Here is a 72089-nt window from a genome sequence, read left to right as displayed (position 1 = left end):
TTAAGATCCGTTAATTTTATCCAAAACTAGATTCATATATACTTTTACCATAAAATTTCAGAATTTTTGGCTTAGCCAATAAGTACAGTTTATTCTTTAAAGTTTCCCTTGTTTCACTGCTCGACAATTCCAACCCTTCTTCACTAAAAATTAATTATTTCATTGTATAAAATTTAGATAATGTTCTTGTTTTTTATTTTGAAAATAGACTCATTCAGGATTCTAAACATATAAATTTTAGCCCATAATTATTTTTGTACAATTTGTAATGATTTTCCAAAGTCAGAATAGGGGGTTTTGAAATCATTCTGGCCTTGTCTCACTAAAATTCAAATATCGCCTAATATAAAACTGTTTTGCTTGCTCTGTCTCTTTTATGTGAAAATAGACTCATTCAGCTTTAATGTCATATATTATTCAGCCTTTAATTCAATTTCCACCTTTTTTTGTGATTTTTCAAAGTCACACAACTGCTGCTATTCAAAACTGTTTTATTTCTAAATTTACTCTTTAATAGTTTCATTACTTCATATCATCTTACTCAAGGGTCGATTAAATATCGAACCCAATATTCATCACGTAATCTTATTCATTTCACATGTACTTTCACTTGTCTAATTTCCCCGATGAACACTTCGGAATATTAACCATTACTCGGTGGAATCAGCACATAGCAACCAACTTATATTCAGTGATACGGGGAATCAACACATAGCAACCCCTTTCACAATCAAGGATACGATGGAATCAGCACTTCGCAACCACCTTTAGAATCAATAATTCGGGGAATCAGCACTTAGCAACCCCTAAGGGAATCCGCACTTAGCAACCCCTTTTTGATCAGTGATTCGGGGAATCTGCACTTAGCAACCCCTTACATTCAATGAATCCTGGTCTAATCCGAGTCTTCAATTGGGAACCTTATTTTACAACATTTTACTAACTTTTTCAAATTTAACCACATTTTTGTAATCTACATCAAATATTTATTCAATATTCAATCATATCTCAACAATATATTAAATAAAATTAAAACAAAGCATTATTCACATGCAAACTTATTTAACACTCACATTATTCAATTTAGTCCAAAAATATACTTTGGCAAAATTACATTTTTGCCCTTAAAATTTCACAAAATTATGATTTTGCCCCTAGGCTCACAAAATAATTCTTTTATTCAATTTTCTTGCATTTTAGGCCTAGCCCAACCATTTTCATAACTAGTCCTTTTATGCATTTTCACCGAAAATCACTTAGTAGAAGTTGTTTCTAGGCTCATAAAACATTTTACAATCTTTTTACAAACTAGTCCTTTTATGCATTTTCACCGAAAATCACTTAGTAGAAGTTGTTTCTCTAACCATAAACATGCATAATCTACCATTAACCATCAAAATACACAAATTTCTAAAATGGGTCAAAACCTAGACCTTCATCATATCTCAAATAAATGGTAGAAATAAATAAATCATGTTACAAGGATTTCAAAAACGTGAAAATCATTAAAAACGGGGCTAGAACGGACTTGCAATCGAGCTTGGTGTTGGAACGCCGGCACCCCTAGGGTGCAGCAGAAAAATATAACACCCGGTGATCCTAACCATGGATCCATGTGTGAGGAACGAATTGGGGTGAAAAAGGGTTTCGAAATTACTGAATGGTGATTCTGTGTAGACAGTGACGCCTCGGCAACAAGTAATCTGATCTACTATCGAACCAAGCCGAAATCTTTGATGATTCCGACCTCTATGTAATCCACCCAGTTGACTATGAATGGAAGGAATCCCCAAACAGTTTTGGAGAAGACTTTGTTTTGACGGCTGCTAGACCCACAAAGCAAAGAAAAACGAGATTTTATATCTTATTATTTTTTTGGGTTTCTAAAAATTAAATAAATATAATAATGTTTAAAAAACTAAAAATTATAATTACATTAATTATAATAAAAATTTCGGTAAACTATATTTATTTATATACGAACCAAAATCATATTCTCATTATGTGTACAACAACCTTGTACATATAATGTGTTCGATATTTCATTACCCAATTAAATTAATTCTATAATTAATTTAATTCATTCGACAACCAAACACAATACCAATTATGTTTTATTCTGTTCATTTCAACTATAGGGTATGACCCTGTAGGTTCTTGTAACGTTAGTAGTAATGTTAGAACAATTCCAATGTTACAAACAATGAGTGGCACCTAGCAATGCATCATTGCTACCTAAGTCACAAGAAATCATGATTCGACATAACCTTTTTATGATTAATCTTTTCATGCACTAATCCTTAAGTCCTTTATCTCTGGATTGGACACAAGTCATGGAATAGTCACACTTGTATAGTTCATTCCATGTTCCTTGATATCTTAAGTAGACTATGATATACAAATAAGTATGACATCTCTTATCAGCTTATTTGAGCATGACCATGCACTTCTAGTCTCAGTCAATCAAGTGGCCTAAGATATTACTCCCATTATGTAGGAGGGACTTATCCTATATATATTAACCATATCCCTCTACATAGATTGTGGTATATCCAACATCAGCCTTTATAGAACAACCAGTTACGGTGTACATTTGACTGTATCAAAATATACAACTCACGATGTTGGGATTATGATTATCTCAAGTCTTAGGATCATATACATATTAATCACTATGAGTAATGTCGTGACAATTACATAATAATCCAAGAAACATACTCATAACGGATCAGTCCAATATGTTGTTCTCTAACACACATATTCATGCATCGATTCTGACACTCCATATCAATGACAACTCTTTATCATCAATCAACTACATGTTAGTCTTAATGCGTTATCGTTGTCCTATCCAACAATAATACTTGACTAAGGACCTTTTAAGAATAATCATATTATTCTCAGGACATTATTATAAAATAGTTTATTTATACACACAGAAAAGAAACTAAAATAATAATGGTAACGCCTTATATTAATAAACATGATAAATCAAGTATGTTATTACAACCATCTCATGATTGATCTTTGAGCATACTCCAACAATCTCCCACTAGCACTAAGAGCAATCACTTATATATCTAATACCAAGCGACTTAGTGTGACGATCATGCTTCTGCTGTGTCAGAGGCTTGGTCAGGGGATCAGCAATGTTATCATCTGTAGGTACTCTGCATATCTCTACATCCCCTCGATCGATAATCTCTCAAATAAGATGGTAGCGCCTAAGTATATGTTTGGATCGCTGGTGAGATCTAGGTTCTTTAGCTTGTGCAATGGCTCCATTGTTATCACATCGGAGTTCTATAACATCTGATATGCTAGGCACAACCCCTAGTTCAGTAATAAACTTCTTGATCCAAACCGCTTCTTTTGCTGCCTCATTGACTGCAATATACTCGGCCTCTGTTGTAGAATCGGCTACTGTACTTTGCTTTAAACTCTTTCAGCGCACAGCACCGCAATTAAGGCAAAACACAAAACCTAATTGTGATCAAGAATCGTCCTTATCGGTTTGGAAGCTGGCATCAGTGTAACCTTTTACACTTAAATCTTCCTCACCTCCATATATTAGGAACGTATCCTTAGTTCTTCTTAAGTACTTAATGATATTCTTGACTGTGGTCCAGTGACCTTCACTGGGATCTACTTGGTATCTACTCATCATACTTAAGGCATATGAGACATCTGGACGGGTACATAACATGGCATACATGATAGATCCAATAGCGGAAGCATATGAAATTTTACTCAAGCGTTCTCTCTCTTGTGGAGTTGAAGGACACATTTCCTTCAAGAGTGAAATACCATGTCTCATAGGTAGGAATACTCTCTTAGATTCTTCCATACTGAACCTTTTTAGTACTTTATCTATGTATGTACTTCAGCTTAGACCTAGTAGTCGTCTTGATCTATCTCTATAGATCTTTACTCCTAAGATGTAAGTTGCTTTGCCCAAGTCCTTCATAGAAAAACAACTTCCTAACCAAGTCTTAATAGACTGCAAGGTAGGTATGTCATTTCCTATGATAAGTATGTCATCCACATACAGTACCAAGAATGTTATATTGCTCCCACTAACTTTCTTGTAAACACATGGCTCATCTTCATTTTTGATAAAACCAAACTCTTTGATTGCATCGTTAAAACGAAGATTCCAACTCCGAGAAGCTTGCTTTAATCCATAAATGGATCTTTGTAGCTTACATACCTTTCTAGCATCATTTGGATTGACAAAACCTTCAGGTTGTGTCATGTACACATCCTCTTCAAGTTTCCCGTTAAGGAAAGCTGTTTTGAAGTCCATCTACCAGATTTCATAGTCATGAAATGTAGCTATAGCGAGCAAGACCCTGATGGATTTAAACATAGCTACAGGAGAAAAGGTTTCATCATAGTCAACACCATGAACTTGGCAAAAACCTTTAGCGACTAATCGCCCCTTGTATGTTTGTACATTACCATCCATGTCAGTTTTCTTTTTGAAAACCCACTTGCACCCTATGGGTTTAACCCCTTCGGGTGGGTCAACCAAAGTCCATAATTGGTTTTCATACATGGAATCCATCTCAGATCTCATGGCCTCAAGCCATTTCTTAGAGTCTGGGCTCGTCACCGCTTCTTGATTAGTCCTAGGCTCATCTTGATCTATAAGTAGAATGTCACCATGCGTTGTAATAAGAAATCCATATCTCTCAAGTGCTTGGCGTTCTCTTAAAGATCTACGCAGTGGTTGTGTTTCTACAATAGTTACTCGTTCCTCAATTTCTTGTGGAACTTGCTGTTATTCTATCTCTGGTTCAGTGGTATTTTGTGATTCTAGAAGTTCTTCAAGTTCAATATTTTTCCCACTTCCTTTTTTAGAAACAAATTCTCTCTCTAGGAAGACACCAGTCCGAGCAACAAGTATTTTTTTCTCAGTGGGATTAGAGAAATAATATCATTTGGTTTCTTTTGGATGCCCCACAAAAACACACTTTTTCAGATTTGGGTTCAAGCTTAGTAGACGTCTGACGTTTAACATAAGCTTCGCAACCCCAAATTTTCATAAAAGACATACTGGGACGTTTCCCAGTCCACATCTCATATGGCATCTTTTGAAGTGATTTAGATGGAACACGATTTAGTGTGAAAGTAGATGTCTCAAGTGTATGTCCCCAAAAAGAAGTTGGCAGATCAGCATGACTCATCATGGATCGAACCATGTCTAACAAAGTTTGATTTTTTCTCTCAGAAACTCCATTCCATTGAGGAGTACCAGGAGGAGTAAGTTGTGAGACAATCCCACATTGCTTCAAAAGATCATCAAAATCTAAGCTTAAATACTCCCCACCTCGACCAGATCGAAGTGTCTTGATAGTTTTGCCTAGTTGATTTTGTACTTCATTTTTGAATTCCTTGAACTTTTCAAGGGATTCAGACTTATGGCACATGAGATAGACATACCTATATCTACTGAAATCATCAGTGAAAGTAATGAAGTAGTGAAATCCTCCTCTAGCCTGTGTATTTATTGGCCCACATACATTAGAATGTATTAGGCCCAATAAATCACTAGCTCATTCACTTTTATCAGTAAAAGGAGATTTAGTCATTTTCCCAATAAGCAAGATTCACATACTTCAAATTGTTCAAAAATAAATGAATCCAATAGACCATCTTTATGGAGCTTGGATATGCGTTCCTCACTTTCATGGCCCAAATGACAATGCATAGATAAGTTTGATTTGAGTCATTTATTTTTGATCTTTTAGTATTTATGTTGTAAATGAGATTCACTTGATCTAAAATATAGAGGCCATTAATCAATTGTGACGAACAATAGAAAACATTATTGAGATAAAAGGAACAACAATTATTCTTAACAATCTCAAAACCAATTTTGTCTAAAAAAAAATTGAAATAATGTTTTTAGTCAAACTGGGCACATAATAACAATTCTCTAAACATAAACCAAGTCCACTAGGCAAAGATAAATTATATGTTCCCACAGCTAATGCAACAACTTTTGCTCCATTTCCAACTCGTAGGTCCACATCTCCTCTAGCCAAAGTCCTACTCCTTTGCAGTCATTGTACAGAAGTACAAATGTGAGAACCACAACCAGTATCTAATACCCATGAAGTAGTAATTGATAAATTAATATCAATAACATAAATACCTGAAGCAGACGTTTTGCTTAATTTGGCATTCTTGACTTCCTCAAGGTAGATAGGGCAGTTCCGCTTCCAATGTCCAGTCACACCACAATGAAAACAGTTTCCTTCCTTAGCCACCCTACCTTTAGGTTTCAATGCAACCTTTACTTTTCCAGGCTTGGACCTGACTTTGCCCTTGGGCTTTGTCTGAACTTTGGCCTTTCCCTTGCCCTTGTTATTACAGAACATCAATATAGGCTTGGGTCCAACCTTTTTCATGTTTCCTTCAGCAGCTCGTAACATACAGAGCAACTGTGGCAGAGTCTTATCAATTTCATTCATATTGAAATTGAGAACAAACTGGTTGTAGCTATCCGGCAATGATTGCAGAATAACATTAGTGGCCAACTCTTAGCTCAATAGAAACCCAAGCTTAGACAGGCTTTCAATATAGCCAATCATCTTAAGGACATGAGGTCTTACTGGGCTTCCTTCAGCCAGCTTACATTGGAATAGGGCCTTAGCGATATCGAATCTCTCTTGCCGTGCTTGCCCCTGATAAAGTTCTTTCAGGTGCTCAATCATTTCATAAGCAACCATGTCCTCATGTTGCTTCTGAAGCTCAGGATTCATAGTGGCAAGCATAAGACATCCAACGTCTACCATGTCATCAAGATGTTTCATGTAAGCATCTCTATCAGTCCTCGAGACATTAGCGGGTGGTTCGTTAGGAACTGGTTGTTCAATGACATATAATTTTCATTCTCGTTTGAGGACAATCCTCAAGTTACGGAACCAGTCAAGAAAATTTAAACCATTCAATTTGTCCTTCTCAAAGACCGATCGCAATGAGAGTGTATTAGTGTTTGCAACCATAATATATCTACAACAATAAAATATGCGTGTGAAAATTTATCAAATTTATATCAATCATTAAAAGGACTTTATTAAATGATGTTCCCACTATTTTATTACAAAATTAATACCCTCATATATTAGTTTCAGAAAGACTTTCTCGAAAAGTATTTCAAGTGGGTTAAGGATCCATATTTCACCTCCTCTTAAGTCAACTTTGGCTTTACTCTCAAGATTATGGTTATCTAGGTAAGCAACACTTGCTAATTACATCATACGTAACTCCTAAAGTTTGGTGAACTACTCTTGTTCTAATCATCTTATGATTTATCCAAATTACTTGCCTCTAGGTTTCTAATCCTATCAGAATAACCTAGTTAAGTCAATAACCAATTTTAACCAGCGAATATCACTTGTTTATTCTTCGCATTTAACCAAGATAAATACTAGTACTTTGCTTTAGCAGAACTTACACAGTATTGATCGAGGCCTTAACGAGGGCCAAATTGGAAGGCTATGTTGACTTAATATTTTAATAGAGGGATTTTATTAAGATCGTTCCATCACACCAATTATGGTTTATTTTAGTCCATTTAGCCATTTAGCCATTTAGCCATTTAGTCCATAGCATCTCATACATGAATAAAGCTATAAATAAATGCAATAGTTATAGCCCATAAACTAAGGTGGTGCAACCCAAGCCAATGGGAGAACCAAAAGGAAACCTAAAGGTGTAAGCCGTTTCTCAAGCTATCGGTCCACACTAGTTGGCCCATCTTCCTTCTCGACTAGACCACAACAACTCTTGCAAATTACAATATGCAGAAACTCGTTTTATATACGAGGGAGTAAGATGAGAAGAGAAATACAAGAGAATAGTAGTAAGGCAGACACGCAGGCCGTATTTCTAAAATTACAACCTTTTATAAAATGGGCCGTCAGGCTATAACTATACATTTCAAACACTGTGCATGTTAAAAATAGCATACATAATTGAACACTTTGTTATGGTGAATTATAACATATCCTTTCAACTTTTATGGCCCACCAAGTCTTATTTATTATAAAACATACTTTAAGAAGATGGGGGCTCCGGTATGGACCAGGGGTCCGCCCCCGCGGTACGAACTGCATACCCCATTCAAATGAAACCTCACGATTTGATAACTTTTATCAACAGAATCGTGTTTTCAGGATTTTAATCCTTGAGGTTTCATGCCGGAACAACCCTTGTTCCGCTAACCAGTTAACTCTTACTGAAAACTGTCAACACCACCGTCGCACCGTTATAGATCTATTAACACTTAACAGTAATAACACAAAACTGAATAGGGCATAACACCATGATTAACATTTAATCCATTGTCAAAAGGAACGGTTATTAGGTTACTATTAAACGATTTAAACAGTCGGAAACTTAATAAAATTACAACATGAATCTCATACAATTGCATCACCCAAGTATTTAAACCCAAGTCCGTATCACGCAAGTGGCTCTGATACCACTGTTGGAACGCCAGCACCCCTACGGCGCAGCGTAAAAATATAACACCCGATGATCCTAACCATGGATCCATGTGTGAGAAACAAATCGGGGTGAAAAAGGGTTTCGAAATTACCGAATGATGATTCTGAGTAGACAGTGACACCTCGGCAATGAGTAATCTGATCTACTATCGAAACAAGCCGCAATCTTTGATGACTCCGACCTCTACGTAATCCACCAGTTGACTATGAACGGAAGGAATCCCCAAACAGTTTTGGAAAAGACTTTGTTTTGACGGCTGCTAGACCCACCAAGCAAAGAAAAATGGGATTTTATATCTTATTATTTTTTTAGGGTTTCTCAAAATTAAATAAATATAATAATGTTTAAAAAACTAAAAATTAGAATTATATTAATTATAATAAAAATTCGGTAAACTATATTTATTTATATATAAACCAAAATTATATTCTCATTATGTGTACAACAACCTTGTACATATAATGTGTTCGAAATTTCATTACCCAATTAAATTAATTCTATAATAAATTTAATTCATGCGACAACCAAACACAATACTAATTATGTTTTATTTCGTTCATTTCAACTATAGGGTGTGACCCTGTAGGTTCTTGTAACGTTAGCAGTAATGTTAGAACGATTCCAATGTTACAAACAATGAATGGTACCTAGCAATGCATCATTGCTACCTAAGTCACAAGAAATCATGATTCGACATAACCTTTTTATGATTAATCTTTTCATGCACTAATCCTTAAGTCCTTTATCTCTGGATTGAACACAAGTCATGGAATAATCACACTTGTATAGTCCATTCCATGTTCCTTGATATCTTAAGTAGACTGTTATATACAAATAAGTATGACATCTCTTATCAGCTTATTTGAGCATGACCATGCACTTCTAGTCTCAGTCAATCAAGTGGCCTAAGATATTACTCCCATTATGTAGGAGGGACTTATCCTATATATATTAACCATATCCCTCTACATAAATTGTGGTATATCCAACATCAGCCTTTATAGAACAACCAGTTACGGTGTACGTTTGACTGTATCAAAATATACAACTCACGATGTTGGGATTATGATGATCTCAAGTCTGAGGATCATATACATATTAATCACTATGAGTAATGTCGTGACAATTACATAATAATCCAAGAAACATACTCATAACGGATCAGTCCAATATGTTGTTCTCTAACACACATATTCATGCATCGATTCTGACACTCCATATCAATGACAACTCTTTATCATCAATCAACTACATGTTAGTCTTAATGCGTTATCGTTGTCCTATCCAACAATAATACTTGACTAAGGACCTTTTAAGAATAATCATATTATTCTCAGGACATTATTATAAAACAGTTTATTTATACACATAGAAAAGAAATTGAAATAATAATGTTAACGACTTATATTAATAAACATGATAAATCAGGTATGTTATTACAACCATCTCATGATTGATCTTTGGGCATACTCTAACACTTGGAACCTTGAAAAACCCTAGCCATGGTTTCTCCATGCAAATTTCGGCCCTTAGCTTGAAGATGGGCAAAAATTGGCTTTTCATTTTGTTTTAAATTCATTTTAATTACTAAATGACTAAAATACCCTTAATGAAAAACTTTGGAAACATGTCTAACCATGCCCATTTTTGTCCACCAACTTAACCAATGGTCTAATTTCCATATAAGGATCTCTAATTTAAAATTTCATAACAATTGGACACTTCTAACATGTAGAACTCAATTTTTACACTTTTTACAATTTAGTCCTTTTTACTAAATTGAGTGCTCAAACATCGAAATTTTCGAACAAAATTTTCACGAAATTATTTTGTGAAATTGTAGACCATAAAATTATAATAAGAATAATTTTTTCCTCATCGAATTTGTGGTCCCGAAATCACTATTCTGACTAGGCTAAAAATCGGGTTGTTACACTTTCCCGATGTATTTCCCGAGAAATTTCCAAGTATACCTCCAGATCGTGAAGTAGAATTCAAAATTGAACTTATACCTGGAACCAATCTCGTATTTATAGCTCCTTACCGCATGGCACCAAAAGAATTACACGAACTAAAAATTCAACTTCAAGAACTTTTGGATTACGGGTTTATCAGACCTAGCATATCACCATGGGGAGCCCAGTCCTTTTCATGAAAAATAAAGATAGAACTATTAGACTTTGCATTGATTACCGTCAAATAAACAAATTTACCATAAAAAGCAAATATCCTTTACCTAGAATAGATGACCTTTTCAACCAGTTTAGGGGAGCCACAATGTTTTCAAAGATAAACCTAAGATTGGGATATTACCAGTTTAAATTTAAAAAAGAAGATGTGCCTAAAACTGCGTTTAGAACCTGTTACAGCCACTATGGGTTCCTTGTAATGCCATTCAATTTAACCAATGCCCCAGCCGCTTTTATGGACCTTATGAGTCGTGTATTTCAACCCTTCCTTTATCAATTCTTGTGGTATTCATTAATGACATCTTAATTTATTCCAAACCCAAACTTAAACATGATAAACACCTTAGTAAAGTCCAACAAATCTTACGTAAAAAGAAACTCTATGCCAAGTTAAGTAAATGTAAATTTTGGCTTAAAGAAACTCTATGCCATTTTTGGGGCATGTGGAATTCGCCGAAAGTATCCAATTAGACCTTAAGAAAATGAAAGCAATTCTTGAATGGATACAACCCAAAAATGTTTCCAAAATCCACAATTTTCTAGGCTTAGTAGGGTATCTTCGTAGATTTGTTGAATGATTCTCCCTAATAGCCACCCCTCTCACTAAACTACTTAGAAACAAGGTTCCTTTTAAAAGGAAAAATGAGCAGCAAACCAGTTTTGAAAAGCATAAAACCCTTCTAACTCAAGCACCTGTGCTAATTCAACCTAAATTTGAGATAGACTATGTGGTGTACAATGATGCATCCTACATAGACCTTGGTTGTGTGTTAATGAAATATGGTAAACTGGTAGCCTATGCGTCAAGACATCTAAAACTCATGAAAGCAATTGTCCAACTCATAATCTAGAATTGGCCGTAGTATTTTTGCCCTAAAAACCTAGAAACACTACCTCTATGGGGAAAAGTGCTATATCTATATTGATCATAAAAGCCATAAATACCTCCTTACTCAAAAGGAATTGAAGCTTAGAAAACGAAGACGATTAGAGTTGCTAAAATATTATGATTGTGCTATTGATTACCATCCAAGGAAAGCCAATGTAGTGGCAGATGTCTTAATCCAAAAGCCAATATTGAATTAAGAGTAATGTTTGCAAGGTTAAGTTTGCATGACAATGAAAGTTTGTTAGTCGAATTGCAAGTGAAACCTACTCTTGTAGATGAGATCATAGCTAAGCAACCTTTACACATAACCTTGTTACTGTAACACCTTTAACCCGTCTCTATCGCCAGATTAGGGTTACAGGGCATTACTATGCAAATCCGAACACTCTAATATCAAAACATATCAATAATGTCATTTTAACAATAATCACTTAAAACTCATCAAAACCTTAGCATACATGTACCTTAAATCAAGCGTTCAAGGCCCTAAAATCAGTTTGGGAATGATCTGGGACTAAATCGAAACAAATCAGAATATTTGGAAAAAGGTTGCAAAATTCAAAAACAGGGGTCACACGACCATGTGGCCAGGCCGTGTGACATAACCCTGGCCGTGTAACAATTGAACAAAGGGACACACCGCCGTGGCGCAGGCCGTGTGCCAGACCGTGTAACTCTCTGACTTGTGACACACGACCATGTCGTAGGCTATGTGCTAGGCTGTGTAACACGCTGACTTGATACACCAAAATTAACAAGTGAAAAACGACCAAGTAGCCACACATAGCCGTGTGACAGCCCGTGTCCTAGGCCGGGTGCTCCATAATTTGACCCTAAAAACAAGCCATTTCAAGGCCAAAACACACCTAATCAACCATCCCATTTGTGCATACATTCGAAAGACCTAAAAACTTTTCAAACTCTTAGAAACATATCCTTTCAAACATCCTATTTCATCTAACCAATATGCCATTCAAAGATACCACATTTATACCAAAACTTCATTAACCAAAACAAATCAATATAGTCATATTCCAAGCACAAAACTAGTTCCTTTAACTACCAAATGACATCATAAATAACCATTTACATATCATCACAAACATACCAAAAAAGGATCATATATTACAAGCAGCTAAAAGTAGCCAAAATGACCTAAATTGTCAAGGCATTAAAGTCCATCAAACAAAACATAAACTCCAAAAGCATACACATACCAAATTGACCATTAACAGATTCAAGAACTATCATAATAAAAGGTCCTATACATGCCATTTATAACCTTGGCCAGAATAACTCAAAAACTACCGAAATGGTTGCTGCATAGTGTGATAGATCTCCGACAAGCTTTTAACCGATCAAGCTTCCGATAATCTACGAAATAAAGGAAAGTAACTACGTAAGCAACTAGTGCTTGGTAAGATCATATAAACTCAAACCTAACTTACCATTCTTAAGCACAATTTATAAAATAAGTATAACATCATTACCAAGACCATAGACTTAGTAAAATCATATATAAGCAACATCAAACCCACAAGTTAGTAAGGTCATACATGATACATATAAATTCAACCATATAATTGGTAGATTTTCATGTACACATCATTTATCACATTAACCTTTTCATAAGATTATGAATCAATATCGAATTGTATACATACCATGTCATTACCCTTTACTTACCTATTGAACCATCTAGAATTGCATTGGATACTCGGGAATGCTCACACATAGTGTGTCTTTGTATATAACCATAAGCTTTCCTTTTCAATAGTGCTCACACAAGCTATAAAATGGGCATGCTCACACAAGCTGTGGCTTGAAATGTTAGCTACAGGATGCTACTCATACGAGCTATGGAGAATTTGTAAGAAATGTAAGACCTCAGCCATCGATAGTTCATTCAAGAGCAGCACCGGAAACATAAAATACCTAATGACATGTCATTCGTATCCTAAGAATTCTTAAGGTTCAAACGGGACTATTTATCCATCAATTACTCAAAACATTTATATATGTATATTCAAGTTCGTTTATATTAACACAATATAGCAGATAATCAATTTAGCTATCATTAATACAATTATAATTCATACAAACTTACCTCGATAACTATGGTTGCAATAGCCGGATTGGAGTCTAGTTTAAAGCTTTAGCTTTTCCCTGATTTAAGTCTGGTTGTTGTTTATCTTGATCTAAATAGATAGTTTCATTCAATTAAGTACTTCAAATAACTTCAAGTATTCAATTCAATCAATAATTCATATTAATATAAAATTACAAAATTTCCTAATATTTTAAGTTTTCACATATTAGTCCTTAAGCTCATAATTTGAAATTTAACCATTTTAACCCTCTATACATGTTAGCTGATTCTTCCCTATACCTATATCAATCCATATTTTTGCTCATTTCACTCAAAATTCATGAAATTTACCATTTAAATATTTTAATCCCTAAACCTTAAATTCATTAAAATTCACTTAAAAAAACAAGCTTGTTTAATAACCAAGATTAATAATCTATCAAATAAATTCATAATCACATCATTTTCATTCATGGTAAGTTCTTCAACTTTTAACAATTTTGCAAGTTAACCCTTGGGCTAAGTAGTTTAAGCTAAAACGAGCTCAAAAACATAAAAATCACTAAAAACGATACTTGAATACCTACCATGCAAGAGAAATGAGCTTGGTCGAAACTTGCTTCCTTCCCTAATGGCTATTTTCAGTTTTAAAAAACAAAGGTGGAGAAGATGATAGTGAGTTTTTTTCCTTTTGTTTTATTTAACATTTTAATTTAATTATCAAATTACCAAATTAACCTTTTAAAACTATTAAAATTTCATTAAAACCTATCCATAAACATCCACTAACATATAACATGGTATAATTACTATCAAAGTTCATTATATTTCCTTTCCATAGCCATTGAACACTTTGAACTAACAGAAACCCATTTTTGCAACACTTACTATCTAGTCCTTTTTACCTAATTAACCATGTAAACTTCAAAACTTCTTAACGAAACTTTAATTCGACCTTAATATAATCCATAGAATTTAAATAAATAATAAAATATTTATTCTCTCATCGAAATCATTGTTCCAAAATTAATATTTCTGACGCCATTGAAAACGGGCTGTTACAATTACCTCACCTATTTCCAATAAAGGTTTTTTGTGCCGAAAGATGAAGAATTAAGATAAACCATACTTTGGGAAGCGCATGCTATCCCTTATGCCATTCATCCCAGAGGAACAAAAATGTATCAAGACATGAAGGAGTTATACTGGTGGTTAGATTTTAAACGAGACATCACAGATTTTATGGCTAAGTGTTTCACTTGTTAGCACTTGAAAGCGAAGCATCGGTTTCCTTCTGGGTTGTTGAAACCTATTAAAATTCCACAATGGAAGTGGGAGCACATAATGATGGACTTATTAATAAAGATTCAATTTGGGTGATAGTGAATCAGTTACCTAAGTCGGCTCTCTTCTAACCAGTACACAAAGATTACTTCCTACAAAGGTTAGCAAAGTTGTACATCTCCAAAATAGTCAAATTGCACGAAGTACCCTTGTCTGTTACTTCAGATCGAGATTCTTGTTTTACATCTCGATTCTGGAAGAAACTACAGGAATCATTGGGAACTTACTTAAATTTTAGTAATACTTTTCAGTCGAAGATTGACGGTTAATCTGAGCGGGTAATTCAAATTCTATAAGACATGTTCAGAGGATGTATTATTGATTTCTAAGGCAATTGGGAAGACCATTTACCCGTAATTGAATTTGTGTATAAAAAAGGTTTTTAAGCAAGCATCCAAATAGTTCCATATGAAGCCTTGTTTGAATGAAAATGTATAACCCCTTTTGTGTTGGACCGAATTGGGAGAAAGAAAAATTCTAGGTCCCGAACTAGTTTAAGAACTTGAAGGGAGAATAAAGTGATACAGGAGAGATTAAAAGCACTTTCCTATAGAAAATATATTGAGTACAGTGTGGGAGATCAAGTATTTCTAAAAGTATCACCATGGAGAAACGTATTAAGGTTTTGTCAAAAAGGGAAACTTAGTCCTTGCTTCATAGAACCATACCGAGTCATTAAAAGAGTTGGTCCTATAGCTTATCAACTTGAGTTACCAACTGAGTTAGATCGTATACATGATGTCTTCCATGTTTCCATGCTAAGATGTTACCATTCTAATTCATCACATATTGTGCCCATCAAAGAAATTGAGATACGACCTAAATGTTCTTCGAAGAAGAACCCGTTAAAATTTTTGAAAGGGATGTGAAAGTTCTAAGAAGGAAGCGAATTCCTTTAGTGAAAGTGTTATGGAAAAACCTTGGAGTTGAGGAAGTTACGTGTGAATCAAAAGATTCATTCCGTCAAGAATATCCTCACTTATCCAAAACACATAAAATTTCGATGAAGAAATTTTTTTAAAGAGGGGAGAGTTGTAACATCCCAAATAATATAAGGTTAGACCTTATATTAAGAACTAAAACCTAGCCTAGTGGTTAAGAGCTTGGTAAAAACTATAAAGAACCAAGGTTCAAGTCTCCTAAGTGGCATTTTTTTCTCTCCTCACTTCCAAAAGCACCATCCATATGAACCATCTTAATATTTTGATGATTCTTAGACAAATGGCTTATTCTCTCAATAGACCCTAAACTTTTACTCAACCCAATCCTTTACAATCCTTTCCTAATTTAACTAAACCTCCTATTTGTTTTTAAAAACCCTACCTCTACTCTTATCTCTCCATAATCTCAAAAAACTCTCTGTTACAATTTTATTCTTAAAAGCTTGCTGCTAGAAAATAAATCTTGAAGTTTTGACTTCTTACGATCAAGCCCAAATCTATTGCCTTCATAAAAATCCTTGAAGTTTGCGTAACTTCTTCGTCGAATCTCTATCAAGAAGCAGAAGTATCATGTTCCCCGCCAATTAGAACCTTCCAATTTAGATTAACAATGAGTTTTAGTAGATCTTTCAATCCGTTATTGAATATTTAAAGTTTTTTGTCGAAAAACCCCTCAAATCTTGAACAATCCTTCATTGATCATCCCGTTTTGCCAATTGAAAGGCTATTGTAGGTGTTTTGATGGAGCTTGAGATCCCCAAAAAGTAAGGTGGGTGAGTTTTTTTGAAAAATCAGGTCAAATTTTGAAACTTCCCAGGTACACACGGTCTACCACACGGGCATGTGGCCCTTCCGCCCGTACGGGTCACCCGGTCCCTTACACGGTCATGTCCCATTGATTTTCCTTACTTTTACGCTTCACAAATAACTTGAAGACCCACACACAGAATGGACACACAACAGTCTGGGTCCTGCACCCCATTCCATTCGCATCGCACAAGGCCTAGAGCCTCACACATGGACGAACGCATGGTCGTATGGATCCATCATACACAGCCTGGGCTTCACACACAAGCTGGTCACATGGCCGTGTGGCCCCTGCACCTTCACTCCTAAGCATCGCACACGGCCATGTGGCTCTTAAAACTTGAAAATTACAATTTTGTCTTATCTTTAAATATTTTATGCAAATTAGTCTCTGATTACATTTTTAATGGCATCTAGAGAACTAGTATTTTTTTTCAACTAGGTCTTAGACTAGAATTAGATATATTAAATGTAAAATTGAATGAATTTATGAATTAATCGCTTAAGAATGATGGCTTAAATCTGTGGATGACTGTATGATTACTATTGTGAGTTGAATTCTTGTGAATGATTTTCGAAATCCGTGAACGATTATATGTATTTACTAATGCTATTCATGCCAAATAAATGTTTTTCACACTCTAATGGTTTATTTATTAATTGCCCCTATTTAGAGTGTTGAATGAATTATTGTATGAACAAATTGAAAAGATCTAATTGGATTGCATATGTATGAGGGTAAGGATTTTAGAGGTGGAAGAATGATAGTTCATATTAACTGTATATAAGTGTGTTCGTTGTGTATTCAAACCCATAGCAGATTCAAACAGCGACAGTCTTACTGTGTACCCACAGAATGACAAATTCAAACTACAAACTTTATTGAGCGGCCATGATCCCTCTGACAGCTCTTACCTGCGAGTACTTGTGGACCCTCAACCAAACGTCAACTTTTATCTGTATCATAAGAATGTAGTGGTAAAAGTTCATGAGCAGAGTAGAAAGGTAAAGGGGGTTCTGGGAACTCCCTATTAGAGAGTTAGAGGTCGAGGGTAGGATTAATGAATGTTAAAAGAAATGTTAAAATAGTGTTGCATGACATACTGTGCTTCCTCATTAAAAGACACATGATGATACGCCTAAACTGATAAATGTGCATATACCCACGGTGAGTGATATTATGGTTTAATAATTGAATTATTTCAATTCAATTCGATCATGTGAGAAAGTTTGCTTGTCTATAATGATAAAAATTGGATTCTCATATTGATAAGGTTATTGTGTGATTTTGACTGTAATGATTAGTATGCATGTTGTATTGTTGTAATTCGGTGCAGCAGATTAAACTAATTTTTGCATTTTAGGAGCTTGAAAGCAAGCATTTTCATTAGGTTTTATTTATGTTTTTGTAAGTTGTTTCCTTAAAGTGTGCAGGAGACAATTAGAAGGTGTTCAAAATCGATACTGGTCACTATGTTGCAACATTGGGAGATGAATGGAGAAATCACAAAAACTGTCTTCGATCTTGCGACACAGCCTAAGGGTGTCGCCACATACTCCTGAAGATATCCCAAGAGGAGTATACTGACTCCTCTGTCACAACACAGGTCTTGGTGTGTCGCGACATCGACTCTGGATAGAAATTAACACAAGCCAGAGGGCGTTTTAGCCCATACAATCAAACTTAAAGCCTGGGAATGTCAGGTAACCTAGGTTTAAGGACAACGGCCACCTGAAATCTATAATTAGGCTCATTTTTCACATGTTATGGACACCAATTACTTAGTTTAGAATTCTTTTTTTAATTTTAGTTTAGCTTTTCTTTCTTCTTAGGTTTTAGATTTATCTTTCAAGTTGTTATTTGTTTATATCGAGAGATCTGATTTGTGGAAGAGAATCAAACTTATGGATTCACTTCATTCTTAATACAAATTAAGCGTTTTCTTAAACTTTATACTTTGTATTCGTTTATCATCCTTATTTTTTTATATCGATTCTATATTGTTCATGAAACCATGAGGAACTAATTCTTATATGGGGGATTAGTGAGTGAAGGGATGATCTGTTAACTGTTTTGTAGTGTTACTCAACGGATCAACTATTTAGGAAAGGAAAAACCTAAAACCCTAGGCCTGACAACCCTAAGAAGTCATCAATGAGGGAATTAACCCAAAATTGGTATGGCCTATCTGTGAACACATTCACTCCAAGTCAGTCTAGATTGTGAGGTCGGAAGATAAGTAGTCCTTGTCGAGTCATTATTTGCGTGGAAGATCGGAAGATCCTGGTGGGATAGTGACTAGTTGATTCACGAGGAACCCAAAGTGATAGTTGATGGGGATTCTCAAAGCGAGCTAATCACCCATAATCAGATTTGATTTATTCTATTTTTCGATCTCTTGATTTATTATTTCTTTTCTTATTATATTTTATTTTTTGTCAAAAAATTCTTTTATTATGTATTCCTACTATAACTGGTTTAGAGTACTAATTATGTCTTTAAGTGTTCAAGTTAAAATTAATTTAGTACTAGCCTCCTTTAGGTACGATCCTCGGAGTATTCACCTACTACGTTTAACTATATTACAACTGGACCCATATACTTGCGGATACCACCTCATTGATATATCTTTTACAATCTCTAATTTATTTAACTAACTAACTCCACTACTATTTATTTGTTTTTCTTAGGAAGACCTTAGTGCACGTTCTGAATAAGAACTACCGTGTAGTAACTATAGGAGATCAGCCAATAGGAGAATTTATAATCTCGATTATATGTGTTCGTCTAAGTACTTAGATTATAATTTTGATATTTACAAAGAGGGAGTCTATAAGGATTGGGAGATACAAGAGAACCAACGATTACTAATGCTTGAATTAAGTCAACTCTAAGGAGAAACCTCAATTCTTTCCTAAGACGATAACAACCACATTAGTGTACCCTTAGAAAGGCGTCAAGACGTATCATGCCCAGAACTGGGCGAATGAGAGAATGCCACTATAGATGCTTGGGAGAAAAGTGAACTTCTAAACTATTATTCACTTGAAAGTCAAGAAGAATATCTATATAAATTGAATGAAACAAGAGTAAAAGATGGTATAGAGCTAGCCAGGGAAATGGCCAGTAAACAGAAGAATCAGATAGGCATGGAACTCATTGTCCCAACAATTTTGAGTTCTTTTGATATGGTTGGAACACAATAGCAGTATAACACAAACCCACCAATAGACACAATTATATTCATGATCAACCTACTGGAAGAATGTTTGTCGATTCAGGAATTCATAGTGAAAAATAAAGAGAAACCGACAGTTCCAGCTGATAAGCCTGAATTGACTATCCTTTGCACGACTGTAGTCCTAAACCAAGCACCCCAGAAATTCAAGGATCTAAAAATTTTCTAGATGTTAAAAAGAATTGAAAAAATATATGTTGATAGGACTTATGATCGTATAGTAGATCTCAATCAAGCTGGACGATTGATTAGCATAGGCATTGAGCTGCGGGCACTATGAGATGATCAATTCTAACAAAAACCATTCAAGAGAATTATCTACAAACAAATGGACGAATTCAAAAACCCATAGACTCAAAAACCACAATTCTCAGCCTCCTTACGAAGCAAGAATGTTAACCAAAAACTAAAGTGGTTGCATGATTAAGTAGTCCTACAAGTAATTAATAGTTATGATCTGCGGAAAGAATTGTTAGTGCTTAAGGCAGGTCGAAAAGATAAGTTTAGATTAAGAGACAATTGCAGACGAATAGAATGGCATGATGGGTGTTGGACCAATGTAGACAGAAATAATTTACAAGGAGCACCTTGATATATATTAATTGAGCTGACAAACGAGTCTGACAGCAAGACCTGACATTTAATTAAAATATTACTGAAAGATCAAAGACAGGGTTCACAGGCACATGGAGCACTCTGAAGACCATAAACTTGGGAAAACAGTGTCGACATCATGACACAGACACTTCATGTCGCAACACCGTGGTCAGTAGTAGAGAATTACAAAACTCAAATCGATGTTGTGACACTGTTGCCCTACATTGTGACATGGAGAACAGTTTCCTAGAATTTTAAAACTGAAAGGTGTGTCGCGACATCGAACCCCGGTGTCATGACATGAGAAATCTGCTAAGGATGTCACAATACAGAACCCCTGTGTCGCAACATCGATGCAATTTTTTGCAGGCTCAACTCGATCCAATTATTCAGCCTGACATTTGAACCTTAAAAGCATTTGGATTTTAACCTTAAAAACACTAGTTTTAAGCATAGAAAAATGGTATTATCCTAGTCTAACCTAATTCTAACATCCAACCTCTTTTAAACCTTTCTAAACCTCTAATTAGAAAAAAACATTTTTTACCAAAAACCTAGGTTTTCAATCCTTCATTCTCAATTCCAAAAGACCACATTGGAGGAAAAAAGTTATCAATAGATCGAGGAGTAATCACATACTGGTTTAAGAAGGTTGAGGTTAATTATTCGCGACTCTATTTTACTGTTCCATTTATCACTGTTCCTTTGCATCTTTACTAGAAATTTTGATTAAGAATGCCTCCTAGAAGAAACAAGAAGGCTACGATCCCAGAAACTTCAGATGTTTCGGACCATATAAGCTTTCATCATTCAAATATGGAGAAATAATTTCTTGAGTCTCTGGGAAGACCACTGATACAGGAGAGAGGGTTTGAACCCTCCACGGTCTATTTCAAAAAAAAATTAGACTTTAGTTTGGTATCATTGTTGGGAGTGATTCGTATCACTCCTAAAGAGAACGCAGTCGTCCCCATAGTCAATGAATTTTATGCTTCGCATAAACACCAAATAATTAGATATGGTACTGGGATTTATATGACTAATGTTTTGGTTTGAAGGGTGGAAGTCCCTTTAACCCCTAGCACAATATGTGAATTTTATGACACTCCATACTATGAAAGCGATTTTCTTACTAACACTGATTTGGACAAATTCAAAAACATAGATATGGATAGTGTCATAAAATATTTGACTCGGTATAGGGGTAGTTAGAACAATAAGCTAGATACTAGGCTGCCAACAAATTTTAACCATGCGATTATGTTTCTAGTCGTCAAGATGTGGATGGAATTCATTGGCACAAGAATTGCACCTGCATTAAAATTTTCTAATATGAATGCCTTTCGATTTTTTTTGCTATACAGTATTTTGCAGTATAAATAGATCTGTGTAGGGTGCTGGATCTTCTAAGAAATAAAATGATGCATACAAAGCAAAAACACCAAATTTTTCTTTCCTTATCTTGTGACGGCATTATGTTGAAAGGAAAAAGTGAAAATAGCGAAAACAAGTAGTTCATGAAGTAAAAGAGGAGCATAAATAGAGATTCATTATATATACAATATGTTGAGCTTCAGCGAAAGCAAATTACTGAATGGAACCAAAGGAGGAAGGAGAAGATGGACGTTTCGACATCATTAAAATGGAGAAATCAATCAAAGGCTAAAAGATGAGTCAGTGGAAGCATAAAAGCAAAGCTCGATAGAATTATTAGATGGATGCATGATATGGGACCAGTGCTCCAAGAATTTATAAGAATGAATGGGTTATGAGCTCCGGATTACCCTCCGAATATGTTCAGCTTGACATCGGTTCATGAGGGAGATGATGAGGGGAAAATTCTGAGGAGGAAGGTGTTACCCAAGAATACTCTAGAATGGAAGACGAGTATGAGGCGACATTCCAACCACAAAAATCCACACTAAAAGGCCCTATTATTCAAAGCCTGGCAAGAAAAATGCATTCAAGATGTGGGAGCTCCCACCAACAATACGGCTCGGGCAAGGCACTGATGGAGCAAAATCGTGCTCTTCCTCTAGATGATTCAGAAGGGGATTGAATTTTATTTCTTTTTTATACTTTTAACTAGATTGTACTAATTTTTATCGATGATTTTTTTTAACAAGAGTAGGAGTAATAGTAGATTTTTCGTTGTTTTGTACTTTTTTTAAGTTTTCTCTATAGGAACTCAACACAAAGGAGACACAAACAATTTGAGCTTTACACGATCAAAGGAGGAAGCACCCACTACTCGCAATTGGAACGACCACGATCAATTAGGTAACTTTTCTCATTATCTTTTTATGGCCTACACATTGAGGACAATGTGTTAACTAAAGTGTGGGGGTAACATAGAATTATTTTAAAAAAATTTTATGCTTTTCTTTCGATTTTTCTTGTCATTTGTGTGCTTGAGCTTGTAGAAATACAAGTGATTGGTTGGGAGCATGTACATCGATTGTTTGTGTTTACAAATAAATTTGGAATGATGATAAGTGTTTTTGAATTTTATATTATTAGACTACTAAGTTCTATATGTTACACTGTAAATAGGCATTAAGCAATCAACTGTACCAAATGATATAGAAAGTGCAAGGCAATGAGCATGAATGATAAATAGTTCAATTTCAGTTTGTTTGGTTAATTAAATTTGTGCATATTGAGATATTTAAGGGATGACCTACAACACCCATAACCCGTACCTATCGCCAGATTAGGGTTACAGAGTATTACTATACAATTTAGAACAACTAATAACAGATAACATCAAGCTTAACAAATTTAATTAACAAATTCATATATCATCATATTGGAGTAAAACATACAGTTATGGTCCTTAAATAGATACTATGAGGCCCTAAAAATGGTTTAGGAACATTTAGTAACCAATTCAAATCATATCTAAACATTCAGGTAAAAACTAAAAATTTTCAAAACAGGGGTCACTCGGCTGTGTGTCTAGGTCGTATGACGGAGCCAAGACCGTGTGGCTCCAAACATGGTTATGTGGTTACTCCACATGCCCATGTGACTACTTTACACGCTCATCTTCACAAACCATGTAACTAACTATGCCTGTGTAATATATGGTCACATGGTCGTGTGGCTAGGTCATGTAACTTTCTGTAACCGTGTAGCTTAGGGTCACACGGCTGTGTTGCCAAGTCGTGTAACTCTCTGTGCCTATGTGGACCAACCTGCAGCTAACACAATAAGGGGATACACCCTTTTAGGTTTCCTATGTGTAGCACACGGTCGTGTGGCAGCCCGTGCCCTAGGCCGTGTGTGTCAAAAAATGACCCCAAACATGCCATTTTCACATTAAGTGCTTAGGTACTTTAAACATATTCAATGACAGATGATCACAAGTCCTCAAAATACATTTCAAGAACAACCAAATCATGCCAAATCAATTAACCTAATACCTCACCAATGTGTCATCAATGACACCACATCTCAATCATTTAATATATCATTACCTTTGTTACATACATAAGCTACAACGCACACCCAAAATGACCTATAATCAATACATGTATACCATTCATATCTCATGCCAAACTTACCATTACCCATTTTCCTTTTACCATTTTCCACAAATTAGCAACACGCATGTATATAGTGAAGACTACTAACCACACCACATCATGTGCACATCAAACATCTAACTATATAAAAAGTACTTATGGACTATTACATAACATAACGACATTTTCCTATTACATGCCATACAATCCAAGTTTGTATTCAAAATCTACCAAAAGGTTCCTAGATAGTGTGATGCCTTCAAGTTGATCCGATCTCCCAATTTCCACAAAATGTATCTACAAGAAATAAAAAAAATAACACGAGTAAGCTTTCCTAAAGCTTAGTAAGTTCGTTGTTTAAACGATAAAGCTTATTGAATTAAACATAATAATTCAAATAATCAACGCTCAATGAATGTTATACAGAAACGAGTACACGGTTAACCATCCAAAACACACCAGCTGCTCATACGAGCCAGGCCAGCTGAGAATACACCTTGGCACTAAGTGTGTAGCCCGTAGGTTAACATCTGCCCCTGTAACACACCAAAAAACACTATAATATAACATGATAGTCCGCACCAAATGTAGGACTTCGGTATATTCAATGAATAGAAGATATACAGAAATCATCATCACATCTCATGCCAAACCCGTACCGTGCACAAAATAACCTATTGGCATTCCAATTGTACTCTATCCTACGTTCATAAGCTTAGGAGATATCAACAGTAACCAGTGTTTAATCAAATCGTTATTTCAATTCTCATTTATATGATATCAATACATTAATCATCAATCAACAGCTAAGTTTAATTTAAAATATATATTTAAAACGTATTAAAATTAACCAAACGAACTTACCAAACTAAACTGTAGCAACATCAAAGTACCAAGACTATTCTAAAACTTTCTCTTTTCCTCAATTTTCCACTCGTTCTTGATCTAAAATAATAATTTCACTCAATTAACTAATTCCAGCAGCAAAATCAACTCATTTTGTACAATTAAGTCCTTTTTTACAGTTTTATAAATTTACCCTTAACATTTCACTTTTATTCAATTTAGTCCCTCAACCCCAAACATGCAATTTAACTTATTTTTATTGAAACCAAGTTCAGTCAAATTGTATAATACCTCATTACAATCCTTACTTGTTGTTATTTCGCATCAAGTCCTGATAATTTTATCACTTAACATGTTAGTCCTTAAACTTTAAACTTAACAAAAACTACTTTACAAAATAGTCATATTTAACAACCAAGCTTAATAATCTAACATAAAAATTCAAGAACAACTCAAACTCATCGATGGCATAATCCAAAACATTTGATAGTTTTACAAATTAGTTTCCGGGATAGCTAGATTAAGCTAATATGAGCTTAAAAACATATAAAAAATTACCAAAAATGAGCAAGATTTCACTTACCTATTATCCAACCAATGTTTGAATGAAGCTTAAAATTCCTAACTATGGCTGTTCAGTGCTTCCCAAAGAAGAAAATATGAAGGTGATGACCTTTTTTCTTTTATTTCATGCTTACATTTACTTAATAATTAAAGTTTATCATTTTACCCATTAAAAACAAATGAAGCTCTATGAATTGTAGCATTTATACTATCCACTAATATCCCAAGGGGTATATTTACCATTCAAGTCCTTTAATATACCTTTCTATAGCTATTTGACCCTTTTAATCAATGGAAATCAACTTTTGTAGATTTTATGATTTAGTCCTTTTTCGTTAATTAACTATCAAAACGTTAAAATTTCTAGATCAAATTTTAATACGACATTAATGACCTTGTAAATATTAATTTTAATATTTACGGACTGACCTGTCGGAGTTGTGGCCCTAAAACCACTACTTTCGACACCATTGAAAAATAGGTTAATTAGTAAATCCTTAATTAATTTGGATTTAATAGCAACTTACCACAAATCTAGATAATTCCACATTATTCCTACCATTTGGCCATTTAAGGTGGGCCCAATTACCCAATTAGTCCTTCAATTATTTTAAATTCCAACTAAACAAACTTAATTTTAATTTAACCTTACATTAATTAGGATTTAACAAGCACATAGCCCAAAAGCTAGTGGCTTAATCATATTCACCACCGCTTGGACTTTTTGACCATGGTTTAATAACCATTTTGTTCCTATTATTATTTTAAATTTATAGCAATTAACTTTTTATATCTTTTACAATTTAATCCTTTTACCATAATTAAGCAATCAATCGTCAAAATGATCAGACTAAATTTCAATTCACCTGTAATTTGACTCTATAAATATTTAATAAAAAATATTTACAACCTTAAATTAAGAAACGAAGTCCTAATACCTCATTTTCAAAAACCGCTTGACTTTTGGACTGAACCACTTATATTTATCTATTCGTTCAATTTATAAAAATTATGAAACTAGAATTCAATATAATATTTTAATTGACTCATAAATATTAAATAACAATGCAGGCTTACTCATCGGATTTGTGGTCCTGAAACCACTATTTTTGAGCCTGTTAACACTTCTTGGTGAACCTCATTACAAAATCGAGCCTAAAACGTTAATTTGTATTTGCCCTTTTTCTTTGGTCCTGCACTGTACGCCTATAGACATCTAGCCATACAAATTGAAGGTTAAGTAGATACATCACGACAACTTTTGTAAAAACAGAGTGGAATAGGAAAGATTGGTTTGATATAGGAACTATAGGTTAGCCTAAAGTGAAAAATAAAAGAAAAATCCAAAAAGAAAATCAATATGAGTGGGAAAAGTTATTGAAAAGCAAAAAAAAAAAAGCATTTGTGAGTGAGATGAATTGAAAAAAAAAGTCACAAAGTCACAAAATTAAGAAAAACTTGTTCATTACTACACAAAAACTCGTAGGCTAGCCGTAGTTACTATGTCATGCTTTGATTTCCTATATACAGAAATAAGAAAGGTGAGAGAATGAGAAATAAGGCGGTGAGCGCTTAAAGATTCCTAAGGGAGAAGAATAGTGATCGATACGATGTGTTAAACAATTTTTGTGTTTGTAACCCGTTTTTATGCTTACTATTTTTGAATTTCATATCTGTCCTAAGCCTCAAAACATTATAAGCCAAAAATTCCTGTGGGACCTAAATATCCTTATGCATGAATGGACATTACATTAAACGATCATATAAACTACTATTTGTATTATGCTAGAATAATCAAATTACTTGTATGATTTTTTAATTGATTCCTACAGGCGAGACCCTTAATGCTTGTATACTTTGTAATGCACTGAACTTAGAGTTTGAGGTCCAAAATGGTAAATCAATTATTCATCATGTCAATATAGCTCTTAAATATGAAATGCCTAGTCATGTGCTCCAAAGTCAAATATTTGTATTATATTTGCTCAAGGCTCGTCTTTTAAATTTATTGTTTTTGTTTGTGTTGCTTGAGGACAAGCAATGACTTAAGTGTGGGGGATTTTGATTTGTTTTAATTCGATTTAGCATATTAAACTAATTTTTGCACTTTTGGATCTTGAAAGCAAGCATTTTCGTTAGGCTTTGTTTATCTTTTTGAAAGTTCCCTTAAAGTTACTAAAATGTGCAAATTGCATCTTTTATTGACTCTAGGGGCCGAATGAGGCCTAAAGGTGAGATAATGAACTTTTTCAATGTGTAGGAGACCATTAGAAGGCGTACTAAACTAATACTAGTCACTATGTCACAACACGGAATGATCAATGTTGCAACATAGGGAGCAGAATGGAGAAATGAAAAGAACTGCCTTCAATGTAGTGACACACCTTAAGGGTGTCGTGACATACCCTTGAAGATATCCCAATAGGGGTATATTGACTCTTACGTGTCACCTGTGAATACGATGTGCGAATTGTGCAAGTATACACGTCGAACAAGTAATAAATTGATGAATGAAATCGTCTCCATAGGGATTAGCAAGGTAGAATTTGGTCGAGTTATTAGAGTTCAGCTTGATTAATGCTAAAGCAAAATAATAGTGAGAATGTAGTGACAAAATGAGAGAATGAGGAAGTATAAAATGTGCAAAACAAAAAATGTAAACGAAACAAGAATGTCACAACAAAGTAATACAAAAAAGAAGATTAAGGAACTGCAATGTTGATTACGACGGTTGGGATTACTGATGCATCTACCTTCTCTAACATTTAATTCCACAAGAAAGTGTTGAACATTCTACTACTTGATAGGTTTTTACAGCAGACTTCTTCTTTCAAAAGAAAAACCTAGGTTACCTCCCCTAAGTTACTATATGTCTATAGACTTAACTTCGACTACCACTAATATTTTCTACCTTCTTTCGTATGAGACAAGGTTCTATTTTTAGAGGTTGCTGCGAATAAATAATTTTTCATTCACTCATATTATCCAATGTCTATCTAGTTAACCTAACCATGTTGGCATTAAGTTATATTTAATAACTTGTTGTATATTCATCAATACACAACCTGTATAAAGCATGAAATACCATTGAATAAAATAGAAAAATAATTTCAACTTAAATTGTGATCATTAATAGGAATTAAAGGGTCCAGCAAAGTAATCCCAAGCCTAAGAGATTTAGCACATAGTTAGGTAAATTGAATTCAAGTTTAATGCAGTAACCAACATCATCTTTAACAATTAAGTCCTAAAGAAAATGCGATAAGAATTAAAGGAGAAAATTTGAGATGATAGCTTCCGCCTATCTAGCTCTCAACACCGGCAGTCCGTGCAATGTATTTCAGCTACCAAATATGACGCAATCGTTTTCAACTTCTTCAGTCGCCTTCCTTCTTATTCCTTCCCTCATTTTCTATCAAAAGCTACTCTTCCTTTTTCTATCCAAAAAACTGCTACCTTTTTACTAAGGTTCCCTCTTTGGCTTTTATAGGCTTGACCTTCTAGTGTAGGTCCATCAGCCCATAATCCTTTCTTTCTTTTTCAAGTGGATTTTTCTGGTATAAATACAACTAGGACTAAGAACGATACGCATTAAGTGTTAACTAGGAATCTTCTAAGTATTGCCACAGCATTTGCGTTTCCAAACTATCAAAAAATTTTCACAGCAAACCTGCAATCATTTACTCCTCTTCTAAACTATGCACCTACCAATCAACCACCAAGCAAGTCATCCCCACAAGCAATTAAAAGCAACATGTAATAACACTTAAGCACAATTAAAGATTTTAAATGTAATGCTCTAAAAAATATTAATGAAATATCCTAAAATACAACTAAAATAACTTAAGTACAAGCAATTAACTAAGTCTAACGGCATAAAACCACTTACTAAGAAGTTCACTATATCGACATACCAAGGTAATGCCATAGTAACTAACAGTTGCTCATTTCGGAACTCTTCCTTAATAAGTTTGACACTGGCATCTTCATTTCCAACTTCTAATCTTGACAGGTGATCAACCACTTGATTTTTAGTCCCCTTTCTATCTCGAATTTCTAAACCAAACTCCTGTAGTAAGAATATCCACCAAATCAATATTGGCTTGGTATCTTTCTTGGTCACCAAATACTTAATAGCAGAGTGGTATGTGTACACTGTGACCTTGGTAGCAACTAAATAAGATCAAAATTTATCGAACGCAAATACCATAGCCAATAACTCTTTTTTAATGGTGGTGTAGTTCAGATGCGCATCCGTCAGGGTCCTGCTTGCATAATAGGTTGCATGAAATACCTTGTCTTTTTTTTCCCCAACACTGCTCCCACAGCATAATCGCTAGTGTCACACATGAGTTCGAAAGGCAATGTCCACTCTAAAGCTATTACAATTAGTACTCCTACCAATCATTTCTTCAATTCCTCAAAAGCTATTAAAAAAGGTTCATCAAAATTGAAAGATCTACTTTGCTCCATCAACGTGCACAATCGTCTAGATATCTTCGAGAAATCCTTAATGAATCTTCTATAAAAACCCGCATTGCCTAAAAAACTTCGAATACCCTTGGTAGTAGTAGGAGGTGACAAATTTTCTATTAACTCAATTTTTTCTTCATCAACTTCAATCCCTTGTTGTGATACTTTATGCCCTAGAACAATGCCTTCATGGACCATGAAATGACATTTTTCCCAATTCAAGACAACATTTATTTCTTGAGAACGGCAAAGAACCAATTTCATATTTTTCAAACAACCCTTAAAGTTGTTGCCAAAGACAGCGAAATCATCCATAAAGACTTTAAGAAATTTTTTCATTAGGTCAGATAATATTGTCATCATACAATGCTGAAATGTTGTAAGGGAATTACATAACTCGAATGACATTCGTCTAAACGCAATAGTACCATATGGACAAGAGAAAGTTGTCTTCTCTTGGTCACTAGAAACTGTAACAATTTGATTATACCTTGAATATCTGTCCAAAAAGTAGTAGAATGTCTTCCCAGCTAATTTGTCCAACATTTGATCAATAAGCGGTAACGGAAAGTGGTCCTTCCTAGTTGCCTTGTTCAGCTTGTGGTAATCCATCCACACTCTCCATCCTATGACAATGCGAGTGGGCATGAGTTCATTGTTGTCATTGCTAACCACTGTGACACCTCTTTTCTCAGGCACACATTGTACAACACTCACCCAAGAACTGTCAGAGATAGGGTAGATAATACCGGCATCAAGCCACTTGATAATCTCTTTCTTAACAACTTCCTTCATGATGGGAATAAAATTGCTAGGGTAATCCTCCAACAAAATCTTATGCATGCATAGCGCATGACTAATTCCCTTGGTGTCTGTAATTTTCTATCCTAATGCTTTAGATCGTCGGAGAACTTCTAATAACCTGGCCTCTTGATCGGGTGTCAACTCCGTAGAAATAACTACCGGTAAGGTATTATTGTCTCCCAAGTAAGCATATTTTAAATGCAATGGAAAAGGTTTCAACTCTAGTTTAGATGATTGAAACTGTGAACCGATAAATCTAAATACTCAAACTTTCTCCCTAGTTTGTCCACAATCTACTTTGCCTCCAAGAGTTCACTAAATTCTTCAAAAGTTTGTGTTTCATTTAGGTCAAGTGACTCTGTATCACTATCAGCTATGTTATGGCAAAATTTTGCAAACTCTTCCTGCACCGTTGTTTCTATCAAACCAATGGCGTGGCACTCTTCATTCTCATCAGCACATTTCAGGGAACCAAATACATTGAAAGTAATTTACTGATCAATCATCCTCATGGTCAGTTCACCTTTTTGCACATCACTTAAAGTTCTGCCTGTAGCAAGAAAAGGTATTCCAAGAATAATCGGTACATTTTTGTCAGCTTCACATTCTAAAATAAAGAAATCGGTAGGAAAAATAAACTGATCTACTCTTACTAGCACGTCTTCAAATTTACCTTCTGGATGTGCGTAGGCAATCAACTAGCTGCACTGTAACCGTAGTAGGTCTTGCTTTTTCAATTTCCAGCTTCCTAAAGATAGACATAATCATTAAATTGATGTTCACTCCTAAATCACATAATGCCTTACCAACATAATGATTTCCAATTGAACATGGGATAGAAAAACTCCATTGTTCCTTCAACTTTTGAGGTAATTTATTCTTCAACATCGTGATTCACCCTTCAATGAGAGAAACAGATCAAATTCTCCCAATCTTCACTTTTTTAACAGTATGTCTTTAATGAATTTCACATAATTGGGCATCTGCTCCAAAGCTTCTACCAACGGTATGTTGATGTGGAGTTGTTTAAGGACAGCTACAAATATTTTGGACTAGGCATCTTGTTTACAATTGTAAAATCGCTAAGGAAAAGGTAGAGGTGGTTGTCTTTTAGGTTGCTGATATTATTTTGTTATGGCATTTTTATTGGCAACATGATCTGATTCTGCTGCAACAGTATTCTGTTTAGCCTTTTCAGTTACAGTGTGTTGTTTAAAATGTTTTTAATTCTTTCCATGGTTAAAATCAGATTTGTCCTCTTCTACAGTAGCATCTTTAAACTTTTCATTCAACTGAGTCCCACTTCTAAGAGTGATTTCCTTGCAATGCTTTTCCCTTGTGATCTCGAATTCTCAGTATCACTTGGCAGAGCTCCTTGTGGTCTCGAATTTAAAGCATTTGCAATCTGTCCCACTTGATTCTCAAAAGCTTGAAGGGATGTAGCTTGACTCTATATCACGGTATCATTATTGGCCATATATTCTTTCAACAAAGATTCAACCGATGATGATCAGAAAGCTGATGTCTGACCTTGTTTTGTTGGACATTTGGTCGTGACATGGGTTGATTATAACCAGGCGATACCCTATCAGCATTTTTTCTAACAACATTATTTGAATTTCCAGCACCTTAATTATTCTAACCAAAATTTGGATGTTGCTTCCACCCTGGATTATTGGTGTTAGAATAGAGATTTTTATTTTAGTTGAAATTACCCACGAATTACACAGATGCTAGGTTTGATAGGCATTCATCAAACACATGGTCTTCACCACAATAAATGTAAACGGAAAAATATATAGGATTTTTCCTATGTAATTTATCACCTTTTTAATTAAATCCGTTGTTAAAACTAAGTAATTGTTTAATAAATTAATGAAATATGTTAAAATATGAAATTAGGACATAGAAATTATTAAAATATGATTTTATACATTATTATATAGTTTTCATGCAATAAATAGCTTATTTTATATTAATTTGAATATATTATATTTTTAAGACATAAAGTGGGCAATTCATGATTAAATTAAATAATAAAATATAAAATTATATTTAATAATTCATTTTAAAATATTTCATTAATAATTTGGGTTTGAGTTAATTAATTAAATTGGATAAATTTTATTCTTTGGTCCTCTGACTTGTTGATTTATTCTGGATAGGTTTGATAGCTTTGCGGATTACAAAACCGTCCAAATTGGAGACCAAGTCAACCCAATATTCGACTACACATGGCTGTCCATTTAAACCATTCTTTGGTTTAATTACACAAGGTCCTTCCAGTGTTGAAGAAATTAGAGATTTTCCCGAAGATTTACGATTGACCAAGTCTCAGTCCTAAGTTGTGTGGCATCCAAAATTGCTTAAAAATCAAGCAAAAAATCAAGTCAAAAGCCACTAAGCATGGCCAGCAAAAATTTGAGGAGATTCGAAGAGGTTAACATCCAATATTTTTAGCAAACTACCCCCCTCTCCTCACCTGTAAATAAGACCCTATCATTCTTTCATTCATCATCCCTCAAGCATCCCTCATTCATTCTCATCATTCATCATTCTCTCTTTTCTCCAAATTCTCTTAGTCTTTTCCATTCCCACGCCTAGCATCATCTCTTCATAGAGATTTTAGCAATTAAGCCTCTTAAAGAACCCTTGGTCGGCCACCTTGGAGAGCCATCAGCAAAGGAGCAAAGCAAAGGAACAAAGAAGCCTCGTCCATCAGAGTCTTGGGTGACAGCCACTCTGAATTGGGTTTAATCTTCCTTTTCTTTAATTTAATATAAAGATGTTTCCTATGTGTTCTTTGTTCTTTTTTACAACAATGTTAGCTTAATTTTATTTAAGATAGGATGATTGCTTTGATTAAATAATATTTTTTTGATTCATGCTTATAATATTTGTGCTCAATCGATCATGTTTTCAATTAAAATCAAGTTTGTATTTCATTCATACGTGATTGAAATGCACCTAAATTAGCTGAGCGATCTTGACCAGACGATGGCTAATGGACACATAATTGAAATGTGCATGCTCAATTTAGATCCTGGCCCGATTAAATTGAAGGTTGCGTAAAAACTCTGACCAAGCTCTGTTATCTGCATACTTTTATATTTGTGTGATTAAATTATTTCAAACCTAACACGTCCCTGCTACCTCACACTAATGCTAAGAAACCCTTAGTAAATACGGATCAATAAAATACGTATTACTAAGTAAAGGATTCTGAAAGGACCTAATATGGTTTCCAAACTCATGAAAGATCGAGTTGCCATGGAATGTTTTTCCGAATGTTATTAAGCACGTTGATAATAAATTGAGTTTAATTAAGTAATAGTCCTAGTTTATTTATGTTATAATTTTTGCAAATTGTGTTTAATTTTACTAAAAACTATTTCATTCATATAGTTTGCATACTTAGGATAATTTGCATTAGGGATCATTGCATGTAGTTTAATATATTTTAATCACCACTTCTCAACTATATTGTGTTTTTATTTACCAAATTGTTAATATAATTTTACAAATTAAATGACTTAGCATAAATACAATCCCTGTGTAGACAATAACTCGATACTTACTTATTACTTGATAACGATTATGTACACTTGCACTAACCTACGCGTTATAATAAACACAAGATAGCTCAACTGATTTTCATCTCCTAGACTGCAGTCGGTCTCTTCATTGTCTTGATCATATTAGCTAAAGATGATACATGGGCTGTCAATAAGGTGATCACATCAAGCTCAATTGTTCCAGCGGTTCTCCTACTAGTCCCAACTCGCATGGTAGAATATTGATAATCATTGTTGGCAATTCGTTCCAAAATCTCATATGCTTCATTACAGGATTTATCCAACAAAGTACCATTGGCAGAGGCATTGACTACCATCCTTGTATGTGCATTCAACCCATTATAAAACATCTCCATCTGAGTCCAGTGCTAGAAACCATGCATAGGACATATTCTAAGTAATTCCTTAAATCTTTCCCAGGCTTGATAAAGCGTTTCATCCTCTAATTACCGAAATATATGATCTCATTTCTAAGGTTAGTATTCATGTTTGGTGGATTATACTGTCGCAAAAACCTTTGGCAAATGTCATTCTATGATGCCACTGCTCTCGACGGTAAAGCATTAAACCACGCTCTTGCACGATCTCTTAAGGAGTATGAGAACAATTTAAGTCGCAATGCGTCTTTAGGAACACCCTATTGTCGAAACGAAACACACACTTCTAGAAAAAGTCTTAATTCTAGCGTTGGATCTTCAGTGGGCAACCCCCCGAACTGTCCAACTGTTTGCAACATTTGAAACATTACAGGTTTCAACTCAACATACTAAGCTTGTATGTGTGGTCTGAGTATCACTGGATTCAAGTCATCTAAAAATAGAACAATATGTTCTCAAATTGGCCTGTCTCAATCATCTATCACACGATGAATAGGAAGATTAACATCCCGACCATTTAGATTTAATGGTCATTCAGCCCAGGATCATTCCCTTCCCTAGCCATATTAAGCAATTCTTTTCTCCTTCTTCGCAAAGTTCTTTAGATTTATGGATCAAAAGGATACTCTTCGTTAACAGGAATGCTTCTACTCATGTATTGATGGCAAACCTGTAGAAATTATATACAACTAAATTAGCTAAAACTAATGGAACAAAAGAAAATAACAAAACCAAATTTCACCAATTATCAATCCTTAGAAATGACGACAAAAACTTGTTGCTTTTGAATATGATGTGCGAATTATGCACGTAGACACGTCATACAAGTAATAAAGTGATGAGTGAGATCATCTCTGTAGGGATTAGATAGGTAATAATTTTAACTTAAATTGTGAACATTAATAGAAATTAAAGGGTCCAGCAAAGTAATCTCAAGCCTAAAAGATTTAGCTCATAGCTAGGTAAATCGAATTCAAGTTTAATGCAATTAAAAGCACTTCTTTAACGTAATGCTCTAAAAAATACTAATGCAATATCCTAAAATACAACTAAAATCACTTAAGTATAAATAATTAACTAAGTCTAAGGGCATGAAATATAACTCTTTTTTAGGAGTTATCACTATGCTGCGACACAGGTCCTAGTTTTTCACGACATCGACTCTAGACAGAAATTAACACAAACCAGGGGGTATTTTAGTCTGTACAATCAAACTTAAATTTCAGGAACGTCAGCTAACTTAGGGTTAAAGACGAAGGCCTTCTGAAATCTATAAATAGGCTCATTTGTCACATGTTATGGACACCAATTACTTAGTTTAGAATTCTAGCTCTAATTTCAGTTTAGCTTTTCTTTCTTATTAGGTTTTATATTTATTTTTCAAGTTTTTCTTTGTTTATCTCAAGAGATCTGATTTGTGGAATACAATCAAACTTGTGGATTCACTTCATTCTTAATACAAATCAGGTATTTTCTTAAACTTTATACTTTCAATTCGTTTATCATGCTTATTTTTTATATCGATTCTATAATGTTCATGAAAACTATATGGAACTAATCTTTCTATGGGGGATTAATGAGTGTAGGGATTATTTGTTAACTGTTTTGTAGTGTTACTCAACGGATCAGCTGTTTAGGAAAGGAAGAACCTAAAACCCTAGGCTTGACAACCCTAGAAAGTCATCAAGATGGGAATTAACCCAAAATTGGTATGGCCTATCCATGAACACCTTCACCCTAAGTCGGTCTAGACTTTGAGGTCGAAAGATAAGTAGTCCTTGTCGACTCGCTATTTGAGTGGAAGATTAAAAGATCCTACTCGAATAGCGACCAGTTCATTGACGAGGAACCCGAAGCAATAGTTGATGGGGATTACCAAAGCAAGCTAATCACCCATAATCATATTTGCTTTATTCTATTTTTTTATCTCTTGATTTATTATTTCATTCCTTATTATATTTTATTATTTCTCAAAAACTTCTTTTATTATGTATTCGTACTATAATTTATTTAGAGTACTAATTAGTGTTGGCGCAGCGGAAAAATAATAATTCGGCAATCCGAACCAGGAATCCATGTGTGAGGAACGAATCGGGGTGAAAAGGTTGCGAAATTACCTAATGTTTCTTCAAAGTAGACAACACGCCTCAACAAGGAGTAGTCTGATCTGCTGTCGAACCAAGCCGCAATCTATCGTGATCCCGGCCTCTACGTAATCCACCCAGTTGACTACGAAAGGAAGAAATCCCCAAAACAGTTTTGAAAGTGATTTTTCTTTGACGGCTACTAGACCCAAGCAAAGGAAAAACGGGATCCTTATAAATCTTTTATTTTTAGGGTTTTTAAGAATTAAACAAATATAATAATATTTTAAACCGAATACATTAATTATAATATAATTTCGGTAAACCATATATTTATTTGAATTCATATGCTAACCAAATTCATGTCCTCATTATGCGTACAACAACCTTGTACATAATGTGTTGGAAATTTGATTACCGAATTAAATTAATTCTATAATTAATTTAATTCAAGCGGCCCCCAAAAACAATACCAACTATGGCTTATTCCGTTCATTTCAACTATAGGGTGTGACCCTGTAGGTTCATGTAACGTTAGCAGTAATACTAGAACGATTCCAATGTTACAAACAATGAGTGGCATCTAGTAATGCATCATTGTTACCTAAGTCACAAGAGATCATGATTCGACATAACCTTTTTATGATTAACCTTTTATGCAATAATCCTTAAGTCATTTATCTCTGGATTGGACACAAGTCATGGAATAGTCACACTTGCATAGTCCATTCCATGTTCCTTGATATCTTAAGCAGACTACGATATACAAATAAGTATGACATCTCATATCAACTTATTTGAGCATGGCCATGCATTTCTAGTCTCACTTAATCAAGTGGCCTAAGATATTACTCCCATTATGTAGGAGGGACTTATTCTATATCGACCAACCATATCCCTCTACATCGATTGTGGTATATCCAACATCAGCCTTTATAAAACAACCAATTACGGTGTACGTTTGACTGTATCAAGATATACAACTCACGATGTTGGGATTATGACGATCTCAAGTCTGAGGATCATATACATATTAATCACTATGAGTAATGTCGTGACAATTACATAATAATCCAAGAAACATACTCATAATGGGTCAGTCCAATATGTTGTTCTCTAACACACATATTCATGCATTGATTCTGACATTCCATATCAATGACAACTCTTTATCATCAATCAACTGCATGTTAGTCTTAATGCATTATCGTTGTCCTATCCAACAATAATACTTAACTAAGGAACTTTTAAGAATAACATATTATTCTTAGTACATTATTATAAAATAGTTTATTTATACACACAGAAAAGAAACTGAAATAATAATGGTAACGCCTTATATTAATAAACATGATAAATCAAGTATGTTATTACAACCATCTCATGATTGATCTTTGGGCATACTCTAACAATTAGATCTTTAAGTGTTCAGGTTAAAATTAATCTAGCACTACCCTCCCTTGGGTACGATCCTCGGAGTACACCTACTCTGTTGTAGCTATATACAACTAGACTCGCATACTTGAACATATCACCTCATCGATATATCTTTTACTGTAGTATTCAGACTCAACGGGCTAGGATGCAGACTCGACATTCTTAGGGTCTTAACTTGTCGTGGACTTAATCTAAGATTATTATTAACTTTGTCTCGTTATTATTATCGTATTTTTTTCCAATGACATGGGATATATGGTTTTAAAACAAAAGTGATCATTTAGGATGCATGATACGGAATGTTAGGAAGTCCTGAAATTAGTCAAACTATTATTGATATTTATTATTAGGGTTTTATGATAAGATTGAGTATAGTTTTTACATATTTATATATATCTGATAAAGATAGGTTTATTTACTTTAGATTAATTGTTTGCCGCTAATATATTCTTGATAATCTTGCTGCAAAATTTACTTGAATAAAATAGGTTTAAATTTTGCAAATTGATTTCAAAAAAAGACCGAGCCATTTCAGTGGTTAATGTGAACAATTCAACTCGAGTCTACCGTTTAGGTTGGGTTAGGGAGGTTACAGTTTTAGGTGTGGGCCCATGGAGCATCGAGTTAAATATTTCCTCGTCAACCACCTAGTTAGAGGTAAAACTCATCGCAAACTCGAAATTAGAGAGTTGGAACTGATGTCGAGAAAGGTATTGTTGTAGGTTACTTTGATTTGTGTATTGTACTATTAGGATATAGTCTGGCTTTTTGGTTGTTGGTTGTGGTATTCTCGTGGTAGTGAATTAGATTTTTAAGACTGTTCGTAGGGGTTTGAAAGGTTAAATATTGTTTGGTAGTGCGCTAGGATCAGAGTGCGTAGTGGAAGTGTGGTAATGAATTATGCGATTAAGCGATTATGATGTTAGCAGGAAATTTTAGGGATAAAATTTCTTTAAAAAGGGTTGAGTTGTCATACCCCGAAAATCAGGTTAGAAGAATCAAGGTCTACAAGTTGAGTCTGTTGTCACAATTAGATTTTTAAGTTTTTCTTTGCGCCTTAGGAACAAAATAAGCTTGTTGGTTCAGTGTTCGAATCCTTGCGCGTGCAATCAAGGATTGTTTTTGTTTTTTTTTTGTTGTGCAGCCATGTGGTTCAATTTATTTGAATTTTGGAGTATTTGATAGGAGGTTAGTTTGATTTTTAGTGGGAATTCTAATTTTAGAAAATAATCCCCAAAATCCTCTCATGTCTCCCTCACTTTCTTTCATGTTACTTCTTTTTTCTCACTCTTCCATTTTTCGATTTTGACTCTTTTTGCTACTGAATACTTCTTTTTCCATCATCTTCTTTTTGCTACTTCAGCCACAAGGCCATGTCTCTTAGTCAGACGGTCGTATACCCCTGTCACACGGTCTAAACCCTCCTACACAGCCATATGGTCCTATTTTTTTATTTTTTCCACTTTTTCTCAAATTGATTCGCTTTAGTCCCTGACTGATCCCTTGCATGTTTAAGCCTCTGTAGGAGTGATTGGGACACGAATACTGATTTTTTGTATGACTGTGATGAGTGTTTTTCTACCGGACTCTTATATAAAAATACATGTGTTTTAATTTTTATTATTCATACAGGTTGCCATTATGACTAGATGCGTTAATCAGGATCTGTGTATGTTGTTGACTCTGCTAATTTAAGTTAATTACGAGTATGCTGTGGAATACTGGAAACTAAATATGAACATGTCTTATTCAATATATGTATATGTATTGAGTGTTGTATATGTATCGAGTGTTTTGCATATACATTATGGTTGAGATTTGGTTATGAAGAGAAGGAAATTCGATTGGGCAGTTAAATTGCATTTATTTAATTTTGTGGTAAATCCACAATAATGTTGGCAGCTTGACTGCATAACATTCTAGTGGCATATGACCACTTTAAGATGTATCAGTTAGATGGATCCACCATAACCCAATTGGTGTGTAGTGGATGGATGGGTCTAGTGTACCCTTTTTGGTGTCATTGGATGGTTGGGTGGGATTTCTTGCATTTGTCATGCACTCGAGTATGTCTTACATATATGGATGTTGTAACATTCGTGAATTGAAATGCTTTGTTCGATGTGTTTAGTTATCATGAGTTATTTGAGATTTCTGTATGTTTAATTTATTGATCGAATCTGATTATTTACATTTGTTTTTGACTCATAAAGAGCTTTGTAGCTCACACCTTTAGTTTAACCTTTTCAGGTAATCCATGAGGTTAGGTTTTGGACTCAGCGAATCAGAGGTCTCAGAGTTTCACTTCTCGATTTGTTTTTAAGAAAGTTTTTCCTAACATATAATCATTAAGGTTAAATTGAATTTGTAAATAAAGTTTAAGTGAATTGTGGTATGGGTCTTTGGTCTTGAGTTAGTTTTAGCATTTTCGTGCATGGACAATAGTTATTGAGACTGTTGTTTTTCTATAATAATCGGTTAAGTTTTAAGTGGCAGTTTATGGATTTTCAATCGAGGTAAAATGTCATATTTCGTTGCAATACTGGTTTTGAAACTTCAGTTAACAAAATCTCTAAATCCGATTTGATTACAAAGTAAATACATAAGTTGTTAATTTCGCTTTAATTTAATTTAAGCGACAATTAAATTAATGTTTGCAAAACCTAAGTAAAGCCTACTACCGAATTTTGTTAAGCATGTGCAAAAGTGGTTTTCGAAAATTAAGAAGTTTGAATGGTGTTTTGTTTTAGGCTATTTCGGTGACCAATGTGACCTTCAGAATTTGCTCAAAACTTCTAGGTCAAATTTTAGGGTGTTACAAATTGTTTGAAATGATTAACTACTTTAGGATCAAACATAAATTACTTATAATAAAATAAAAATATTCTAAATAATAAATAAAAATATTTAGTTGAAATCATGATAATGGAAGTTGAAATGAAAAAGGCTATTTGAGGTCTTTGAATCGCATAATGTAACATTACCCATAATGTTACATTTTGGAATGAGATTGCAGTGTTTGGATTTCAAAATTTTCGTCCATCTCGTAATCTCAAATTATAGGCATCCCGTAATATATGTTGAAATCTCATTACGATTCATTTCTTAGGTAATCATAGATTACGGGCGTAATTGTAACACCCTAAATCTAATCTAGATGTAAGGCCCGAATTTGGAAAATTACATTGGCCACCAAAGTGACCCAGTAAGCTATTAGAGTTTTTTTTTTAAATAATCATTTTAAAACATTTGTTTATCTTAGAAAACATTTAGCCCATTTTCAGAAAAACTCTCAAGTTAATAAAAAACCAATTAAGTAAAACATTTTCCTTGTAATGGTGACTACTTTTGAAAACTTAGTTAATTTCCAATTTATTTATTCCTCAAAATGTAATTGAAAAACTAGCAGCGGAAAAGTGATATTTAATGTAGTTTTAATTAAGTAAAATCGAATAATTTTATGCAAAATCAATTTTAAATCCATGTTTCATCACCCTAAGTTCAAATTTAATACCATGTATGCTACATAAACCCAAAATCGAAGTCTCATGCCATAACTCAAATAAAAATGATACAGCCTTAAATAACTGAAATTTTGAATAATAGTCTAAAATATTTTTACATAAAAATAATTTGTGTCGAATTCGCGTCCTAACCTGGTGGGTTATCTATAAAGATGGAAATAAAAATAAGGTGAGCATATGAAGCCCATTGTGAGTACTATCATAAGTAAATTAGTGCAAATAGTAGATGAACTATACAAAATAGCAATTCTCAGAACAATCAAACACATATAGAGATTCAGAGTATTAATTCTTTAGATCAACACATCAATATTATAATATTTCATAACTCACAGTGTAATGCCCTAATTTTTCTTAAATTTAGATTATTAAAATGTGTCAAATAATTATGGTGGTTAAGTGCCTTGGATGCTTGCTTTAGGCTTTGAGTTCGATTCCTTTGTTCTGGAATTTTTCCATTTATTTTGGTACTATGTTAGGCTTGAGTCTTTAGGCTTATCTTTTATTTTCGTTGGGTTACTAACAATGATGAGCCTACTGATTCAATGGTAAGGCTTCAGGTTACCCCTACGTCTTGAGCCTTATTCTGTGCAATTGTGGAATTCTTTTTGTTTCCTTGTCGTTGGTTGGTGGTTGAGTTAAACTTGAACTCTATTTAATCTGGTGGGTTAGGATTTGATTAGATTTTTTTTTTGGAATTATCAGCTTCCTGATTGTACTCCCAATCCCAACCGTCCAACCCCCACTTTTTTTTACGTTTTCTTTTTCTTTCTTTTGTTTTCTTTTGCTAGTTCTCTTGTTCTTTTCTTCCTGTATTTTCCAAATTCCTACTCTGTTACACCTAAAAGCTTTTCTGCCATTTGTTCTGCTTTTCCTTCATTCTTCGTTGTGAATTCATGATGGGTTCGACAAGTGTGCAAGTTATTTGAAGTTAGGTTAAGTCAAGCACAGTTCTTGCTGAAATTCTTTGAAATTAATGTTGGTATTGTTTATTCTTGTTCTCTTAGGAGACAATTGTGCGGAGTTTAACAATCCCTCGGCAATTTAAGAACGGCTTTGGGTGGCTATCAAGTTCGTGGTGAATGGGTTTAATGTCAGATTTTTGGGGATTGTTTTCTTTTAGAAAAGGGGTGTAATCTAACGAAATTGGGTTAATTCATGTTAGTTAATTGTTGCATTTTGACTGTTTGTAAGATTTGTGAGTTCCCGATTGTGTGAATAATCAATTTTTTTATCATGTGTGTGAAACTAACCCGAAATCTTGATTGAAACTCAGAAAAACCTAAAAAATGAGCTATTTACGAAACTGCCTAGCGTCACACGATCATGTGACAGGCCGTGTGATAGACCATGTGGAGCACACGGGCATGTGTGATTACACAGTTTGATCAGGTAGGTCGTGTAGACCACACGGGCTGACTTGTTGGGCTATGTGGGCCACATGAACGTGTTGGTTTTTTTGGTCAATTTGAGGCGCCGATTAAGGGCCGATTAAGGAACTCTAAAATTTACTCCCTTTGCGTTTTGTACGCTTATAAAAGCATAAAATTTGGTATGTTACACATGAGAATGCTTAAAATGCATGTTAAGTAGGTTTCGTTTTGTATAAGCTATGTGATATGATATGCTCTGTAAAAATATATGCTTAGGTATGCATGCCATACAAATTATGTGATATGTACGTATGTTAATATGATGATGTATGTGCATTGGGTGGGTTGATATGATGGAGGAAGTTTACTTTGGCAGTGATACTGTAATTCTGGCGGTTAAACCACAAATTTCTTTCTGGCAGCTCAGCTGCACATTTATGAGTGACATACTGCCACGTACCAGTGTAATTTGGATAGATGGACTCATGTAGTCTTATTTGGTGTGATTGGTTGGATAGAGATGGTGTGTAGCTGATGGGGGTAGGATTTGCTCTGATATGATATATGTTCTAAAAATATGAAAATTCCGTTCTGATATTTGCATATGTGTATGTTATAAGTAAATCTCTTTATGTGGGATAAGTCCCGCACTGAGCTTCTAGCTCACTCGTTTGCTTTATTTCGTTTCTGGTGATCCTCAGGCTTAGGATTGGGCGGTGATTCCGGAGCTCGGTTCAGAAATTTTGGTTAGAATTATGTTTTTGGATTTAATTACAAACTTTTGGACATTTAATTCGTTTCAGGGACATTAATTTTGGTTTTGGTAGTTATTTTGCAAACGTATTAATTAAAATTTTTAATTTTTAATAAGACGGTGTAATTGACGAAATATTATGATTTTGTAAGTTAAGAACTCTAAAATGTTTTCCCGTTGCAAGGTTTTGGAATTTAACACAATGTTTTACGATGCAAGTGGTTAAACGACTGTGTTTGTTTTGATAAAATCAATAAAAAAAAGTTTTTGTCAAAGTGCACACATAATTTCCTAAATACTTATGTTTTTGATAAATCAATCAATTTTGTTACCCTTGAATTAAAAATGAGTTTTTCACAAAAATTAATTGACAATGTCTTTTATGTAACGATGTATCCTCCATAATCCGACTGTAACGTCTAGGCCGGTATGTAGCCTCCATAATACGGTGGGGATAAACCACTAATCAGTGTAGATAAAAACTGCTAATACGATATGGATCCACTACACCAAAAAAGGTTTTTAGCGACGTTTTTTTTTGCGAAACGCCGCTAAAAGTATTTGCGGCGTTTTTGAAAGCGCCGCTATTTTCAACTTTTGCGGCATTTTTAGAAATAAACGTCGCTATAGATCATGACCTTTAACGGTGCTTTTCCCACAAATGCCGCTATAGATCAGGATCTTTAGCGGTGCCTGTTCCTCAAACGCCGCTATAGATTGGGACCTTTAGCGGCGCTTTTGCACAAACGTCACTATAGATCAAGGCCTTTAGTGGCGCTTTTCCCACAAACGCCGCTATAGATCAAGGCCTTTAGCGGCGCTTTTCCCACAAAAGCCGCTATAGCTCAAGACCTTTAGCGACGCTTTTCCCACAAACGCTGCTAAAAGTATTTGCGACATTTTTTAAAGCGCCGCAAAAAGTGCCGCTGTTTTCAACGCCGCAAACTTTTGTGGCGTTTTTAGAAATAAACGCCGCTATAGATTCGGACCTTTAGCGGCGCTTTTCCCACAAACGCCGCCATAGATCAGGACCTTCAGCGGCGCATGTTCCACAAACGCCGCTATAGATTGGGACCTTTAGCAGCGCTTTTGCACAAACGCCGCTATAGATCAAGGTCTTTAGTGGCGCTTTTCCCACAAACGCCGCTATAGATCAAGGCCTTTAGCAGCGCTTTTCCCACAAAAGCCGCTATAGCTCAAGACCTTTAGCGACGCTTTTCCCACAAACGCCGCTAAAAGTATTTGCGGCGTTTTTGAAAGCGCCGCAAAAAGTGCCGCTGTTTTCAACGCCACAAACTTTTACGGCGTTTTTAGAAATAAACGCCGCTAGAGATTGGGACCTTTAGCGGCGCTTTTCCCAGAAACGCCGCTACAAAAGCCGCTATAGATTGGGACCTTTAGCGGCGCTTTTGCACAAACGCCGCTATAGATCAAGGCCTTTAGCGGCGCTTTTTCCACAAACGCCGCTATAGCTCAAGACCTTTAGCGACGCTTTTCCCACAAACGCCGCTATAGCTCAAGACCTTTAGCGGCGCTTTTCCCACAAACGTTGCTATAGCTCAAGACTTTTAGCGGCGCTTTTCCCACAAACGCCGCTATAGAACAAACCTTTAGCGACGCTTCTCGCAAAAACGCCACTAAAAACATAACATTTAAAAAAATTATCTTAATCAACTAATAATTATTTTTATGATAAATATTATATTATGTTTTATTTTTTAAATTTGAACTTTAAGTATACTTTTAAGGATAAATAAAATATATTATTTAAATTAAATTTTCTATGAAAATTTTAACTTTAAAACTAAATATAAAAATTAATGAATTTAGTTTTAGGATTTAAAATAATAAATTAATAACACAATTAAAATCCAAAAGTTAGAACTCAAGTTGTCGTAAATATTAAAGTAAAAATAAAAATTTAGAATCAAAACTAAAATAAATAATACATATGAAAAACAGACTGACTAGTTGAACCTGCCTATGACTATAAACATTGCAAGGTAATAAAAAATACAAAGTGCTTTTCTGTTTTCTTTGCCCCAACATTGATATGCTCCACTTCATGTATTAGGTTGTATGCGATCATAACTGAAGACAAAAAAAAGTTGAACATAAAATCAAAGTAGATTTAGAATACATGAATGCATTACAGGAATATTATCATGTGCAGCAGATACACGTGTGCAAGAAGTAGAGAATAAACCTATTTGGAAGTGGTACTGTGAATGCCAAAATTGAGGGAAGATGATCTAAAAAACTCCTCTCCAACTTTAGACATTCCATGCTAAGAAGATGCATCAGATGCTTGGAAAACATTTTGTCCATTCTGCCATAAACTGAGATGCACATGGGATCCAGAACCTATGTCATCCAAAGTGTACCTGGGCAGAGAAACATAGTTAAAATGTTGGGTATTCCAAGTTTCTAACGTTAAGGGCAAAACAAGCATGAAAGCCTCACAGCATTGACTAATATATGAAGTTTAACTCAATTCAAATGATTATCAGACGAGCCTCCCATAATATCTATTTGTTATTATATAATCAGAAAGATTCACTAACTCAGTTGGAATGATAAAGCATAAATTGATATAATAGTAGACATTCAATAAACCCTTCATCTGTAATACCACTACATGACAAAATAAATATTTTAATGAACCATTTGAGTTTCATCCAAAGCAAAAGCGAAAAATATCAGAAACTATAGGCCATGACCAGAAGACGAGGTAGAAAGCATTGGTCAAAATAAGAAAAGTTACAACTTACTTGGGGACAAACGTTGCCAACAGGCCATGTTTATTTGCAATAGCCCTAACAACTTCGCGCATGAAAATCAAGTTGTCAGCAGCATATGTACAAGCAGTGTACCCCAAAGCCATTTCATACTGACCATTTCCAGCTTCAGCATGCATCTGTAAATTTTGAAAGCTAAAGTAAGCCAGGAGAATCAAGTAATACTCAACTTTTCACTTCCTAAGATGCATAAAAAAGCAGCATTCAAGATAGCATCACTCAATCTCGGGCATATTGAATGTTAAATTGGTTTGCTACCATCAAATCTTATTTATAAGATAAAAGCAACATAATGCTTCTAGAAAATAAACCAAGTGAGAAACTATGGAAGTAATACTGCAGAAATCAATAAAAAGGGTTTTAACAAACATGTCCATTTTGAGTGGCATTGTTGTCCCATAAGCATTGTTCTGCATAGCACAATGAAATTTACTAAGGCACAAATGTCAGTTCATAAGACTCAACAATTAAACCAAAATTACAAATTTCCTCTCTTCTAACACATACTCAATAAGAAAAGTAATTGAATAGAGAAAACCCTAAACAAAATTATAGTTAAAATCAGTATCGATAATAACAAATAGAGGGGCGAGAGAACCGTAAACAGTTACAAAGCCCTAAAATTTGAACCAAAATTTCAAATATTATGTTTTATTTTAATCAATTGTTCCTCGTTTGCTGTCTATAAAAAAAGCAATTATGATTTCACAAAATAAGATTAAAAAACAGTCATATAAATGAACAAATAAATATTTGGTTTCAAGGCTTCCCATGTGATTCAAACAAATTTATGATAGTTTAAGCAAATTATTATTGAAATGAAACTAAAAGGAGAGAGGAATGGGAGTGCATAACCTGTGCCTCAAGCTTTCTCTTAAGTTGTTGGATCTCATTTCCCATAATCACAATTTTAGACTTGTATTCCTCTAGCTCCATTTTCGTCTTCTGGTGTTCATCCTTCAACCTTTACTTCTGCAGGAAAGAAGACATAAATCTATAGACATAAATACCATCAATGCATCAACATTGGAGTTATAAAATTATTTGTAGCAAAAAAGTAAAGAAAAGGGAGTTGCTCTATGTTTCTAATGTTAGAGTTAAAAGCAATGACCCGGTCTAACTATGCAATCTTTAAGTTCTCAAGTTTGAGTTTTGGGAAGTAGCTTTTGAAAATTGAGGAAGCTGGATTCTCAGCTCTTTTAATGGGAAAAATATTAAATTGAATCTGTTCAAGTATATATGTGTATATATAACACAAAGCAGAAAACAAGAGAAGACAACAAAGAAACCAAATATGTAACTTCAAGTTGAATATATTCAACAAATCAGAATACATGTGAATTGGGCTACACAGCATGATAGTATTTAATCTCATACTTTACCAGTTATATTAAATGACTAGCATCGTAGAATTAGAAACAAATAGTCACTCAGATGGAAGATCATTTGGCTGATTCAAATAGAAAGTCCTTGAATTTCTTAATTCCACGTTTCTCAATTCATCCCACTTCCACATTTTTAAAAATAAGCAAATAGCTTCACATCCAAAACGGCTTTCTCTATATTTGGAAATAAAACAAAAAGCTAGCAACTTGTTATAGAATTTCACCAAAAGTAATATGGCAAAACTCATCATTTCAAGTGTAGTTAAACTATCAAATCACTTCCTATTCAAAGTCCTATTACCAATAGATTGGGAATTCAGAAAACAAGAGCAAGTAGCTTATTATAGAATTTCACCAAAGGCAATGTCGCCAACCTCATCATTTTTTTAATGCCAGTGGAATTTATATCATTTTACTATTTAATTTGAAATCAGAATTTACCTGTCAGGTGACTGTTCCATTAATTGCAGTCACCAGGAATTCCTTCCATCCTCCTAGGAACTGCAAAAGGCTTGCAAGCAAAAGCCAAAGATTAGGGGTCTGTTTGATTGTTGTAAAATGTTTTCCGGAAAATATTTTCCGAAATTTCCAGTGTTTGTTTTGTGTAAAATGAATTCTAATAGGAAAACATTTTACAAACACGGGTAAAATCCAAAGCTTTTTTTTGGAAATTGTCTTACCCATTTCTCTACCGTAAGACATTTTCCTTTCTCCTTTTCTCTTCTAAGCAAATTTTCTTCCACATCTTCATCTCCGTCATCACCTCCCCTCACCATCTCCGTCCGTCATCTCCATCGACCGTCGGCCTTACTTCTATTTTGAAGAAACCGTCATCTCTGTCATCAACAGGTATTTTTTCTGTTAAATTTCACTGATTTGATTTCTAGATCGGGTCTAGTTCTTGCTTTTTTTCTTGCTAGATGGTAGATCGGGTCTGGTTCTATTTTTTCTTGATTTTTAGATCAGTTCATCTGTTTCTAAAAGAGAACTTGAAGACATGAGATGGGAAATACTGCTTGAAATTGGTATGGGAAATACTGCTTGAAAATTGCCCAAACAAACATTTAAGTGGCAAATATGGAGCCTAGGTGAGGAATCATGTCTGTAGGGATTTCTTATTGGTTGCTCCTTACAGTTAGTCCGAAAGCAAGAGAGAAATATCAATTCCATTGACATGGTTACTGCTCTATTTCTTGCCAACTGGAATAGCAACCCTTTTAGAAAGAAAGAAAAAACTGATGAAATGTTAATGCATATTGGATATTTATGAATATTGATTAACTACTGCAGATATAATGGTGCATAATGGTATTTGTTTCTGTAAATTACTGATTTGCTTCAATTTGTTTCGGTGTTAAATTGTGTACTTGTTATTCGTCTGAAGGTGCTTTGATTCTTTCTCTATTTATGAAGTTTACTTGTACAAGAGATGTCTGAAAATGCGTAGAACTAGAAATATATGTAAAAACAATTTAAAATATAAAAATTTATTAATATATATTAATATATGTAAAAACAACTTTTCCGGAAAATATTTTCAAGAAATCTGCCAAACAGCAGAAAATATTTTACACAGATTCAATCAAACACCAGAAAATATTTTCCAGTAAATCATTTTACAGAAAAGTAAAACATTTTCTAGAAATTATTTTACGGAGAACATTTTACTGGCAATCAAACAGACCCTAGATTTCAATGTTTTAGAAGGAAGAACAGTCCGCCTCACAAGCTACTTAGTTGCTACCATTTCATTTTGTTAAGATTTGTATAATTCGCTCCTGCTGCAAAAAATCTTCTTTACTCTCAGTTTACAGAAGTAATTAAACATATAAAATATAATCATATCATTTGTCACATGTTGATCATACATTGATTATTTTTGTAACCTCATAAAAAAATAACATTGTCAGTATATTGGAGTAATTTGTAAAATGTTTGACAAGTACCAAATCAAACAAAAAAAATTAGGTACCAAATTAGGAAAAAGAATCAAGTTCAGGTACCAAATTGGACCTAAAAAAAGTTTAAGTGCCAACTTAAGAAAAAGTGTCAATGTACCAAATTAGACAAAAATTTAAGCACCAAATTAAAAATATATATCAAGTTCGGGTACCAAATGTTGAATTGCTTCCATCTCAAACACCCTTTGAACAATAACATAAAAACCAAAGACCCAGAAGAAAATTAAAGCAGTAGAGTCTTTGGATAAGTATGCTACGTTAAGCATACCAATTGACGCAGGATCAAGACACGCCCTTAAGCTTTCGTTATGACAACTCGTTGACGAAAGCCAACACCCATGGTTACTAGGCCCAGGAGCCGGCGCCAGTGACGATGGCCCGGAAGGCTAAAAACCAGGAAAAAAAATTACTTCTTCTTTTTGGTTCTGAAAATTAAAAAGTTAATAATAATAAAAGAGTAAAAAAAATACCAGCGAAGATTCCACCGGAGGTCGAGCGTGTGATTGAAGAAAGAGTAAAAGGAAAGAAAAGATTGAAAGGATTTCCTTTGAATCCTAATATTAAATAAAAAAAACAAGTAAAAACCCAAAAATAAGGAACATTTCTTCAGAAATCTATAAATAAATGAATAATGGTTTGGAAAAGAAGAACCTTAGTTTGGTGGGTTTAGGTTTGCGCTTGTTAAGAAGCGGCTTATTAGACCTGGAATACTTCCCCACACCACGGATCAGATCTGGGTTTCTGGTCTTGACGGGAGTCTTCCTTTTCGCTGCCATTTCCTAAACCCTTTGCTTCTACTTCTGCTGCTGCTGCTATGGGACCATGGGAAGATTAGGGATTTCAGGGGGAGCGGGGGAATTTGGGTTAAAATAGCGCCATTTTTTTAAAAGTAAAATAATTTTTGCGGCGTTTTTATAGAAATTATTACTTAATTTATTTAATTTTTGCGGCGTTTTTTATAAAAATGTCACAAAAATTTATTTTATTTTAAATAAAACGACGCTGTTTTGTTCTATTAAAAATATTTTATTTTGTCTGTTAAAAATTATTAGTTAATTGATTTTATAAAATATTTTCTTATTATTTTTATAAATTGAATTTTTATAAAAAATCAAGTACTCTTAAAATAAATATTGTATATTTTAATAAGAAAAAATGATAAAATAGCTGTAATTAATTATTAAGTTAGAATTATCTAAATTAAATAATTATCTATATATCCATATCATTTTATCTCATTTTTATTTTTGTTTTTTTCTTATAATTTGGTCCTATCTAAATTAAATAATTACCTATATATCCATATCAAATATATCAAATGGTTTAGATTAAATATTTTTAAATATAAAAGAATCAATTGATTGTATAAAATTGTATCATTTAACAAATCTCAAATAAACTTTAAACCCTAAATTAGCTATTCAATATACATAAAGTCTATCTATTATATATCTCTTAAATAATATAAACTATACTCATAATTTTAATATATTAAATTTATTATTATCTCTTTTACAATTATATAAGAACATATTTAATATATAAATTCAAAAAAACTAATTAATCTAAACCTTAAACCCTAATCTGACCCTTGAATCCCTAAATCCTAAACCCTGAAATCCCTAACTCTTAACCTCTAACTCCTAACCCTTAAACCTTAAATCCCAACCCTTAAACCATAATCCCTAATCCATAATCTCTAAATCCATATATAATTATTTGATCACGGCGGGGGCAAGGCAAAACACGCAAAAAACTGAACCGGGCACTAAAAATACTAAACCGGGAAGGGATTACACAATTTTGAAGAACCAATTTAATATTATCTCTTTTACAATTATATAAGAAATTAATTAATATATAAATTAGAAAACACTAGTTAATCTAAACCCTAAACCATAAACCTAAACCCTAAAACCATAAACCCTTAACACATAACCTCTAAACCTTAAACCCCAACCTTTAAACCATAACCCCTAAACCCATAATCCATAAGCCTTAAAATGGTAACACCTAAACCTTACACTCTAAACCATATACCCTAAACCAAAAATCCTAAACTATAGTGATAATTAATTCAATATTTTAAAATTAATATTATCTCTTTTACGATTATATAAGAAATTATTTAATATATAAATTAAAAAATCAATATTGTATCCAAAAAACTTTAAAATTATTTTAAATAATAGTATTTTAATTTTTCCAATTTTAACAAATATTTTAAATTATTTTAAATCCCTGAGCATTAGCGGCGTTTTCTAAAAAACGCCGCTAAAGCCCTGAGCATTAGCGGCGCTATCTCAAAAACACCGCTAAAGCCCTGAGCATTAGCGGCGCTTTCTCAAAAACGCCGCTAAAGCCCCGAAAGCTCAGAAAAACGACGTTGTCGGTCTTAGGTTTTTTGTGGCGCTTCCTGAAAAACGCCGCTAATGCTTGTTTTTAGCGGCGTTTTACTCGATCTTTAGCGGCGTTTTCTAAAAAGTGCCGCTAATGCTCGATCTTTAACGGCGTTTTTTATCCAAACGCCGCTAAAAACGCCGCTAAAAGCCTGTTTTGGTGTAGTGATAAACCAGTAATCAGTGCAGATAAAAGTTGCTAATACGGTTTGGATAAACTACTAATCAATACAGATAAAAGATGCTAATATGTTGTGGATAAACCACTAATCGATGTAAACAAGCTACAAATACGATGTGTATAAACAACTAATCAGTATCGTCCCACCCCATGCAGTGCAATATGGCATGCTTATAACATATCAATACAGTAGCAATAAGCATGCTTATAATAGATCAATACGGTAGCAGTAGATATGCTTATAACATATCAATACGGTAGCAAAAGTCATGCTTATTGAGTATTAAGATTAACGTTATCATAAGGCATGCTGAACATGAAATCAGTAATACAGTGATAAGAATAACAGTATCAATTCATCAAAAAGACAAGTGATAGTAAAAATGTAACATTCACATATCATCATTATACAGTAGCAATTAAATCATCAACTTACAAATTCTAGCATGTTCATATTATCATGGACTCAATCGAGTGAACAAAATTCTAAAAATAGTTCAGGGACTATACAATGATTAAATTGAATAATTCACAAAATTTTTGGTAAAATTGTAAAATAAGAGTCATACGGCCATGTGGCCAAGCCATTTGAAGAGTTATAAACCATGTAGGGGTTTACATGACCGAGTGGCCAGGCCGTTTGAGGAGTTATAGACCATGTGGTCATTTGAAAAACGTAAAAATTAACTTACAGGAGAGGCATGGCCGTGTGGTCCACCTGTGTGGGAGACTGTGTGACCCTATTCCTACACATGATCACCACCGAGTCACTTCGGATAGAACACACACCTTTAATCGAGGGTCCAATAGACGTTCTTTACACTCGATTCTAGTCCAATTCACCTAAATCCAATCCTTCAAACGACATTTACTCACGAATTAGCGGTTGGTTTCAAGAATTGACAAAAATTGTAAAAGATTGTTTAATCGAACTTATGATTAGCGTCAGATAGTAATATTACGAAAATTTGGGATCTAAACATCGGAAATGAGATGTACTTACCGATTCTTGGAAAAGGTAGGGATGCTATTGACGGCAAATACAAAACCAATAGAAAGAACGATTGAATGGAGGTTGATTTGATTCTGGAAAGTAAAATAATGAAGAATAGTTAGGATAAAAATATGATGTAAAGAAAAGAGAAAGAAAATAAAAAGAGAATAAATGAAAAAGATGGAGGAGGCTCACCTGCAATTTTTCCAATATTCGCCAAATTTGAATTTAAAATGAAGGGGGAGGAGGCTCAAACCTAAGTCTTTAGGAGTACTAAAGACACCTTAACCATTGAGCCTTTGCTCATTTCTTATTTATTTTTTACGCTTAATCATATTCATATGTTTTGGGGGCGTATTTGGTGAAATTACGAAATAAAAAAGGGAAGACGTGACTCAAACTCTAGTCATTAGGGAGAAATACTAGTGCTTTAACCATTAGGCCTAAAGCCTATTTCTTATTTAATCTCTATTCCCAACTATATATATTTTGGTGTGGCTTTTATCCTAAGTAGCTGAAAATTAAAGGAAAAGAAATGTGAGAAAGGTAGCTCAAACTTGGGTTTTTAGAGAGAACACTAAACACTCAACCCTATACATTTTTCTTATCTATCCATTACAATTAACCCCCCTATATTTTGGGATGTGATAGTAGTATTGAATTTTGGACCAATCCACCATTTATTTTTATTATTCTAATCAATTTAGGCTTTTTATTTCTTAAATAAAGTTTAAGACTAATTAAAATTATTTTTCTTAATAGTGAACTAGTAGATGTCGAACATTACAATTATAATCATTATATTTTATTTATTAATATATTAATTATAGTTGCAATCACTTTTCATGAATTATTATAATTATGATTTATAAATTTATTTCAACTCAATATGTTCACTTATTAGTATATATAAAAATTGAAACAAAAGTAAGAATTTCAATAATTTATCATAACTTTATGAAAATTGAGACTAAAAAATATTAAAGGGATTAAATTTTTAAAAAAATCTATAACAAAGATAATGGAGTAAAATATGTTTCTAAATAATCTCACATCTCGTCAACCAAACATTTAAATCTTACATTCTAATAAATTAAATCAAACAAAATAGTCTCACTTTCTAGCCGTGATCTTATATTTCCACAATTTTGTTATGTAACATATTCTAATATTCGAAACAATCCCCCTTTAATGAAATCTTCTTTTGAACTTTTTTGTTCATGCAATACTATACTATATATTCGTAAACATCCCCTCACTATCTTATCCACTGTATATCTAAAGTGCACCTCATGATTGGCACCACCTTGCATGTAACATATCCTCACACTTCCTCTTAGCTCCAATTATGATATTCTTTCCTTACTTTATGAGATATGAGAAATCAATAATTTTACTTTATTTTTTGAAATTTAATTCTTTTATTTAACAAAAGACTTTCACTGAAATAAAATCACAACTTCATCATATAAGAAAATATCATTGTTAATTTTTTCGCTAAATTATTTGTGTGAAAATTAGCACTTCAATATCTTATATGTAAGAAATTAACAAAAATAAATAATTTACTAACAACTACACCAATTTTATTTTATAAAATACGAAAGTTTAATTCAAACAAATTAAAATAAAGAGATTAATTTTTCGATTTTCAAAGATAATTTTAAAAAAATTAGCAGTTTCGTTTTAATTTTATTGTAACCCAACAATCCTTTTTGCTATCTAAACCCCTCTATTATTTTACCAAGGGATAAATCTCAAAACAAATCATGACCTTTGAATAGTGTTATACCTCTCCTCCCAACTTATACACATGTCAGCAAGACAAATAACATTGACCTTCGCTTTGACTTCACTTGAGAGAACGCCCTGCCTGATCACCCGTCCTAACTAGAGGAGTATCAACCTTTCGTACTCATAACCACTTGCTTGATAGGCCTTTATGACAAGCCCTTCCGCCCTTCTCAGATAGGATAGGCACCCACTTTTCAATTGTGTACACTCTTCAAGTGTGAAAACACCCTTAAGGTAATTGGAACCCACCTAGGTATAACAATCTTGTATTGACCGGAGACATAACAGAATGAACCCCACGATACACGTTCTTCACGTATTATATCATGACAACCTTCTTCATAACAACTTGCCACGTTACACTAGCGAACAAGAGGACCTCTTTTATAAATACCCTAACAATGATGAGAAAATGACCGACTCTTGAACCCTTAAAGTTACTCTGCACAACCATCTTCTCTCTTAGCAATCAGCTTGCCCTATTGTTCGTTTCTGGCTCTTGACCTCTTTAAGTGAATTGGACTCCTCAATACTACTACTTACTCCTCCCTACTCTCCTTATTATACATTGTATCAACAAATAGATATGTAATATTATACATGAACTTTAATTTTATAAATAAAATTTTAATTTAATTCAATTTTCACAAATTATTGACACCATTATTAATCTAGCATCATTTGATAGTCTTATCATCATCACCCTTGTTGGTTGTGATATTTTTCTGTCAAATCCTCAGCGATATAGGATGAAAAAGAATAAAAAAAAATGGGGACAGCAAAGAGTAAATTTAAAAGCAAAACTGAGCAGCATGGAAGAATCTGGATTTTCCCATTTATCAACGATAAACGACAATAAGCAAATTCCCAGAAGTTGAGGTCCGTGGTTCCTTGAAGAGGTCAATAAAACCCAGATATATTAGCTTTTTTTTGTTGTTGTTTAATTAAAAATAAATGAAGAGCTTAAAATTGATGTATAATGGCCCACATGCGTGATGATTAGAATTTTTGGAACCGATCATTGCGCTTCAAACACATGCAATTAACACACAACTTAATTAATTAAGTCAATTCATTTTGATGTTTTCTTAGGTGATGAGTTGTAATTATGAATTTAAAGACGGCCTTTGCCTAGTGTGTGTTTTATATATCTATAGTTTAGATCTTGAAATCTTTTATAAAGAAAAAGGAGATTAGAAGTTTAGATTTTATAAGTCTAAATACATTTCAATGATTAATTTTTGAATTAATTATTCAGTTATATTCATTATTTTTAACCTTGAAATTAAACCTCATTATAAATTTAAATTCATCCAATTTTAAGAAACGATAAATTCAAATTCAAATTATTTAGTGCATTTGTTAACTAATATTTACTTATAAATGTATTTTATATTTCTTTATAAGTAGTAGGATTAAAATCCGAATCAAATTAATTAAATTAGATTTATTTTTAAATATATAATCCAAAGGGAAGCTTTTTTTATTTTTTGTTTGACCAAAGTGATATGACTTCACGTATTACCTTACTTCTAGGTAACAAATTATTTATTATTTTTCGACAAACGCGTTTTCCTTCGTCTATAAATTTGAAGGCAAAATCTAAAGATTGAGATTATGGGCTCTAAACCAATTATTAAATCCCAAATTAATTATTGAACCGAATTTTCCAACCGTACCCAATGTAGGAAGATTGACTGTGAAATTGCAATTAAATTATTAAGATTCCTTGGTAACTCGATTTATTATTTTCAAAGGGTAACAAGGATATAACAAGTATCCAAATTGTATTTTGAGGACTTTATTTTATGATTATGCTTTTTGAAATCTTATAAATTACATTTTTTCAATACATTTAAAAAATGCATTTAATTTTTCAACCTTAACTCAATTGATATCATTGATAAGATATAAATTTGAGCGTGCTTAAATGTAAAAACATTAACAATAAAATTATATTTGTAAAGTTACCAATATATTATTTAATAAAAATAAGATATAGTCACATTTACGAAAGAAAAGTAATAATCACAAATTCCGACAATATTCCATGGAAGGATAATTCAAAGAAAGGAGAGAAAGAAGGAAATCCTTAAGAATTAATGTCTTCTTGAAGTAATGTTTACTTATCAAATAAAAGAGTTTTTAAAAGAATGAGCTAAAGTAATAATAAAGAAAACATCGGGAAAGACATTATACAGAAAAAATAGATGAATTATGAGAATGATTATTATATGTATTCATGCATGGTCACATGGATTCGTCTATACACACCTGAATAAAGCTAAGCTTCTTTCTCTTTTTCTTTATAGATCTTCATCATAAGAATCTTCTGTGGCTTATCATCACCTTTTTTCTTTTCTTTTTCCCCCTAAATCTTTCTCAAAATTCCGACCACATTATTGCCTAATGAAACTTTGGTCACATCTTCTTAGAGACCTCTCTTTTGTTTGGACGGTAGGAAAATTGTTTTTACTCGATATCCGTATCGTAAAATAGGAATTTTATCAACTTGTTCTTTCTGTGTTTCTATATGTAAAACTATGACAGGAATTACTAAATTTCCTTTTCCTAATCCGAGGATAAAATTCGAATGAATCTTCACTAAAATAATCATAATTTGAGTTTTTGAACTCTAAATTAAGTTTAAGTGTGTTTCGAAATTAAGAAATAGTTCTACCATCGCTTAGAATATATCTTGACTTAAAAATGTTTAAATCCTAGCCAAAAATGCACCATAAGTTAATTATCCAAACTTGAAAATTGAATTTAATCAATTTCACCCCAGTCATACATTAATTAAAACATTAAAGATATGTTTCATGACTCAAGAGTATTAATGTCTCCACAATGCACTGACAAATTTAATATAAATTAGATTACAACATATCCACGATGTGAGTGAAAATATTTAAGTAACAATTTTATAAAAATAAGATAAATATAAAAACTAAATGTGACTTTGGTTGAAATGGTAATATTAAGATTTCCATTTATATGCATGTTTTTTCTTAAATTTATTTTAAAAAAATATAAGCACCCTCAAAATAATATTTGTTATTGTTGACATATTTGAAGGCAAGGAAAAATGTTGTGATTGTTTCAATGGCTGAAACAATGTGGCTATTGTTTCATTGTCGTACTTGTCTATTTTTAGAGTTAGCAAATATTAGAACAAAAGTATTGAGTTATTCATTTTGAAGATATTTGGACGAGTTAGAGCTCAAAACATGAAATCAATTGAATTAAATTTGAAGACTTGAATATTGATTACTTGTGGGTCAAGTTTGGTTACTTGCGGAACAAGTCACTTTCTATAATTGAATACATTGAATTACACTGAGATTCTTATGAAATTATTATCCTATACTATTTTTTTAACCTTACTTTATATAAAAGTGATTAGACCGTGGCTCTTATATAAGCAAAACTTAAGTAATATATAAACTTAACTTTGGTCTAGATTAAAGAGTAACTAAAAGATAGAGATAGCACAAATTTATTCAACTTAGAACGCTTTATGTGTGCATTGTCTTTATAAGCAATCATGAGAGTCTCTTGGATTGAAAAATTAACTTTTTGAGGAAGAAGCTTAATGAAAGAATGGTTTAGTCTTTGTATAACCGCAATATCGCTAAATTGGTTAGTGTTAAATCAGTACTAAGATTTAAATCATTGGTTTAACTATAAGAAAGATAGTGAATCATTATTTTGTGTAAAACCCAACGGACATAAACTGATGTTGAACTACATAAACAAATTCGATGTTCATCTTTATATTTATACACATTTAATTTCGTAGTTGAAAGTGCAGCAACAATTTCAACCATAAATTTGTATTTACTAAGCTAGTACGCCTCATGTTGACAAATATCATGTAGAATGAAGGACACTAACATTATCTCAATAGAGACAAGATTAATTATAGATTATACTTGGGGTTTGGAAGACGATCCTGAAAAAGTATTAGTGTCTCTAATTCGGGGAGTGTGGCATAGAGAGAATCTTTCTGTGTGGCAGCGACTGGTCTTCAATGTAATCTCACGTGCACCATGCTGTAGCTTTTGTTTTTGTTTTTGTTTTTGTTTTTAATTAATTTTCTTAGGATTAGACATCTTTTAAAAAGTCCATCAACTTTCTTTGTTTCATGGCAGATGCCTATGATAAAAGGGGGAGTTTGTTCCCCTCTTTTCAACTTTTATTCCATTTCCCATTTACTGAAATTTCATATTTCATTATTTCTCTCCCCTTTCCCCGACAGCAATTAGGATTTGGGCTTTTGATAATGGCGTTAGAGGCTGTAGTTTACCCTCAAGACCCCTTTCCTTATGTTTTCGACGATTTCTCCACCGTGGGCGGCGGAGTTGGCTTTGACTTTTGCTTACAGAATGAAGATAAAGCTCTTCTGGGGATTCTGCAGCAAGCCAATCATCATGATCTCCATGCAAATTGGGACTCTTCATCCACTAACTCAACCATGCAACACACCAAGGATCAATGGGATCCTTATTCTTCACCTGAAACTTGCACCGTTGATCAATCTCTCCCCGGCCCCATAAGATTCCCTCCATTAATGGAAACTCCGGCACCAACAACGACGACCACCAACAGTAGGCGAAAACGTCGACGAACAAGGAGCAGCAAGAACAAAGAAGAGCTAGAGAATCAGAGAATGACTCATATTGCCGTTGAACGTAATCGCCGGAAACAAATGAACCAGTACCTCGCTGCACTCAGATCCTTGATGCCACCTTCATATGTTCAAAGGGTTAGTTTAAATTAAATCTCTCTTTTACAAACGCTTTAATTAATCATGTTTAAGAAGAATTGTAGACTGATAAAAGTAACACTTTCAGGGCGATCAAGCGTCGATAATTGGCGGAGCCATTGATTTTGTTAAGGAATTAGAGCAGCTGTTGCAGTCCATGGAAGCTCATAAGCGAACCACTCAACAACCGCAGCATGATGCTTATTCTTCACCCTTTGCTGAGTTTTTCACCTTTCCACAGTTCTCAACTCGAGCAACTCAGTGCAACAGTAATCAACAACAGCCCATGGCTGCGGCCGCCGCGACGGCCGAAAGCGTGGCGGACATAGAAGTGACTATGGTGGAGAGCCATGCAAACCTTAAGATACTCTCCAAGAAACAACCCAGGCAGCTCTTAAAACTGGTTGCTGGTTTACAAGGCCTAAGGCTCGTCGTTCAACACCTCAATGTCACAGCCATGAATGAAATGGCTCTTTATTCAGTTAGTGTCAAGGTTAGAACAAAACAACTCAATTTATGTAACTCTTTTTCATCTTTCAGTCGAAGATATACCCTTTTTTTTAAACAAAAATCAATGGATGAAAACCATGACAGGTAGAGGAAGGATGCCATTTGAGCACTGTGGATGAAATTGCAGCTGCTGTTAACCAAATGCTAGGAAGAATCCAAGAAGAAACTGGTTTTTAGCTAGATTTTGTGGCTCCAAAAATGCCTGAATCTAAGGGATTCCATAGTCCTTTGCTATCAAGTTTCTTGCAACTTCCAAATACTTCCTGTAATTTGGAGACATACAATGTAGTATTTACAGTGGGTTTTTTTTCCCTCTAATTAAGAGAAGAAATTGCATGTTACAATAGCGTCTTCCTTAAAACTTGATGATCAAATAAGACACTAAAAACAGGGGTATTTCCAGATCTTCCGGGTTGCGACATGATAACTATGCTTTTGGTACAAATAATGAAAGGGTTATAGCCATGCATAGAATTAAAAATATACTTGTTTTATAGTTGTAAGTAGCATGTAGTAATGTTAGGGAGTCCCTGGAATCACCACTGTTAAGTGTTAAACATAGTACTGCTTTTTCCTGGAAAAAACAGAAAGAATAAAACAATAATTTCATGTGTAGGTTGCCCATTGCAATTTCACCATCCTCCTCTTCAATCTACTTTCTGAATTTAACTAGCTTTTCAAACTTTTAATTATTTGTGGCTGTCACACCTCTCGTCATCTATTCAGCATATCTACCTTAATCTATTCAAAACAGTTAATCTTTTAGAAGATTTTTTTTTAAAAGTGCTTTTATTAGGCTAAAGTAATGGATATATTCTTTCTATTTTACAGAAAAGTAAATTTTCATTCTCACACTAAAATTTCGAAAATTAAAAATCACAAGAATGAAGAATGATCCAATTAAAGAACATGAATTAAATCTACAATTTTATGCATATTATAGGACTAATAGCATAATTTAATCAAATTAGTTTAAGTGCTACCATTTGGGTAAGGTTAAAATTTCAACTTTTGAAAATTACAAAACTAAAATTACCCAATTCAAAAGTATAATGACTAAAATTAATCAAATCAAAGTATAATGACTAAATCCACAACTTATGCAAAGTACATGGACTAATGGCAAAATTTCACATTTTTTTTAATGAGCTTACTAGTACAATTACAAATACAATAAACGAGAATTAAAAATCAACGTAATATAAAGCACAATGAATCGATAATTGAATATCTCAACAAGGTGTACATATAATGAAACTTAAACCCAGAATAATATAGGAGAGAGTCCACACATAACACGTGTGCATGATGAGACTCAAATGTAGAGGCTTAAGATCTCAAACTTAAGTCGTTACCAATATTGTCAAGTTTCATTGACAATATTTTTAAATATTTTAATAAAAATATTAAGCTGAAAAATGAGATTAAATTAAAGAGGAAGACATATTTACAAACATCTAGCTAAAACTATTTTTTAATTACATAATATATTACTAAATTATGTGACACCTACACCAAAAGAAAAATATATAAAATATATGAAATCAACACCAACACTAAGGATTAAAAAAACACTCATAAAAACTATTAAATCTTTCAATTTAATCATTCATCCATTTTGCGTCCTAATTTAATCTATTTACTTTTAAATATATATAATTATTGACAAACATAAATACCTTATAACATAACTTTTTATTTCTAAAATTTTGAGGTTTGTGCATTTTTTTAGCTAAATTGATGTTTAATTAATTTGTAATACCAATTAAATTAAGGACTTAAATATAGTAAGATTTCATCGATTATGTGGGTGACAAAATAATTTTTTATACCTTACACTTATAATTATTTTATATGAGTGGAAAATAATTTTCTTAAAATAATAATTTTAAAAGAAATTAAATTGAAACAAAATAATAATTTTTTAAAAAATAATTATATTTTGAAAAAAAATAATTTTTAAAATTGAAAGTTCTAAAACGATATTTGCAAGCAAAGTTTGAGCAAAGTTAAAAGAGTGTTGACCAGACCATTGCCAACTGCTTTAGGCACAGAGTATAAACAAGGCAAAAAAATAAAAATAAAGAAAACATGATATGTTTACACAGTTCGATTTCACTACATTTGCAGGGCGTTATCCAAAGTGATAATCCACTATCTTAGCAACTTGTACAACAAGTGATTTCAACCTCTAACATTCACCGGATTAGACTCCTCACTTTTTTACTTAAGATCTAGATAAATTTGTTCTAAGTTTCTCCCCTGAAAACATAGGATTTTAACCAAGTAACACACTTGATTTTTTACTCAATGCATTCATAAGAAAGGTTCCTTAATGAACAAGAATAAGTGCTCTTAGCTCAATAAATTACCTATACAAGTCTCCTAAATTTGTAAGTAATTAAGACTTGCTAACATACTACATCAATTACAATCAATTTTCCTATTAAACCAGCAAGATAATAGGCATAAATAATATCTTCAATGAGCTTAAGATAAGTCTTAAATCTCTAAGACATATTTCCAAGTTTTACCCGATTGATTCAATCCACCAAACTTGAGAAGTCGATTGCCTTGATTATATCCAAACAAATCTTAAATATATGTAACTATAAATAATTTAGATATGAAAAATGATGCCGTCCAAAGTATCAACCAGAATCAAAGCCCAAAATTTTTTGTTGTCAAAATTTGTCACTCAAATATGATAATATTTTTTTAGCTAAGTAGTGCCAGATATTAACACGCATTACTCAAAAATTGCCTCAATAAAGTAGATGGTTTCTTTTAATAAGTGGGGGTTATTTTAGCTTTAGTTTTAGGATTTAAATAATATAATTTTGAACTTTATAAAACACAAAAATATTTTTATAATTCAATTTTTAGAATTTATAATATAAGAAAATTTTGGCCATAACTATCTTAAATACTCATACGTATTCATGTTTATAATATAATTTTTATAAGTTGTATAAATTTTTTTAAAGAAATGGATTTGAATGTAATTACCTACATAATTACTCCAACTTTCACCCTACTCTAAAAATTGGGAACGGTAATTTGGATGCTCCAATTACACCTAATTCAATGAGACCTACCAATTACATTAATTACCCAAATACGTCACCATTGTGTAATTACAAGTAATTACACCCAAATCTAATTACTAGGTGGTTTTCCAAACACTACTTTAGTAATTAAATTCGACTGTAACTATTTGTAATTACACAATAGTGATATGTTTGAGTAGCCACTGAAATTGATAGGTTCCATAAATTAAGTGTAACTAAAACACTATAATAACTGTATCCAACTCTTAAGGTGAAGTTGAGAATTGGGGTAATTATGTAGGTAATTAAAAGCAATTGCCAATTACTCTATGACTTTTCAAATACATAAACATGATTTTAAGTTTAAAAAGTATTTTTATAATTTAAATTTTACTATATATATATATGTTATTTTGTTAAAAATAGAGCTATATATTTATTATTGGATAAAATATGTTTTACTATTCAACATATCAAGTCCAAAAATTTCACGCAAGTTTTAACCTAATAAAAATTAAATTTATAAAAACTATATTATAAATTCTATATTACTTTTACAGATTATAAAAAGGGTTATTGGTTCTGAAAACTATTATAATCGAAAGATTATAAAATTGGTTTACACCTCAAATTATAGCGAGTGATATTATTATCATCATCATTATCTTGTCATTTATTTATTTTAGTTTTTAAAAATATTCAAATGACTACATCTTACTTTTAGGAAAATACATTATATACTAGAGGATAGTTATTCAAATACAAAATATTCTTTTTTTTACACCATATCATTAGATATGAGATCACTTGTTTAGATTTTTTCTTCAGTATTATTAATAATTTTTAATTATAAAAGGGTATAATTATTTTGGTGTCCGGTGCCGGACATTCTTTATGAAACAATGATCTTATTTTTAAAGCTGAAAGTTTATGATAAATTTCCGCTATCATGATCTTGCATTGATTATAACATTTGTTGTTTCTTATCCCTTTTTTGTTCCTCTTTGTGATTACATATTAAAAAAAGAAAAAGATTTGCTTTGATAATAACACCCGGTTAAATTTTTTTATTCCTTTTAAATAATGATGCGGGTAACCATGCCTAAATATAATGAATCTAAGACTCACTACACCAAAACAGGCTTTTAGCGGCGTTTGGACAAAAAACGCCACAAAAAATCGAGCATTAGCGGCGCTTTACGAAAAACGCCGCCAAAGATAAGAGCATTAGCGGCGATATTCGTAAAGCGCCGCTAAAAACAATCATTAGCGGCATTTACAAATAAGCGCCGCAAAATATGAAAGCCGAACCACGCCGTTTTAATATTTTTTGGGGCCCTTAGCGGCGCTTTTACATAATCGCCGCTAATGCTACGGTCTTTCGCAGCGTTTTCTAATATGCGCCGCTAATGCTCAGGTCTTTAGCGGCGTTTTTTACAACGCGCCGCTAATGCTACGGTCTTTAGCGGCGTTTTTTACAAAGCGCCGCTAATGCTTAGGTCTTTAGCGACGTTTCTTAAAAAGCGCCGCTAAAAACCGCAGCATTAGCGGCATATATTATAAAACGCCGCTGAAGACCGGAGCATTAGCGGCGTTTTGTAGCTAGCGCCGCTAATAATAAAATCTAAAACCAGTAATATTATCTCATTCTTTGATATATTCTCAAGTAATGTTTGAATTATATTATTATATTATAAGTTGAAAATTTTGTATTTATTATATATTGGTAAAATTTACATTTAAATGATAATAAATAATATTGTTTAATACAAATTGTTTTTATTAAATAGAAGTCCTAACTCCTAATTAACTACATATATTATTATATATATTTCAATTCCAGTTTATTTAAAATACTTTATTATTAGAAAAATTTATTAAATTATGAGTAAAATAAAATATCACACTACACCAAAAATTTATTTAATTTAAAATACTTAAATTGTTGTATGTGTTGTACAAAATAAAAATAGTATAAAATTTAGTAAGAATTACAATACTAGATTAATTTTGATAGTTAGACTAAATAAATATCGATCAAAGAAAGTAATATATATAAAAAGCACCAAATATCGTGATAAATAATATTATATATATATTGATAAATTTATAACCAAAAATAATTTTATATTTAGTTAATCAAACATGAACAGAACAATGACTTAATAGTATGCCTAAGAACTGAAAATGAATGAAAAGGGACAAATATTAATGAGGTTGTTACTTGGTCTAATACGTACCCAATAGAAATTAATATTAGCTAAGTTTACATTTTAGTGTTAATGTGAGGTTATTGTTTACGGCTTATAAGATAATGATCAAATATTTACTGTTTTAGGGCTTGATGTTTATTGGTTTATGGTTTAGGGTACTTAATGATTAATTTGAATGTTACAATGCCTGGTTTTTGCGTTTCAGAGTTGCATGAAGAATACGAGTTAGGGTTTAGGCTTTAATTTTAAAATTTACGGGTTATAGGGATTAATAGCTTTGGGTTTTAGGGTTTAATTAATTACCTATCTAAAACAAAAGGAAAAAAAAATTATTTGCATTTTTTACTTCTTATTATAATATATATATGTTATATATATATTATGAAACATATTAATATTGTGTTAGTTACGTACATTAGTTTGTTTGATATTTAAAATAGAGCATATATTGGGCACGAATTTGCGGCGTTTATTGTAAAAACATACAAAAGTTTAACCAAAAGGACTTCGTTTTATATTTGTTTATTGGTATTAGCGGCGTTTACGGTAAAAACGCATAAAGTTTAACCAAAACGACTTCGTTTTGTATCATTTATTAGTATTAGCGGCGTTTCGGTACAAACGCATACAAAATTTTAACCAAAACGACTTCGTTTTTATATCATTTATTATATTAGCGGCGTTTACGGTACAAACGCCGCAAATGATAGTTATGTATTTTAGGGTATCGAAATTAATATTTAAGTTTTGTCGATATCTGATTTGGGGTTTTAGGGTTCGATACATAATGTTTATTAATTTAGGATTACGTTTTGAGTTTAGGGTTTTGGGTTTAGGTTTACGATCGACTTGGGGATTGGGGTGCGTAGTTTAGGGTTTGAGTTTACATGTTAGTTTTAATGTGAGGTTAATTAGTGTTTACGTCGACTTATAAGATAATGATCAAATTCTTGTTTCTGCTTGATGTTTATGATGGTTTAGCCTTATTGATTTGAATGTTACAATGCATAGTTTTTGTGTTTCGGATTTGCGTGAAGAATACGAGTTAGGGTTTAGGCTTTAATTTTAAAATTTACGGGTTATAGGGATTAATAGCTTTGGGTTTTAGGGTTTAATTAATCACCTATCTAAAACAAAAGCAAAAAAATAAATAAAATTATTTGTGTTTTTACTTCTTATAATTATGTCATTAATTAGTATATATATATAGGATTATAAGGACGGGGTTATAGAATTCATACGATATATATATACATATCTATATATATATGTTATATATTATGAAACATATTAATATTGTGTTAGTTACATTTGTTTGTTAATTAGCTTAAAAATAGAGCATATATATATATAAATTAAAATTGTTATACATTATTTGAATAAATTCAATAATTTATAAATTATAATGTTGATTATATTAAATCATACATACTGCATAAAATTAAAATAATTTAATAAATTCATATTAATGTATCAATTTAGAATAATGTCATAACAATTATCAAAATTAAAATCTATTAAAAGCATTAAACTTATAAATAAAGACAAATAAAATAAATTTGGAATACATTATTTTAATAATTTCAATAATTTATAAATTTTAATGTTGCTAATATTTAATTTATTCGTATTGTATAAAATTTAAAAATTTTATCAATTTTAAATAATGTATTAAGTCGAAATATATTAAAAATAAAAATTATAAATAAAAAGAAATAAAATATTATAAGAATGAATTATTAGTGGCGTTTCTATGCAAAACGTCGCAAAGATCCAACTAAAAATAAAACAAAAGCAGTATTTGTTTCGTTGACAATTTAATTATCAGTGGCGTTTTTTCTCAAAAACGCCGCAAAAGATATAGTTAGTGGTGTTTTCTTGTGAGCGCCACAAATGTATTTAAATGAAACGGCGTCGTTTTAATGACAGATCAGTTTTGGGGTATACCCCCGCTCCCAGCCCCAATTCCATTTTTTCTGTTCTAAAATCCCTAAGTACTGAAATCCCTAACTCGTTTTAGTGTTTTTGCTATCTCCCATTTCTAAAAATCAATTCTTCATCTCTTTCAAATTTCATTGCTTGGGTGTTTCCATTTCTTGCAAAACAACAAAATATATGGTTCGTACATTCGGTAAACACACACAGTTGACGGAGAACGTCGAGGAGCATCATCAGAATCGGTGGTCGGGGGAATAAGTATTCCAGGTTCACTTTCCCCATTCTGCCTCCGTATACATTGGGTTGTGCAAATGCTTTGTTAATTTTATTTTTGGTTTGTTATTGTTTGTTGATCCTGAAATTAAAAAAAATGTATTCTCTGTTTATAGGGTTTTCGGTCTTCCTCTTCAATTTTTGTTCATCGTCCTGAAGGTAATGTAATGTTTGGACTGTGAATTTATTTTGTGAATGGTTTCATTGGTTAGGAATTGATTTTATTTTGTTTGTGTTTAGGGTTTCATTCCTTGGAAACCATTGCTTCCTTTTCATTTTACGCATCGTTCAAGAGTCTGAACTCATATACTGGCATTTCATTCCATTGCTTCATTGCTACTGTCGGGTGATTTTATTTCATTGCTTCATTTTCTATTTTCTGCGTCGTTTACTGTTAAGGGTTTGGACTAAATGTGTAGATTTCACTTCTTTGTCGGTGGAATCATCTCTCTTGTCTTTTTAGTGAATTTATTTTGATGTGTAGTTTAGGGTATAATTTATTAATTCATAATATTTTGCTTGTTACAAGTATTTTTCATTGCTCTTGTTTTAATTTGCCTTTATTACATTTGCTTTACGTGTTCGTTTGAATGTTGTTTTATACAATATTTTATAATACATACATTGCCAAATACAAATGCATTGGTTCGATTGACAAAGGTAAAGACCTTGAACGGCATTATCGTATTCAAGTTTTATTATTAACAATTTTATGTGGAATATTTGTCTCAATCCCACCATTTTGACTTTTATCTATTATCGGATACATGTTTATACTTGTAAAAGTTATAAAAATTTTAATGATTATCAATAAGCTTTATGTTGATTATCTAATTTATTTCTCAAATCCAAATTAAATCTGAAGTTTTTATTAAGAAAATAACATTATTTGTTTTTTAATGATTTATTCGTAAGTGTAATACTTATGACTGCATACAGTAACTTCTAAAAGATACAATATATATTCTGCTCTAATTATTAGCTTAAATTTGATTGACTATAATCTTAATTACTAATTATTTTATATTAATTCTTTATGTTTGTCCAAGAGTGATGAATTTTTGACTGCTTACCACTTTGTACATAAAGTATGCATCTTTAATATGCGTGTAAAGACTATGAATATACCCTAGAAAACACAGCTATGTTAAATATGTCAATCAAAAGCTTTATAATTAGTCTTCAATTTAATCGAAAAAGCTTGCGTACACATGTTACTTCTGGCGTAATAAACTTTTTGAATACATCATCATACAGAAGCTAAGATGGAACATAATCAGTTAAAACAACACAAATCATTTAGTCTTTTCTTTTTCCACCACCAATTTGTTTTCATTTGTACTGTTTTCATTTCTACTTTTTCCTTTTATTAAAATTCTGGTTTGGTGTTTTTTGGGTACTAATTTAGTTGTGTTTTTTGTTTGGCAGCCATCTGCTCTGATATTTGGAAAATTTGAGGTATTTATTCGTATATTTCCATAGATTGTTTTATTAAAAAAACACCTCCAAATGTTTAAATTTCGTATTTGGTTATATGTTTGCTTTTATAGTTTACTTATGATTTTCGAGTGTTCAAATGAGTTTTGATTAATATTTTTATTTTTAAACATGTTTGACATGGGCAGTGGAAGTAGAGATGGCATTGACGACAGAACACAAACTTTGCCATTTCCAGAACAAAACTTAAACGAAAACATCCCTAGTACTAGTACACACAGTCAATGGGTCCGCCAGGATACGGATGAAGATATTTATGGATTATAATATAGTAAGCTTTTACGATAATTTAATTATATGTAATATCATATCATAATATTGGTCTTATTATATATTTCAACTATTTTAAACATATTATTATTGTTGTAATTGTATATTAAGTTTTCAACTAATTTATTTGTATTGCAGATAAAATGCCTAGAAGACCCGTGCGAGCGCACCGCATTGTTCAATGTACTCCAAACTCTACCGAAACAAACAGCACTGAACAACAAACTACTATTGGATCTTCGAATGTTCCGGTTACACTTGAGGAACCTATAGAAGCTCAAAGTAATTTAACATTTAACTTACATGTGTGTTGACTTATTATTTATTTTATTTTTTAAATTTCTTATATTACAATACTTTTATTTTCCAACTGAAACTGCTGGGACGTGGAGAGTTCGTGGACGTACGCTGCTGAGGGATTTATACGATCTAGATCCAGACGAGCGTGTCTAAGTATCCAGTAATAGCTTTGGTCAGCCTGTTGGATCAGAAGCTCGCCTTTTAGCAGGATACATGGGCATTCTAGCACGGAATGCAAATATGTTGCCAATTAACTTCGAGTCATGGCATAAAGTGCCCGAGAGTAACAAGAATCAAGCTCTCGATAACATTAAGGTAACAAAACGTGTATGTCATTTATAATACTTGGGTTTAAGTTTCGTTTACATTTACTTTCTTAAGTTTTGTTTTTTGTAGGCGAGATTTGCTCCAGAGGTCTCCGATGCTTATGTAAAGAAGGCATTGGGAAAAAGATGGAGAGACCATAAGAGCACTTTAAAGAAAGACTATTTTAAGACAAAAACAACACTTGACGAGAAATTACAAAATGTCCTGCCGGGAATGCTGAGGTACAAGTGGGAAGAGGTCGTTAGATTTTGGACTTCGAAGAAAGGAGAGGTATGTGTTACTACAAAAATCTTGTAATTATTTTGGTTTATAGTATTTACTAATTAACGTACTAATAATTTCATAACGTAGGATCGTGAACGAGTTGGAACAAGTAGTAGGCAGAAACAAAAATTCGCGCTACAATTTGGGTCGAGAAGTTTTGCGTGTGTAGCTTCAGTAGAGGTATTTTGAATTTTTAATCTTGGCGATATTTATTACTTTCTATCAAATAATATTTTTACTATTTTATTGTAGGAAGTGTTGTCGGTCAAAAGTTGGGCGCCTTCAACTTTTGACATTACACATAGGAAGAAAGATGGAAACCCTATGACTCAAGTCGCAGAAATTATGGTACGTTTGCTTAATACAATTTGACTTGTTTTAATTATTTATCTTGTTTATTTTCTAATGGTTTATTTCATTTCTTGTAATGCAAATATTGTTAAGTTACGTTGCATTTGTTTTTTTAATATATATTGCGTTCTTAACTATGTGATTTATTTTTAGGAAAAAGCGAAGGATAAAAAGGCGAGTCTGAAGCGATTGCTTCGATGATAGTTCTGTTCATAATGGCGACATTGATAACCGGATTATCACTGAAGTTTTGGGTCCTGAAAGGTATGGTCGGATTCGATTTCAAGGATCTTTTGTTAACCCATCCCAATATTTTGGATCCAGCTCGCAACAATACATACATTCGAGGAGTCAGGCTCAAGCTGAAGTTCAGAGGTTAAGAGACCAGATAGCTCAGATGCAAGTGAAAACAAGTGAGCAAATTACACAACTTAAAGCGGAGGCAACATCGAGAGAAGCTGAGGTTCAAAAAAGAAATGAAGAACTCGGCTACAACTTAAAACAGATCTGGCGGAGAGAAGCGAGGCGGCGAGAGAAGGCGAGGTTCAACGAAAGTATGAAGAACTCCAAAGACATCTTAAAGCGATCTGACAATGAGAGAAGCAAAGGCTGCAGCGAGGGAAGTAGAGGTTGCAGCGAGGGAAGCAGAACAGCTTAAAAAGTTTGATGAACTCCAGCAGCAGCTTCAGAATATGATGAAGATGTTTCAACAGTCACAACCGCCGTCGTCTTAGACTATCGTGTAAATATACTTCAATTTTGACTTTGGTATTATCATTTTAACTTTTACAATTTTTGTAAGAATAATACGAATTTTATTTTATTTATTGACATTTATTTTAAATATTATATAGATTTATTAC

The 72089-nt window shown here is 33.0% G+C and overlaps 3 protein-coding genes and 1 non-coding gene across 5 annotated transcripts; 2 read left to right on the top strand and 2 right to left on the bottom strand.

The window, feature by feature from the left end:
* Positions 1 to 34776: 34776 nt before the first annotated feature.
* Positions 34777 to 34882, top strand: LOC128040213 (small nucleolar RNA R71). Its single transcript, XR_008194871.1, has one exon. It is a non-coding gene; the product is annotated as a small nucleolar RNA R71 (small nucleolar RNA).
* Positions 34883 to 45817: 10935 nt separating this feature from the next.
* On the bottom strand, positions 45818 to 48971 carry LOC105797229 (uncharacterized). Of its 2 annotated transcripts, none has more exons than XM_052628130.1 (6): positions 48817 to 48971; positions 48578 to 48647; positions 47607 to 47723; positions 46725 to 46870; positions 46160 to 46337; positions 45818 to 46044 (listed from the first exon to the last, which is right to left on the bottom strand). In XM_052628130.1, exons 3-5 carry the CDS (start codon positions 47685 to 47687, stop codon positions 46241 to 46243), a joined length of 324 nt encoding a protein of 107 aa, XP_052484090.1. In that variant the 5' UTR covers positions 47688 to 47723; positions 48578 to 48647; positions 48817 to 48971; the 3' UTR covers positions 45818 to 46044; positions 46160 to 46240. The 2 variants fall into 2 exon arrangements, with proteins under 2 accessions (XP_052484090.1, XP_052484089.1); XM_052628129.1 differs by having other exon boundaries at positions 48578 to 48637.
* Positions 48972 to 50209: 1238 nt separating this feature from the next.
* Positions 50210 to 50966, bottom strand: LOC128031896 (uncharacterized). Its single transcript, XM_052628131.1, has 3 exons — positions 50749 to 50966; positions 50568 to 50651; positions 50210 to 50483 (listed from the first exon to the last, which is right to left on the bottom strand). Exons 1-3 carry the CDS (start codon positions 50871 to 50873, stop codon positions 50393 to 50395), a joined length of 300 nt encoding a protein of 99 aa, XP_052484091.1. The 5' UTR covers positions 50874 to 50966; the 3' UTR covers positions 50210 to 50392.
* An 8588-nt stretch (positions 50967 to 59554) lies between these two features.
* On the top strand, positions 59555 to 61378 carry LOC105797228 (transcription factor bHLH96). The gene is made up of 3 exons (XM_012627176.2): positions 59555 to 60233; positions 60322 to 60726; positions 60828 to 61378. Exons 1-3 carry the CDS (start codon positions 59613 to 59615, stop codon positions 60918 to 60920), a joined length of 1119 nt encoding a protein of 372 aa, XP_012482630.1. The 5' UTR covers positions 59555 to 59612; the 3' UTR covers positions 60921 to 61378.
* Positions 61379 to 72089: the final 10711 nt, after the last annotated feature.

The sequence above is a fragment of the Gossypium raimondii genome, chromosome 3 (assembly GCF_025698545.1).
Source record: "Gossypium raimondii isolate GPD5lz chromosome 3, ASM2569854v1, whole genome shotgun sequence".
In the NCBI taxonomy this organism is placed as follows: Eukaryota; Viridiplantae; Streptophyta; class Magnoliopsida; order Malvales; family Malvaceae; genus Gossypium; species Gossypium raimondii.
The sequence above is the reverse complement of the archived record's forward strand: the minus strand, read 5'-3'. Positions and strand labels throughout refer to the sequence as shown.

Excerpts from the sequence above, each read along its gene's own strand:
- LOC105797229 (XM_052628130.1), bottom strand. The coding sequence starts at position 47,687 with ATGGAGCTAGAGGAATACAAGTCTAAAATTGTGATTATGGGAAATGAG. Across the intron at positions 46,871-47,606 it reads AGAGAAAGCTTGAGGCACAG|ATGCATGCTGAAGCTGGAAA; the intron begins GTTATGCACTCC and ends CAAAATTTACAG. Across the intron at positions 46,338-46,724 it reads TTGGCAACGTTTGTCCCCAA|GTACACTTTGGATGACATAG; the intron begins GTAAGTTGTAAC and ends TTCTCTGCCCAG.
- LOC128031896 (XM_052628131.1), bottom strand. The coding sequence starts at position 50,873 with ATGGCAGCGAAAAGGAAGACTCCCGTCAAGACCAGAAACCCAGATCTG. Across the intron at positions 50,652-50,748 it reads CCTAAACCCACCAAACTAAG|GATTCAAAGGAAATCCTTTC; the intron begins GTTCTTCTTTTC and ends ATTTAATATTAG. Across the intron at positions 50,484-50,567 it reads CTCCGGTGGAATCTTCGCTG|CCTTCCGGGCCATCGTCACT; the intron begins GTATTTTTTTTA and ends CCTGGTTTTTAG.
- LOC105797228 (XM_012627176.2), top strand. The coding sequence starts at position 59,613 with ATGGCAGATGCCTATGATAAAAGGGGGAGTTTGTTCCCCTCTTTTCAA. Across the intron at positions 60,234-60,321 it reads CACCTTCATATGTTCAAAGG|GGCGATCAAGCGTCGATAAT; the intron begins GTTAGTTTAAAT and ends TAACACTTTCAG. Across the intron at positions 60,727-60,827 it reads TTTATTCAGTTAGTGTCAAG|GTAGAGGAAGGATGCCATTT; the intron begins GTTAGAACAAAA and ends AAACCATGACAG.